Below are 72,089 nucleotides of genomic sequence, written 5' to 3'. Positions count from 1 at the left end.
GTGAGGTGTACTGTGACCCCCAGTGACGGGAAGGACTCTGACAGCAGTGACTCAAGAAAAACATTTATTATTCTTATGTTTTGACTTGCTCTGCAGATTCTTTTGAATGTTTTTTTTTTTTTGTTTTTTTCCCCTCCTTCCCACTTTGTTGTTGATTTTATTAGCACTAATTCCAATCCCAAAGAAAGGCAATGCCAAAGAATGCTCAAACTACCGCACAATTACACTCATCTCACACGCTAGTAAAGTAATGCTCAAAATTCTCCAAGCCAGGCTTCAGCAATACGTGAACCATGAACTTCCAGAAGTTCAAGCTGGTTTTAGAATAGGCAGAGGAACCAGAGATCAAATTGCCAACATCTGCTGGATCATCAAAAAAACAGGAGAGTTCCAGAAAAACATCTGTTTCTGCTCTATTGACTATGCCAAAGCCTTTGACTGTATGGATCACAATAAACTGTGGAAAATTCTGAAAGAGATGGGAGTACCAGACCACCTGACCTGCCTCTTGAGAAACCTATATGCAGGTCAGGAAGGAACAGTTAGAACTGGACATGGAACAACAGACTGGTTCCAAATAGGAAAAGGAGTATGTCAAGGCTGTATATTGTCACCCTGCTTATTTAACTTATAAGCAGAGTACTGCCGGGAGCCGGCATATTGCATATTGAGTGCATATTGCATATTGAGTGCAGCACTTTCCACAGCATCATCTTTCAGGATCTGGAATAGCTCAACTGGAATTCTATCACTGCCGGGAGCCAGCTTGAGGACCTCCGCCCATGACAAAGGTCATGAGGAAGGAGGCTCGGCCTACGCAAAGGCGGGATAGAGCCTCAGGAGTCCCCCTGGAAATTCTCGAGCATCTACCCCAAAACCAGAGTCTGCCTACTTTCTGCTTTGTGCTTTCACCTACACCTCTGACTTTACGGGGGTCTGTCCCCCACTACCTCTCTCTGAAAAAAGAATTAGCTTACAGCTCCAGTCAATAATTCCTGGGTGTGACAGTGTTTAACCTACAAACTCCTTTGGAAATCCTCTAGCCTACCTGAATAGATTTTTCCAGCCACATGTGATTGTTCAGAGCCTCCCAACTGTGAGAGGCAGGAGATGTTCTAAACTGTCTAAACACAGATTCTTTTGAGTAGTTAAAAGATTGATTAGAAATTGTATTGGTGAAGGGTTTTTCACTTGTTGGGCCAATGTTTGCTGCTAAGTCTCCATACTCCTTACCTACTGTGTCATTGGCAGTGTATTGATTGATATAATGGGTGTATAGAAATGTAAAATGCAGCTTTGTCCAATGCTTTTTTGGAGGCTGGTGCCTGACTTTGGAATAATCACCTTTAGAGAAAAATAAGTTTCTTAAAATGTTAACAGGCCTCCGGGCCAGAAGATGATGTAATTCACCTGAACTTTTGCATATGATAAGTTTGAAAGCCTGGCTTCGATTAGGACCAGGAACTGCTGTCCTTGCATGACTCCACCCCTTCCTCCATTATCCTCTATGCACAACTTAAGGTATAAAAACTACTTTGGAAAATAAAGCGCGGGCCTTGTTCACCAAAACTTGGTCTCCCCATGTCGCTCTCTCTTTCAAATTCTGGCTGAGTCTCTATCTGGAGCGCAGAACCCACCATGCTTGCTAATTATGCCTAGGCTTCTAAGATCCGACCGGGGAGGCCTCAGTGTCTCCTCTCCTTCGGGAGAACGGAAGGACGCCTGCGGCCTACGTAAGTGGTGCAAACTTCTTGTCTTGAAGTTTTATTGGTCTCCCGCGTACACCAAGTTACTCAGCCTCTTTTCTCCACTGAATTTTCCTACTGAGCTATCCTCATTCTATTACTTTTTGTATCCTTAATTAAAGTGTAATTAAGCAGTTGTTTCCTGACCCTCGCCTACACCATCTCTCCTTCGAATACCCTGGATCAGCCGGGGCTGGACCCCGGCAGAGTACATCATGAGAAACGCTGGGCTGGAAGAAGCACAAGCTGGAATCAAGATTGCTGGGAGAAATATCAATAACCACAGATATGCAGATTACACCACCCTTATGGCAGAAAGTGAGGAGGCCCTAAAAAGCCTCTTGATGAAAGTGAAAGAGGTGAGTGAAAAAATTGGCCTAAAGCTCAACATTCAGAAAACGAAGATCATGGCATCTGGTCCCATCACTTCATGGGAAATAGATGGGGAAATAGTGGAAACAGTGTCAGGCTTTAATTTTGGGGGCTCCAAAATCACTACAGATGGTGATTGCAGCCATGAAATTAAAAGACACTTACTCCTTGGAAGGAAGGTTATGACCAACCTAGATAGCATGTTCAAGAGCAGAGACATTACTTTGCCAACAAAGGTCCGACTAGTCAAGGCTATGGTTTTTCCAGTGGTCATGTATGGATGCAAGAGTTGGACTGTGAAGAATGCAGAGCTCCGAAGAATTGATGCTTTTGAACTGTGGTGTTGGAGAAGACCCTTGAGAGTCCCTTGGACGGCAAGGAGATCGAATCAGTCCATTCTGAAGGAGATCAGCCCTGGGATTTCTTTGGAAGGAATAATGCTAAAGCTGAAACTCTAGTACTTTGGCCACCTCATGAGAAGAGTTGACTCATTGGAAAAAACTCTGATGCTGGTAGGGATTGGGGGCAGGATGAGAAGGGGACGACAGAGGATGAGATGGCTGCATGGCATCACCAACATGATGGATGTGAGTTTAAGTGAATTCCGGGAGATGGTGATGGGCAGGGAAGCCTGGCGTACTGCAATTCATGGGGTCACAAAGAGTCGGACATGACTGAGCGACTGAACTGAACTGAATTGAACTGATGAAATGTAATTAAGATTTTCAGCTTTTTATTTTTTTCTCAGTCACTTTTTTATTATTAAAAAACTTTCCCTCTATGTTGGGCTTTCATAGGTCTGTGGAGTTTCCCTTTTGTTTTTTCTCTTTTCTCTCTCTCTCTTTTTAATTTTAATTTTTTATACCTATTATTATTTTTCTACATTTATTCCTTTGTTTTTCCTAATGTTCTTTCCCCCTTGCAGTTAATCTTTAATGGATATAAATCTTCTTTATCTACCTCTATTTAACTTTGCATTTATCTTTTCTTTCTTTTCTTTATTTCCTTTCTTCTAAACATATTTGTTAGTTTTATTTTCATTGCTTTATTTCCAAATTGGCACCTTGCTTTGGTTTTGTTTACCAGGTTGTGCTTTAGATAGTTTTCTTATGGTAGACATAATTTTTGGTTTCCTTTGTTCACCAGGTCAATATATTGTACTTTATTTTTCTTGGACTGTTTTGATTTTGTGTATATGGATATGTGTTTATTTAGTCAAACTTTTTATTGTTGTTATAAATATTTGCATTCATGTTGGGCTTTTGCAGTTCTGTAGAGTTTCCACCTTTTCTTTCTTTTTTTTTTCTTTCTTTTTCTGTTGCATTTTTTTCTCTTTTTTATAATTTTATCATTTATCTTTCTTATACCTATAATGTTTTTTGTACAATTATTCCTTTGTTTTTCCTACTGTTATTTTCCCCTGCAGTTAATCTTTAATATATATAAATCTTCTTCATCTACCTCATTTTAAATTTGCCTACCTATTCTTTCTTTCCCTTCCTCTCAACCTATTTGTTAGTTTTATTTTCATATCTTTATTCTCCACTTGGCACCTTGCTTTAGTTTTATTTTCCAGTTTGTACTTTAGTTAATTTTGTTAACAGGTAAATATAATTTTTGCTTTCCTTTGTTTGCCAGGTCAATCTATTTTACTTTATTTTTGTTGGACTGTTTTGACTTTTCTCATGGGTGCAAATGTATATGTGTATATTCCATTATTTTAATTATTATATGCCTGATTTTGTAACTGCCATTTGTCTGGGGTTCATCTTTTGTTTCTTGTTTTTTATATTTGTTTTAATCTCATTTAATTACAAACCACTTGTGGAATATTTGTTCCTGACCAGAGAACAAGCCCTGAGTCTTGGGAGTGGGAGCATTGACACCAAGACCATAGATTACCAGAGAACTCACCCTGAAAGTGAAGTTGCTCAGTCGTGTCCGACTTTATGACCCCATAGAGTGTAGACTACCAGGCTCCTCAGTCCATGGAATTTTCCAGGCAAGAGTATTGAAGTGGGTTGCCATTTCCTTCTCTAGGGGATCTTCCCAACCCAGGGATCAAACTTGGGTTTCCCACATTGCAGGCAGCCGCTTTACCATCTGAGCCACAAGGGAAGCCTAGGAAGTATCAAACAGTGAGAACTCACACAAAGGAAACCACTTGAATACAAGACCCAGCATCACCCAAATAGGAGTACCACCCAGTGCAGAATACCTCATCTGACAACAAACAAAACAAAAATACAAACTCAGTCATCAACAGACAGGATTGCCACCTCACTCAGCCTTGCCCATCAGAGGAAAAACAGACAAACAAACAAAAACTCAGCACAAATCTCACCCTTACACAAACCAGTGGACAAATCTTAGGAAGACAGAAACCAAAGGAAGAAAAAATTCAACCTTGAAGCCTGGGGAAAGGAGACCTCAAACACAATAAGTTTAAAAAAAAAATTATATATATATATATATATATATATATATATATATATATATATAATGATAAGACAGGGAAGTAACACACAAATGGAGGAACAAAGTAGAAACACACAAGTACAAATAAATGAAGAGGAAATAAAAACCTACATGAAAAGGAATTCAGAATAATGATAGCAAAGATGATCAAAAACCTTGAAAACAGAATGGAGAAAATGCAAGAATCAATTAACAAAGACCTAGAAGAATTAAAGAATAAACAACAGAAATAAACCACACAATTACTGAAATTAAAAATACTCTAGAAGCAACCAACAGCAGCATATCTGAGCAGAAGAACGAATCAGTGGGCTGGAAGAAAAAATGGTGGAAATAACTTCTGAAGAGCAGAATAAAGTAAAAAGAATGAAAACAGTTGAGGGCACACTCAGAGACCTCTTGGACAATATCAAATGCACCAACATTTGAATTATAGGAGTCACAGAAAAAGAGAAAAAGTAAGGATATGAGAAAAATTTTGGAGATTATAATTTAAAATTTCCCCAACTTTGAAAAGGAAATAGTCAATCATGTCCAAGAGGCACAAAAAGTCCCATGCAGGATAAACCCAAGGATAAACACACCAAGACACATAGTAATCAAAGTAACAAAGACTAAACACAAAGAAAGAATATTAAAAGCAGCAAGGGAAAAGCAACAAGTAACATACAAGGGAAACTCGATATGCTTAACAGCTGATCTTTCAGCAGAAACTCTGCAGGCCAGAAGGGAATGGCAGGATATACTTAAAGTACTGAAAGGGAAAAATCTACAGACAAGATTACTGTACCCAGCAAGGATCTCATTCAAAATTTATGGATAAATAAAAAGCTTTTCAGACAAGCAAAACTAAGAGAATTCTGTACTACCAAGCCAGCTTTATAACAAACATTAAACAGACTTATATAGTCAAGAAATACAAGAGAAGAAAAAAGATCTACAAAATCAACCCCAAACAATTAAGAAAATGGCAATAGGAACATATACATCAATAATTACTTTAAATGTAAATGAATTAAATGTTCCAACCAAAAGAGACACACTGATTAAATGGATATAAAAACAAGACCTATATGTATGTTGTCTGAAAGAAATCCACTTCAGACCTACAGACACATATAGACTGAATGTGAGAGGATGGAAAAACATATTCTACGCAAATGGAAAGCAAAAAAAAAAAAAAAAAAAAAAAAAAAAAAGCTGGAGTAGCAATCTTAATATAGGAGAAACAGACCTTGCAATAAAGAATATTACAAGAGATAATAAAGATGCTACATAATGATCAACGGATCAATCCAAGAGGAAGACAAAACAATGGAGAAGCTCTATACAGTCAGCAAAAACAATACCAGGAGCTGACTGTGGCTCAGATCATGAACTCCTTACTGCCAAATTCAGACTTAAATTGAAGAAAGTGGGGAAAACCACTAGACCATGCAGGTATGACCTAAATCAAATCCCTTATAATTATACAATGGAAATAAGAAATAAATTTAAGGGACTCAATCTGATTGATAGAGTGCCTGATGAACTATGGACAGAAGTTCATGACATTGTACAGGAGACAGGGATCAAGACCATCTCCATGGGGTGGGGGTGGGGGGCAAAATGGCTGTCTGGGGATGCCTTACAAATAGCTGTGAAAAGAAGAGAAGCAAAAAGCAAAGTAGAAAAGGAAAGATATAAGCATCTGAAAGCAGAGTTCCAAAGAATAGCAAGGAGAGATAAGAAAGTCTTTCTCAGCGATCAATGAAAAAAATAGAGGAAAACAATAGAATGGGAAAGACTAGAGATATCTTCAAGAAAATTAGAGATACCAATGGAACATTTCATGCAAAGATGGGCTTGATAAAGGACAGAAATGGTATGGACCTAACAGAAGCAGAAGATATTAAGAAGAGGTGGCAAGAATACACAGAAGAACTTTACAAAAAAGATCTTCACAGCCAAGATAATGACAATGGTTTGATCACTCACCTAGAGCCAGACATCCTAGAATGTGAAGTCAAGTGGGCCTGAGAAAGCATCACTATGAACAAAGTTAGTGGAGGTGATGGAATTCCAGTTGAGCTATTTCAAATCCTGAAAGATGATGTTGTGAAAGTGCTGCACTCAATATGCCAGCAAAATTTGGAAAACTCAGCTGTGGCCACAGGACTGGAAAAAGTCAGTTTTCATTCCAATCCCAAAGAAAGGCAATCCCAAAGAATGCTCAAACTACCGCACAATTGTACTCATCTCACATGCTAATAAAGTAATGCTCAAAATTCTCTAAGCCAAGCTTCAGCAATATGTGAACCATGAACTTCCAGATGTTCAAGCTGGTTTTAGAATAGGCAGAGGAACCAGAGATCAAATTGCCAACATCTGCTGGATCATCGAAAAAACAGGAGAGTTCCAGAAAAACATCTATTTCTGCTTTACTGAATATGCCAAAGCCTTTGACTGTGTGGATCACAATAAACTGTGGAAAATTCTGAAAGAGATGGGAATACCAGACCACCTGACCTGCCTCTTGAGAAACCTATATGCAGGTCAGGAAGGAACAGTTAGAACTGGACATGGAACAACAGACTGGTTCCAAATAGGAAAAGGAGTACGTCAAGGCTGTACATTGTCACCCTGCTTATTTACCTTCTATGCAGAATACATCATGAGAAACGCTGGGTTGGAAGAAGCACAAGCTGGAAAAAAGACTGCTGGGAGAAATAAGAAACCACTCGAAGGCAGAAAGGGAAGAGGAACTAAAAAGCCTCTTGATGAAAGTGAAAGAGGAGAGTGAAAAAGTTGGCTTAAAGCTCAGCATTCAGAAAACGAAGATCATGGCATTTGGTCCCATCACTTCATGGGAAATAGATGAAATAGTGCAAACTTTATTTTTGGGGGCTCCAAAATCACTGCAGATGGTGACTGCAGCCATGAAATTAAAAGACGCTTACTCCTTGGAAGGAAACTTATGACCAACCTATATAGCATATTAAAAATCAGAGACATTAGTTTGCCAAAAAAAAAGCCCGTCTAGTCAAGGCTATGGTTTTTTCCAGGGGTCATGTATGGATGTGAGAGTTGGACTGTGAAGAAAGCTGAGCACCAAAGAATTGATGCTTTTGAACTGTGGAGTTGGAGAAGACTCTTGAGAGTCTCTTGGACTGCAAGGAGATCCAACCAGTCCATTCTAAAGGAGATCAGCCCTGGGATTTCTTTGGAAGGAATGATGCTAAAGCTGAAACTCCAGTACTTTGGCCACCTCATGCGAAGGGTTGACTCATTGGAAAAGACTCTGATGCTGGGAGGGATTGGGGGAATCAGGAATAGGGGACAACAGAGGATGAGATGGCTGGATGGCATCACTGAGTCGATGGATGTGAGTTTGAGTGAACTCTGGGAGTTGGTGATGGACAGGGAGGCCTGGCGTGCCATAATTCATGGGGTCCCAAACAGTCAGACATGAATGAGTGACTGAACTGAACTAATGCACCCAACATAGGAGCACCTCAATATATAAGACAAACACTAACAGACAAAAATGGAGAAATTGACAGTAACACAATAATAGTAGAAGACTTTAACACCCCACTCACACCAATGGACAGATCATCAAAACAGACAATTAATAAGGAAACACAAGTCTTAAATGATACATTAGATGAGATGGATCTCATTGATATATTCAGGATATTCTATCCAAATGCAGAAGAATACACCTTCTTCTCAAGTGCACATGGAACATTCTCCAGTGTAGCCCACATCTTGGGTCATAAATCAACCTCAGCAAATTTAAGAAAATTAAAATTGCATCAAGCATCTTATCCAATCACAATGCTATGAGACTAGATATTAATTTTAAGAGAAAAAAAAAGTAAGATACTGAAGCACATGGAGATTAAATAACATGTTTTAAATAACCAACAGGCTACTTAAGAAATCAAAAGGAAGTCAGAAAAATTTCTATAAATGAATCACAATGAAAACGTGATCCCTGAAATCCTATGGGATGCAGCAAAAACAGTTCTAAGAGGGAAATTTACAGCAATACAACCCTACCTCAAAAAAACAAGAAAAACATCGAATAGAGAACCCATCTTTGAACCTAAAACAACTGGAAAAAGAAGAACCAAAACTCCCAAAATTAGTAGAAGGAATAAAATCATAAAGATCAGAGCAGAAATAAATGAAAGAAACAGTAGTAATGATTAATAAAATTAAAATCTGTTTATTTGAGAAGATAAACAAAATTGACAAACTTTAGTAGGACTCATGTGGCAAAAAAGAGCAAAGAATCAAATCGACAACATTAGAAATGAAAAAGGTGAAGTTGCAAATGACAATGCAGGAGTACAAAGAATTATGAGAGTACTGTGAAGAGCTATATAGAAATAAAATGGATAGCCTGGAAGAAATGGACAGATTCTTAGAAAAGTTCAATCTTCCAAGACTGAACCAGGAAGAAGTAAAAATTTTTAGCAACCCAATTACAAGCACTGAAATTGAAGCTGTGATTAAGAATCCCATCCCCCCACACACACCCAAAAAAAAAAAAAAAAAAATGCTCAGGACCAGAAGGCTTCACAGGAGAATTCTATCAAACATACAGAGAAAAGTAAATGCCTTTCCTAAAACTCTTGCAAAAAATTGCAAAGGAAGGAAAACTTCCAATCTCATTCTATGAGGCCACCTTCACCCTGATACCAAAAGCAGACAAAGACAAAGATGACACACAAAAAAGAAAACTACAGACCAATATCGCTGATGAACATAGATGCAAAAATCCTCAACAAAATTTTAGCAAATAGAATTCAGCAGCACATCAAAAAGCTCAAACACCATGACCAAGTTGGGTTCCTTCCAGGGATGTAAGAATTCTTCAATATACACAAATCAATCCACGTGATACGCCATACTAACAAATTGAAAGATAAAAACCATATGATCATCTCAATAGAGGCAGAAAAAGCCTTTGGCAAAATTCAGGACCCATTTATGAACAAAGCTCTTCAAAAATGGGAATAGAAGGAATCTACCTCAACATAGTAAATGCCATATATGATAAGCCTACAGCAAACATTATTCTCAATGTTATAAAACTGAAAGCATTCCACCTAAGATCAGGAACAAGACAAGGGTGTTCACTTTCACCAATATTATTCAACATATTTATGGAAGTCCTAGCTACAGTAATCAGAGAAGTAAAATAAATAAAAGGAATCCAGATTGGAAAAGAAGAAATAAAGCTCTTGCTGTTTGCAGTTGACATGATATTGTTCATTAGTTCAGTTCAGTTCAGTTCAGTTGCTCAGTCATGTCTGACTGTTTGCGACCCCATGAATCACAGCACACCAGGCCTCCCTGTCCATCACCAACTCCTGGAGTTCACTCAAACTCATGTCCAAATAGTCAGTGATGCTGTCCAGCCATCTCATCCTCTGTCATCCCCTTCTCCTCCTGCCTCCAACCCCTCCCAGCATCAGAGTCTTTTCCAATGAGTCAACTCTTTGCATGAGGTGGCCAAAGTACTGGAGTTTCAGCTTTAGCATCATTCCTTCCAAACAACACCCAGGACTGATCTCTTTTAGAATGGACTTATTGAAAATCCTAAAGATAGTATCAGAAAATTACTAGAGCTAATCAGTGAATTTAGCAAAGTTGCAGGATATAAAATTGATACATAGAAATCACTTGTATTTCTATATACTAATAACATAAAATCAGAAACAGAAATCAATCCCATTCAGCACTGCAACAAGAAGAATTAAATATCTAGGAATAAACTTACCTAAGGAGACAAAAGAACTGTACACAGAAAATTATTAGACATGTATGATAGAAATCAAAGATGACATAAAAAGAAGGTGAGATATGCCATGTTCCTGGGTAGGAAGAATCAATATTTTGAAAATGACTATACTGCCAAATGCAATCTACAGATTCAGTGCAATCCCTATCAAATTGCCAATGGCATTTTTCACAGAACTAGAACAAAAAAATTCACAATTCATATGGAAACACAAAGACACCAAAGAGCCAAAGCAATCTTCAGAAAGAAGAATAGAATTGGAGGAATCTACCTTGCTGACTTAAGATTATACTACAAAGCTACAATCATCAAGACAGTATGGTACTGTCACAAAAACAGAAATATAGGCCATTGGAACAAGATAGAAAGCCCAGAAATAAACCCATGCACCTAAGGGTACTTGTTTCTTGACAAAGGAGGCAAGAATATACAATGAGGCAAAGATGGCCACTTCACTAAATGGTGCTTGGGAAAACTGGATGGCTATGTGTAAAAGAATGAAACTAGAACACTTCCTAACACCATACACAAAGATAAACTCAAAATGGATTAAAGACCTAAATGTAAGACCAGAAAGTATAAAACTCTTGGAGGAAAACACAGGCAAAACACTCCATGACATAAATCAAAGCAAGATCCTCACTGACCCACCACGTAGAGTAATGGAAATAAAAACAAAAGTAAACAAGTGGGACTTGATTAAACATAAAACCTTTTGCACATCAAAGGAGACTATAAGCAAGGTGAAAAGACAAACCTCAGAATGGGAGAAAACAATGGCAAATGAAACAACTGACAAATGATTTATTTCCAAAATGTACAAGCAGCTCATACAACTCAATGCCAGAAAAACAAACAGCCCAATCAAAAAGTGGGGGAAAAGACCTAAACAAGCATTTCTCTAAATAAGACATACAGATGGCTAACAAAAACATGAAAAGATGCTCAACGTTGCTCATTATTAGAGAAATGTAAATCAAAACCACAATTAGACATCACCTCATACCAGTCAGAATGGCCATCATCAAAAAGTCTACAAACAATAAATGCTGGAGAGAGTGTCAAGAAAAGGGAACAGTCTTGCACTGTTGGTGGGAATATAAATTGACACAGCCACTATGGAAGATGGTATGTAGATTTCTTAAAAACCAGAAATAAAACCACCACATGACACAGCAATACCACTCCTAAGCATATACTGTGAGGAAACGAAAATTGAAAATGTCACATGTTTCCCATTGTACATTACAGCACTATATATAATAGCTAGAACATGGAAGCAACCTAGATGTCCATCGACAGATGAATGGATAAAGGAGCTCAGGTACATGTACACAATGGGATATTACTCAGCCATATAAAGGAAAACATTTAAGGTCAGTTCTGATGAGAAGGATGAACCTAAAATCTATTATACAGCATGAAAGTGCAAGTGAATCCTTCAGTCCGACTCTTTGCGACCCAGTGGGCTCTAGCCTACCAGGCTCCTCAGTCCATGGGACTTTCCAGGCAAGAATACTGGAGTGGGTTGCCATTTCCTTCTCCAGGGGATCTTCCCATCCCAGGGATTGAACCTGGGTCTCCAGCATTGCAGGCAGACACTTTACCCTCTGAGCCACCAGGGAAGCCATACAGCATGAAGTATGCTGTATGACAGAGAACGATAAATATGGCATTCTAAGCAACATATATAGAATCTAGAATAATGGTACTGAAAAATTAATTTACAGGGCAGCAATGGAGAAAACTGAGGAGGCCTTACAAATATCTGAAAAGAAGAGAAGCAAAAAGCAAAGGAGAAAAGGAAAGATATGCCCATTTGAATGAAGAGTTCCAAAGAATAGCAAGAAGAGATAAGTAAGCCTTCCTCAGTGATCAGTGCAAAGAAATGGAAGAAAACAGTAGAATGGGAAAGATTACAGATCTCTTTAAGAAAATTAGAAATACCAAGGAACATTTAATGCAAAAGATGGGCACAATAAAGGACAGAAATGATATGGTCCTAACAGAAGCAGAAGATATTAAGAAGAGGTGGCAAGAATAAACAGAAGAACTGTACAAAAAAGATCTTCACGACCCAAATAATCATGATGGTATGATCACTCACCTAGAACCATACACCATGGAATGTGAAATCAAGTGGGCCTTAGGAAGCATCACTATGAACAAAGCTAATGGAGGTGATGGAATTCCAGTTGAGCTATTTCAAGTCCTAAAAGACCATGCTGTTATAGTGCTGTACTCAATATGCCAGCAAATTTGGAAAACTCAGCAATGGCCACAGGACTGGAAAAGGTCAGTTTTTATTCGAATTCCAAAAAAGGCAATGCCAAAGAATGCTCAAACTACCTCACAGTTGCACTCATCTCACATGCTAGTAATGCTCAAAATTCTCCAAGCCAGCCTTCAACAGTACTTGAACTGTGAACATCCAGATGTTCAAGCTGGATTTAGAAAAGGCAGAGGAACCAGAGATCAAATTGCAAACATCCATTGGATCATTAAAAAAGCAAGAGAGTTAGAGAAGAACATCTATTTCTGCTTTATCAACTATGCCAAATACTTTGACAGTGTGAATCACAACAAACTATGGAAAATTCTGAAAGATATGGGGATACCAGACCACCTGACCTGCCTCTTGAGAAATCTGTATGCAGGTGAGAAAGCAACAGTTAGAACTGGGCTTGGAACAATAGACTGGTTCCAAATAGGGAAAGGAGTATGTCAAGGATGCATATTGTCACTCTGCCTATTTAACTTATATGCAGAATACCTCATGAGAAACACTGGGCTGGATGAAGCACAAGCTGGAATCAAGATTGCCAGGAGAAATATCAACAGCTTCATATATGCAGATGACACCATCCTTATGTCAGAAAGTGAAGAAGAACTAAGGAGCATCTTGATGAAAGTGAAAGACAAGTGTGAAAGGCTGGCTTGAAACTCAGTATTCAGAAAATTAAGATCATGGCATAAGGCCCCATAATTTCATGGCAAATAGGTGGGGGAAGAGTGAAAAGAAAGAGAGACTTTATTTTCTTGGGCTCCAAAATCACTGCAGATTGTGAATGCAGCCATGAAATTAAAAGACACTTACTCCTTGGAAGAAAAGTTATGACCAAACTAGACAGCATATTAAAAAGCAGAGACGTTACTTTGCCAACAAAGGTCCATCTAGTCAAATCTATGGTTTTTCCAGTAGTCATGTATCAATGTGAGAGTTGGACTCTAAAGAAAGCTGAGTAGCAAAAAGTGATGTTTTTGAACTATGGTGTTGCAGAAGACTCTTGAGAATCCCTTGGACTGCAAAGAGATTCAACCAGTCCATCCTGAATATTCATTGGAAAGATTGATGCTGAAGCTGAATCTCCAATACTTTGGCTACCTGATGCGAAGAACTGACTCATTTGAAAAGACCTTGATGCTGGTGATGATTGAAGGAAGGAGGAGAAGGGAACAACAGAGGATGTGATGGTTGGATGGCTTCACCGTTTCAATGGACATGAGTTTGAGTAAACTCTGGGAGTTTGTAATAGACAGGGAGGCCTGGTGTGCTGCATTCCATGGGGTCACAAAGATCTGGACACGTTGAGCAACTGAACTGAACTAAATGGAGAAACAGTCATAGAGAATAGACTTATGGACATAGGTAGAGGGGAGGAGAAAGTGCGATGTATGGAAAGGGTAGCATGGAACCTTTCATTACCATACGTAAAATAGATAGCCAAGGGTAATTTGTTGTATGGCTCAAGAAACTCAAACAGGGACTCTGTATTGACCTAGAGGGGTGAGATGGGGAGGGAGAAGGGAGGGAGTTTCAAAAGGGAGGGGATGTATGTAACTTATGACTAATTCATGTTGAGGTTTGACAGAAAATAGCAAAATTCTGTAAAGCAATTATCCTTCAGTTAAAAAAAAAGAAAGAAAAGGAAGAAAAACAAGAGATCAGATGGACCACAGACAGAATCAATCACCCATATGAAGTCACTCTGAAAACCAGTTTCAGAAATAAGAAAATACTCATAGAAACTCTGAAATGGCAGGATAATGAGTAATCATGGGTCCTTCTCTGTCCATGACCCTATTTATACCTGTGGTTCTGGCATGTTGTTGATGGGGCTGAAAATGTGGTCAAGTTTGAATGATAAAATATATGGCCATTCCACAGACAAAATAAATAAATTAATTAAAATAAAATAAAACATTATCTAATATAATAACTGAATATTTAAATTAAATATTAAATTAATTATTCAAAGGCCTATGTGCATGCTGAGTTGCTTCAGTCATGTCCGACACTTTGCAACCCTATAAATCATGCACAGCCAGCCAGGCTCCTATGTCCATGGGATTTTCCAGGCAATACTGGAGTGGGATTGCCATGCCCTCCTTCAGTGAATCTTCCACATTTCTTATGTCTCCAACATTGGCAGATGGGTTGTTTACCATTAGCACTACCTGATAAATTGCAAAGCACATCAGGTAGGCTGAGTTGATACAACAAGAGTAGAAGTTTGAGAAAGTAGAAGTGGCTGGAATTTCTAGGACCACATACTGCCTTAAGTTCAGTTCAGTTCAGTCACTCAGTCATGTTGAACTCTTTGCGACCCCACGAACTGCAGCATGCCAGGCCTCCCTGTCCATGACCAACTCCCAGAGTTCACTCAAACTCACGTCCTCGGTAATGCCATCCAGCCATCTCATCCTCTGTCATCCCCTTCTCTTCCTGCCTCCAACCCCTCCCAGCATCAGAGTCTTTTTCCAATGAGTCAACTCTTCACATGAGGTGGCCAAAATACTGGAGTTTCAGCTTTAGCATCATTCTTTCCAAAGAACACCCAGGACCGATTTCCTTTAGAATGGACTGGTTGGATCTCCTTGCAGTCCAAGGGACTCTCAAGAGTCTTCTCCAACACCACAGTTCAAAAGCATCAATTCTTCAGTGCTCAGCTTTCTTCACAGTCCAACTCTCACATCCATACATGACCACTGGAAAAACCATAGCCTTGACTAGGCGGACCTTTGTTGGCAAAGTAATGTTTCTGCTTTTCAATATGCTATCTAGGTTGGTCATAACCTTCCTTCCAAGGAGTAAGCGTTTTTTAATTTCATGGCTGCAATCACCTTCTGCAGTGATTTTGGAGCCCCCAAAAATAAAGCCTGACACTCTCTCCACTGTTCCCCCATCTATTTCCCATGAAGTGATGGGACCAGATGCCGTGATCTTCATTTTCTGAATGTTGATCTCTAAGCCAACTTTTTCACTCTCCTCTTTCACTTTCATCAAGAGGCTTTTGAGTTCCTCTTCACTTTCTGCCATAAGGGTGGTGTCATCTGCATATCTGAGATTATTGATATTTCTCCCATCAATCTTGATTCCAGCTTGTGCTTCTTCCAGCCCAGTGTTTCTCATGATGTACTCTGCATAGAAGTTAAATAAGCAGGGTGACAATATACAGACTTGACGTACTCCTTTTCCTATTTGGAACCAGTGTGTTGTTCCATGTCCAGTTCTAACTGTTGCTTCCTGACCTGCATATAGGTTTCTCAAGAGGCAGGTCAGATGGTCTGGTATTCCCATCTCTTTCAGAATTTTCCACAGTTTATTGTGATCCACACAGTCAAAGGCTTTGAAATAGTCAATAAAGCAGAAATAGATATTTTTCTAGAACTCTCTTGCTTTTTCGATGATCCAGCGGATTATGGCAATTTGATCTCTGGTTCCTCTAAATAAAGGCAAAACAAACAATATTTTTTAAATGAAATTGAAGTTCCTTTAGGTCTGTTACTAAGTAAAAAGTAATGCATTATATAAAGTTTCACAAAGTTTACAAAGAAACCATTTGGCACTTGGAAGCAGAACAATTCCCCAGCTTACGACCTGGAGACATTTGAGCCCTAACCAGTCTTATGCAGATATCGAACACAAAGGTTATTTCTTAGGGATGCCAAAATTATTATGCATTGTAGTAGAAATGAACACTTGAGTAAAGAGAAATCTTTCTGGCCCAGCATAGTTTTAAAATATATGTCAGAAAACAACCTAATCCAAAAATGTACTTAGATAGTTGATAGATAAAAGCAACACCATTTAAAAAATAAAAACAAAAGCAGACATTTAAGAATATATCATTCTTAATGTTAAGCATTTAATTATAAACTTCTAAACATGTAAAGAAACTGTAGCATGCCAGGCTTCTGACTTTCACTATCTCCCAGAGTTTGCTCAGACTCATCACTTGAGTCAGTGATGTCATCCAACCATTTCATCCTCTGTTGACCCCTTCTCCTCCTGCCTTCAATCTTTCCCAGTACCAGGGTTTTTTCCAATGAACTGTCTCTTCACACCAGGTGGCCAAAGATTTTGAGTTTCAGCTTCAGCATTGTCTTTCCAGTGAATATTCAGGGTTGACTTCCTTTAGAATTGAATGGTTTGATCTCCTTGCAGACCAAGAAACTCTCAGTCTTCTCCAACACCACAATTCGAACCCAGGTCATGTTTTTATATGCACTGTTTCTTTCATCTGGATTCTCATTAGTGAGTAAGCTCATCTTTTTTAACACATTCTGTCAGGTCATCTTTTAAGATTCTTTAGCCATTTTATCAATGAGTTTTCTCTATGTTTATAAACTGCTCAGTTATAGATACTATCTGTTGTTTCTTTTTACTAAATTTTAAAAAGTTTAATAAGTTTTATGATTAGTATTAAAAATCGAGTACTATCTTCTATATATTTGTGCTATTGGTGGTCTCTGTTGAGAAATAACTTTGCTCACAGATTTCTGGGATTATTCAATTTCTTTGGGATTACATGTTACATATTCTAAAATTTATTTGGGTGTAGTGTGTTTTCTACTTCCTCTTTTGTCCTGAGTTATTTTTTCCAAGTAATTTATCTAATTTTCAGTCTGTCCTGAGCCTCATTATATAAGCATATTAATTAGACATGTTTATAGCAGATTTAAACCCATCTGGGAGTTGGTGATGGACAGGGAGGCCTGGCGTGCTGCAATTCATGGGATCACAAGGAGTTGGACACGACTGAGTGACTGAACTGAACTGAACTTAATGATGAATGAAAATGATTGTATATAAGTTCTGTATAACTAAAAGCTTTTTGATTTAGTGGTTTTCCTGTTGCCCTAACATAATGGTCAATATAAACAGATGTGCAGGAATAAGATATATTTGCATTTCCTTCCACTGTGACTTTTATTTTACAGACTTCCATGAAGATCCAAGAATTCCTTATCAAGACTTATATATATGCAACAATAATAACTTTCAAAATGAAGACACTTGGATTCACCGAGCTCACATCTGATCACGTAGTGTATTTTCCTATGCTATTAAGAGTTTTGTTTAGACTAGGTTTAAAAGATTAGACAGTGGGTTCAAGCATTTCCCCAGGAAAATTATTTCATGAACTAAGTTCTCACTAGCAGGAGACACATTCAAAATCTTGATTCTGATATTAATCTGTGGAAAAATTTATCTTGGTGGAATGAGGAAAGGTCTCTGACTCAAGTCATATGAAACCTGTCTAGAGATAAAATTTGATCTGTTATAGAGGCTCACCTGAAAGTTTCCAAGGAGCAAAATATCTTTAGAGACTTTCCTGTTACCGACCTCCATAATTTTAACAAGTGGATCACTACTTACACTAGAGTTAAATTTAATTTTTACCTATTTCATCTTTGCAATACTTATTTTGAATTTTCTGTAATCTCTTTCTTTCTTTGAATATCTTAAATAATTATCCTAGAACAATTTTACATATGAACAGAGGTGATGATTTCTTCAAAAAGTTGATTTTTTGGTTGTTTCTTCAAGAAACCAGGACAGCCACGACTGTCAACAATTTGCTTTGTTTTTCTGTCCTCACTGCAAATTTGTCTTGCTATCTGTTTGTGATGGGTGGAAATGGATTTTCTTCAGTGTGGCACTTGAATATTTCAGTAGGCCAATTGTTGGAGCCTAAAAGTGTGAAGTAGCAGCCATGCCTGAAGAAGCTGTTTTTAGGACATTAGGAGACACATTGTCAAGAGCATCAGCAGAAGCAGACTGTGTTGCAGCTGTTCTCCTACATTATATAATAGGATACCCATATTTTAACTCTTGGCTGTCACAAGCAATTAACAAGGAATGAAGAAAATAACTTCAAATATTCATAAATAACTAGGAACTTTCACACACTTTGAAATAGGCAATTATAGACTTCAAGTTTTCCTATCAAACTATCCAAAACTTTGCATCATTTCAAGAAATGCATTTTAGACAATTCCTTTTCGTTTATTTTTCTTTGGGTACATTTCAACACCTATGAAATATACTACGTGATTATTTATTAAGAAATAATATTTGTCTTATTATAATCTTTGATGCCCTGGGATATTTGATGTGTATAATTGCTCAATTCATAAGCAACCAATATACCAAAGTGGCTGTATTAAGGTAGTCAACCTTGTAGTATATGTTGTTTACTAATTTTGCATTCATCATTGAATACAACCAATAGTGGTAGAGTTAAGGTCTTACAAGAGTCTAGAGTTGATCTTTGTAGGATGCTGGAAAAGCTGCAAACTTAGTGTTTGTTGAAAATTATGTAATAGCATTTTAGTCAATGCTTAAAATTTAAGCTTGCATCTGCTTTGCTGAACAAGCCAGTCTTTCCCAGAATACAAAGGATCAGGTGGTGCTCAAATGCACTAGAAGATGAAATATGCCAACAATATACTTTACTACAACACTAAATGTCTAAAATTTTAGAAAACTTTTCTAGAAGTATAGAAAAATAGCTAAATGTCTTATAATAATGTGTGAATTTTGATTTCTAGTACTCTATTTTGGTTTAGTGGCTTACAGTGACTACAGCCAAATATTGATTGCACAGTTCTCTATATTCTAAATATGTAAATAAAACCATGGGTTTTCACTTCTTCTTAGACTGAAAAATTTAAAAGAACAAAATCATTTATTCTCTTATTTTCATTATGACTTTATTTGTATGCAATGTTTTATAAACACGAAATATTTTATAACATGCAATTTCTCTTGTCTTTCCAGAGATCATAAACACAGATAAAACTGTGTAACCTGTACATACTCCAAAGTATAGCAACTTTTGAATAAAGAGTAAAATCAATTTGCTAAACTTTTATTCACTTTTATCATATTCAAATCACTTTGAAACAATGCAGCAACAGAAATTTACATGATTTTTACAATTATTAAAAGAACACTAGAGAAATTGAAAAAGAATTTTAATAGTAGAATACGTACAAATATGTGTAGGATCCTGCAGGGATAAAATAGCTTATATATGAATGAATAAAACATACTAAAGAGGAAATATTACAAGTACCAGTATTGACCCATAAATAAAGGAGGAAAATTATTTTTAGGAAATTGTTTGGAGTCACCATATGGAGGACTCTTTCAGTGAAGGTAGGTTTTATGAATGTTATTTCATTTAGTGATTTTAAGTTTAGGATGGTTTCCCTGGTGACTCAGCTGGTAAAGAATCTACCTGCAATACAGGAGACCTGGGTTTGATCCCTGGGTTGGGAAGATCCCATGAAAAGGGGACAGAATACTCCAGTATTCTGGCCTGGAGAATTCCATGGACTCTATCGTCCATGGCATCACAAAGAGTCGGACACAACTGAGTGACTTTCACTTTCAATGTGTACAATAGAATGAAAAAAATTTAGGCATGTATTTTAATGACTATGACAACTCATATGTGCTGCATTTTTTTTCCTAGACCTCTATCAGTCAAATTATTATTATTGTTGTTGTTTGAAATTGTTTTTCTCTTAAATTAAGCATTTTACTAGTTGGGTTAGGTATCTCTGATGTGAGGCACCTGGGCTTCCCAGGTAGCTCAGTGGTAAAGAATCCTCTTTCAGGAAATGGGGGTTCAATCCCTGAATTGGGAGAATCCCCTGGAAGAGGAAATGGCAACTCACTCCAGTATTCTTACCTTGACAATCCCATGGAAAGAGAATCCTGACAGTATACAATCCAAGGGATTGCAAACAGTCAGATATGATTGAGCATGCACACATTTATTGATGAACATTTAAAAAGTTATTAAGAAGTTAACAGGATTATTAATAATCGTTTAAAAGTTGTAAACGTGTATAAGTATACATACTCATTTTAGGATATTTATTGCATCTCTATTAATTATTCCCAACAGCCAAAAAAATAAAAAAAGGGAAAGCATAGCATTTTATTTTGAACATATATACAAACTGAATTTTAAATAAATTTGAAATCTAAATTTTCTGAATTGATGATAGAATTGAAAAAAAAAAAAAACTTCTGAGGTTTCTTTGTTCTTTAATAAAACAAGGTTATTTAAATTCCCAAGTCTAGAGACAGGAGGTATGATCTGACATGCAGAACTACATGGAAAAACAGCTGGGTGGTCAGGAGGCAGGAGTGGGCATGGGAATGCTTAGAGCATTTTTTATTAGCTTTTCTCTGGGCCATAGTAGACATCTTAAGACTGGATAGTTGAATAATTTCTTCAGTGGACTTTGGGCTGTTGGAGTGGTCTCAAGCTGATTTGTCCCCAAATCTGAGGTGATTATAACAAAAGAATATTCCATGTGAAGGTACCTGAATCAGAAAGAATTATGGCTCTGGATTGGCTAGTTTCACACAATGCTTTCAGATGGACACTTCGTTATGTCTGAAAATTGACTAGCCTATGGAGGGACAATTTCTCCTCTGCCAGAAAGATTTTTTAAGATGTCAAAATATATAAATATAAATATGTATACATTTATATACACACAAGTATATCAATGTCTATGTTGTTCAGTCATCCAGTCGTGTCTAACTCTTTGCAACTCCATGGACTGCAGCATGCCAGGCCTCCATATCCCTCACCATCTCCCAAATGTTGCCCAAGATCATGTCCGTTGCATCAGTGATACCATCCAGCCATCTCAGCCACCGATGCCCTCTTCTTCTCCCCTCAATCTTTCCCAGCATCAGGGTCTTTCCCAAAGGGTTGACTCTTCATCAGGTGACCAAAGTATTGGAGCTTCAGCTTCAGCATCAGTCCTTCCAATGAGTATTCAGTGTTGATTTCCATTAAGATTGACTGGTTTAATCTCCTTGCAGTCCAAGGGGCTCTCAAGAGTCTTCAACAGCACCACAGCCTGAAGGCATCAATTTTTTGGCATTCTGCCTTCTTTACAGTCCAGCTCTTACAACCATATGACCATTGGGAAGACCATAGGCTTGACTATACTGACCTTTATCAGCAGAGTAACGTCTCTGCTTTTCAACACCCTGTCTAGGTTTGTCATAGCTTTCCTGCCAAGATGCAATCATCTTCTGATTTCATGGTTACAGTCTCCATGCACAGTGATTTTAGAGCCCAAGAAGAGAAAATCTGTCACTGCTTCCACATTTTCTCCTTCTGTTTGCCGTGAAGTGATGGGCCCAGATGCTGTGAACTTAGCTTTTTTTTTTTTTTAAGTATTTTATTTTAAGCTGGCTTTTTCACTCTCTTCCTTCACTTTCATTAAGACATTCTTTAGTTCCTCTTCACTTTCTGCCATTAGAATGGTATCATCTGCATATGTGAGGTTGTTGATGTTTCTGTTGCCACTCTAGGGTCCAACTTGAGCTGGAATATATATGTACATACACACATACAATACAGTCAGTCTTGTGATATGTTACATCAAATTAAGGAATGTTCAGGGTGATAGCCAATATTTTTAGAAAGTAGGGAGTAAGTAGCTTAAAGGGTCTAGAAAATATTTTGAGAGTAGAAAGCAGGAAGAAAAACATGCAAGGAGTATCTGCAGTTCAGACTCTAAGAAAAGTTCCCATTCGCATGGCATTAGTTAAGAAAACTAGATTTGAAACATTGAGGGTCTCTAAGAATATCATGATGAAATTATAAAATGTATTAGATTTCTATTTTTAAATTAATATTAATCTGATGAAAATGTTTTGCACACTGGTCAATTGATTTTCTAGATTTGTGTTTGCATATCGGTCTTGTTATTGTTCTTGGTCTTTTCCCACATACATTTCTGATACATCTTAATTAAATTTAAGAAATTTAATTATTTCTTAAAATAATATGTTCATTACAACCAAAACTGAGGTTATTTTGGGGCTTCCCTGATAGCTCAGTTGGTAAAGAATCTGTGTGCAATGCAGAAAACCCTGGTTCGAGAAGATCCACTGGAGAAAAGATTGAAAGAAAGTCTCAGGAACACCTCCTATACTGAAAATCAATAGGATCTATTGTCCGTTGCCTTGTTTAGTTGCTAAGTCATGTCAAACCCTTTTGCCATCCCATGAACTCAGGCCCATGAGTCTCCTTTGCTCATAGAATTTCCCAAGCCAGAAAACTGAAGTTATTTTTAGGGTTTCTTACCTAATAAAACATATTTACTGATTCCATTTATGAAAGCCTTTATCCTTTAGTTTGAACTAGGTGTGATATCTTCTGCACTAACACAGTAGCTAAATACTACTTAACCACCAGTTAGTCCCTCAGACATGTTAGACTTTTTATGACTCCATGGACTGCTTCTAGGCTCCTCTATTCATGGAATTCTCCAGATAAGAATGCACGATACTGGATGCTTGGGGCTGGTGCACTGGGACGACCCAGAGGGATGGAATGGGGAGGGAGGAGGGTTCAGGATGGGGAACACATGTATACCTGTGGCGGATTCATTTTGATATTTGGCAAAACTAATACAATTATGTAAAGTTTAAAAAAAAAAAAAAAAAAAAGAATAATGGAGTGGGTTTGCCATTCCCTTCTCCAGGGTGATCTGACTTACCCATGGATTGAACCCAGGTCTCCTTCACTGCAAATGGATTCTTTAACTTCTGAGCTGCTAGGGAAGCCCCTCATTAATGAGCGGAAAGGGCTTCCCTGGTGGCTCAGTGGTAAAGAATCTGACTGCCTTCAGGAGAGGACAGAGACACAAGTTCAATCTCTGGGTTTTGGGAAGATCCCCTGGAGAAGGAAATGGCAACCCACTCCAATATTCTTGCTTGGGAAATCCCAAGGACAGAGGAGCCTCATGGGAGCCAGTCCATGGGTCTCAAAAGAATCCAACATGACTTAGCGACTAAACAAGACAACAAACAATAGATCCTATTGAATTTAAGGGTAAACTATAGGAGATGTTCCTGAGACTTTCCTTCTTAATATTTCTGACTATTCAAAATTGGTTTTGAATTTCAAAGATAGTGTTATAATGTCTACTTAGTTTTAATTCACCTTTAAAGGAATATATATATTATGACCTATGGATAAATATTATTAGTGTCAAATCTTTGGTACAGAAACTCTTAAGCAAAGTGCTTCCTTATTTCTGAAAGTATAGTTATGGACTCCAGTTACTAGCTACTATAATGTGGCAATATGTAAATATTTCTCTTGATGTGGGAACAGTTGGGAAAGCACAAAAACTTAAAACTTCAACATCTCAACACAAAAATATTCACATTTACTTATTTGAATTGAAATGTTAATTTGCCATATTTAAAACTATAGCATCTTATGTAGACTGAAAACATAAAGTAACCAGTTATACACCTGCTTAAAAAAGAAAGTTTATAGGAGCTGAGGAAAATTTAGGAATGATTTTTCTCTTATGGAACTACTTTTCTCTCTTCTCATGATATTTAAGCTTCATTTGGGACCACACTATCTCTACTCTCTATATTTTATGTAATATTTTTCACATCATATCTTCTTTTTCCCTCATAATCACCACATTTTTATAATTCAGAGTTTCTGAGAAATGGCTAAACCGACTTCCTCTGCCCCATGCTATGTTCATCAGTCTTCTTGCAGCCTATTCACGTCTGCTTTGGATATTAACAATATCTTCACACCAGTAATTCTTTTATAACTCTTAAGAAAGGTAAAGTAATTTACTTTGTTTAATTTTTTGCTCAAAATGTTCCTCAACATAGAGCATATTTTATGTGGTTTAGGTATTCCATGCTAATTAGTTATTTTTAGAACTGAGGAAGACATTTTATAATATAAGGCAATTGTACTGGAGTGGGGTGCCATCGCTTCTCCAAATATAAAACATAGCAGTCTATAATGTGGAAATATAATTTTACCTTAAAAGGATTTGTTATAATATTTAATATTGTAATCAACATGTTCTTTAATGCACATTTAATTTTAAAAGGAAAATGAAATAGAAATAGTCATAAATCAAACACGACAAGAGGCAAAAACCATATGAACTGTCAATAATCATTTACCAGGTAGCCTATAGATTGAGTACAGAGGTAATGCATACAACGTTATTTTTATCTGTGTATCTGAGTGACTGAGGTACTTATGGGCGTGTTTATAGGAGAAGATGAAAGTAGCAAATCAAATATGAACACAGTTCCCAGAAACTTCTGTGAACCCTTTGCCCTTGGGAACTGATAAATATTCTGGGAAAATAGCTGACCCCTTTTTCTAGGTACTCTGTTGACTCTTCAGACCTTAGCTTCTATCTGATCTCATTTAAAAAATTTCAAGATTATGTTAGCTGAAAAGCATATGTGATGCCATCTCAGAAGTCTGAAGCCTGAATTGAAGTTGCTGAAGTCTGGAGACTCCAGAATTCTTCATATGAAAGATAACTTCCATACCAAAGGAACAAAAACTATAGTTATGTTCTTTTTCTAAAATTACATCAACATTAGCTATGTATCTGCAGCAATGTCCTGGGGAAAAATTACCAAAAACAGGGGAGACAAATGTACTGTCACTTTTCTTAGCACATTTATTATGTGGCATATGTATGAGAGAATAAGCTGCTCTTTTTTTTTTTTTTAAAGTACCTTTCTGTCAATCGTTTAAGCAGAAAAGATGCAAATATTCACACTTAAGAGTATATTCATATATTTTTAGATGCTAATTTGATCATGTTAAAATGAATTATTTGTGAAGAGAATTTTAGATCACTAATTCACTGACTTGATTTCCAACAATGAAAATAATCAGCTCCTAATGTAACATATTAAAAAACATTTCAAAATCATGAAATTTTTAAAGATTATAAAAGCACAAATGCTAAAACATGAGAAGTTCTGTTTTTATTATATCATTATGATTAATGAGTTGAACTAGGTATTTTTGTAAGGATGTGTGCATGCAGGCTAAGTCATTTCAGTCGTGTCTAACTTTTTGCAACTCTATGGACTCTAGCCCACCAGGCTCCTCTGTTCATGGGATTCTCCAGGCAAGAATACTGGAGTGGGTTGCCATGCCCTCCTCCAGGGGATCTTCCCAACCCATGAATTGAACTGGCATCTCTTATGTCTCTTGCATTGTCAGGCAGGTTCTTTCCTGCTAGTGCCACCTGGGGAGTCTTTTGTAAATATTATCCTGGTGTTAAATATGCCTCATGTCTCATACTAGAATGAATCACTGCTGGTGTTATCAAAATGAAAATATTCTGCTTTAAGGAGTATATTTACCCCTCTGCTAGAATTCTTTATTTTTTAAGCTATATCATGGATGATAAGATTAAGCTGTTGTCAGCTGTTTAGTTTTGTCTTTTTAGTTTTTCTATTCTCTAGGATAATTTGAGAGTGTTAGTTTAGTCTCTGTACCTAAGTTTGTGCCTCTATTTACAAAACAGATTTGTATTATAAGCATATTTATACAATTTTTTTGAATAAGAAACATGTATATTGTGAGTGAGTTTACATATAATAGGCTCTTTATTATTAAATTTATGTTCTAGTCCTCTAGGTTCTAGGGTTATAGAACCATACATTCTAATGAAGGTTTTAGTTGTACTCATGGGGAGAATTGGAATTAGGAAAACCCTTTAAATTTATCCCCAGCTGTTTGATGAGCTAAACTTTTGTAACTTTGTTTTGATTATTCTTCAGAGGTGTTCCTGGAAAGACTGATGGCCTTGAATGAAGTAATACTCTAACTTTCTGAGAAGTCAGTAATGATGGTTGATAGCCTTGGTTCATCTTCCAGCAGTAATCTCAGCAACTAAGGGTAAAAGAATCTGGGTGTGATGTAAAAATGTCCACCAAAGCTAAATAATTGCTAAAACTCTAGCAATATTTTCAAGGGAAAAAATGCAATAACATAGCAATTTCCAAATCAAAAGAGGAAGAGGTATTGCTATCGATGTTTTTAAGTAATTTTAAAAGACCAAGGAAATATATATTTTTTAAATTTGTAAGTACAGGTATTGAGAATTTAGTTGTAATGAGGGATTCTGTGAAAAACACAACACATAAAAACTATAAGAGAAGCAAACATATGGATAACTTTATTAAAAATTGAATCAAATGCAAAAACCTTTTAAAGAAGAAAATTCCAGACTTGTATTACTTTGCTTGAAATTTTACAAACATTCAGGACAAAGTAATAATAAATGTATATAAGTTATTTCATAGTAAAGAAAAAAATACTTAACAGAATATGTAAAAGTGAATAAAATTTTTAGGCCCAGGAAATAAAGACATTAAAAAAAGGAAAAATTATAGTTGAATATTTGTCATGAAAATAGATGCAAACACCAAAAACAAAATTTTATATAAAGAAATTATATGCTATATATTGAAAAATTAAAATACCATAATCAAGTTGAATTTGTTGCAAGATAAAATAAGTCTTCTGAAAGATAATACAGAAGAATATTTTTTTTTAATTTTATTTTATTTTTAAACTTAACATAACTGTATTAGATTTGCCAAATATCAAAATGAATCCGCCACAGGTACACATGTGTTCCCCATCCTGAACCCTCCTCCCTCCTCCCTCCCCATTCCATCCCTCTGGGTCGTCCCAGTGCACCAGCCCCAAGCATCCAGTATCGTATTTTTTATGATGTTGGGGCAAAGTCAAAGGGATGTTTTTAAAATCCAGGACACAACAATACAAACCAAAAATGTTAAGATTTATAAAATGCATTTCATTAATTTATAATTTTCTGTTCAATGGGGTCACAAAGAGTTGTATATAACTTAGCTACTAAACAACAACAACATATTTAAATATAGCATTAGCACAGGGGACCCTAGACTTCCCTGGTTGCTCAGACACTAAAGCGTCTGCCTACAATGCGGGAGACTCAGGTTCAATTCCTGGGTGGAGAAGATCTCTTGGAGAAAAAAATGGTAACCCATTCCAGTATTCTTGCCTGGAAAATCCCATAGATGGAGAAGCCTGGTAGGCTATAGGCCATGGGGTCGCAAAGAGTCGGACACAACTGAGCAACTTCACTTTCTTTCTTTCTTTCTAATCAATACTCTGCATTGCATGTATGGGAAAAGAATTCACAGAAGAGTGGATATATCTACATGTATAACTGATTCGCTTTGCTGTATACCTAAAATTAACACAACATTGTAAATCAACTATAGTCCAATAAAAAATCACTAATTATTAGAGAAATTTCAAAAGTTAAAAAAAAAAATTGGCCTAAAAAAATGTATTGGAGGGAGAAGATAATCTTTCCTTTGAAATTTCATACTTTTTATGGTTAGTCATAAGAAAAACCCTAAAGAAAATGATTGAATGTATTTTTTAAATAAATAAAATGTGAAATTAAAAAAGTAAAAATAAAATAGTAAAAGGGCAAATCACAGAAAGGAGAATATATTTGCTATATATATGTATTTGCATCTCTCTTTAAAAAATTTCTTTCACATAATATTTAAGATACACTGTTTTTTTTTTGTTTTTTTTTTTTTTTTTTTTAAGATAGACCATCCATTTTTAAAAGCATCAAGAGAGGGGCGTTGAGTTTTGCCACTGGAGTGAGCAGCTTCCAGCCAGGCCTGAGGTTAGCCCAGGCATCATCTGGGTGGAGTCCCGCCCCGAGGTTGCGGTCCAGCCGGGGCAGTTCAGGAGCCTCTTGCCTGCGGAACTCCAGAGGCCTGGGGGAGATTTCCATTCTGGAGACTCTGTCCCTTTACAGAGGAAAGATGCTGGGAAGACACTATGGCTGTTGAACAGATGGCAGCAAGATCTCAGGTGCCAGTGATTTTCCAGGCTATGACTGTGCTCCTTACGTGGAATGAGTGGAGAAATCTGAGGCCTTCTCAGAGAAACTTGTACCAACGTGTGATGCTGGAGAACTGTGGTAACCTGGTCTCCTTGGGATCCCCCTCCCCCTCAAAAAAGTGTCAAACATTGAAAGAAATTTTACTTAAGAGCCTATCCTAAATACCAATAAGCGTGGAGATGGATGTTCAAATGATTAATCATTCAGTTCAGTTCAGTTCAGTCGCTCAGTCGTGTCCGACTCCTTGCGACCCCATGAATCGCAGCACGCCAGGCCTCCCTGTCCATCACCAACTCTCGGAGTTCACTCAGACTCACGTCCATGGAGTCAGTGATGCCATCCAGCCATCTCATCCTCTGTCGTCCCCTTCTCCTCCTGCCCCTAATCATTAGGGCACCAAATATTAAAACCACAGTGACATAGCTCTGTATCCCAATCAGAAACTCTAGTACAAAGAATAAAAAAGCTGGCAACATCTGTACTAGTGAGACTACAGTGGAAATGGATGGAGTTCTTACATTAAACTACAGAACTGTTTATGAATCAAAAGTCTTGAAAAGATAGTCTGAAAAAATTTTATAAGGCCTTTGTTTCTGCTCGGAAGAGACTCATAAAATTATGTCCCAACAGTGATGATCTTGCAAAAAATTTAAGGTGTTTTTGTTATTTTTTTTTCTTTTCACTTGAATTTCTCTGGAATTTATGAAATCCCATCCCTCGTTCTGAACTTGACAGCAGCCCACCCTTAATTTAAGGAAGGGAGAAGGAGAATTTGTTTCCTTTGCAAAAAGGGCAAAAAAAAAAAAAAAAAAAAAAAAATGATCCCACAAAGTGTATTGTTAAGAATAAATGTGATGATGTTGCTAAAAGATTTAGCCCAGGCAAGGGCTGAGATAGCACTCAGTAAATGATATTTTTCCTTCATGCTATATTTTTACTCAAACACCCAAGATAACTGAATAAAATTTTAAAAAAAGACTTAAAAATTGGAGAATCATGAGACAACTGAATAATAAACAATTGGAGAAATAAAATAAACATTTTTGATAAAAGATACTCTATCAGTTGCAACCACTTTTATAAGGTAATGTTGAGTTTACAGTCTTTTCATGATGAGATAAAATTATAAAATTCAGTATGCCTATTAGATAGTAAAAGGGCATTGCCATATTTAGTTTATTAAATGATAGTTAAATGAAGAATAATTTCTATTAGGAGAACTGTTTTAATTATATAGCATTTCAACAGTTAAAGACCTCAAAATCAGCACACAGATATAAATTTCCTTTTCTCTAAGCTCAACTATAATATACACATGCTGACATGTATCATTGATTTTTTTTTCTTTATATATAGCTATATTAACTTTCAAAGTTCATGCAGACAAAAGTGTACCTTTCATAAACAGAAGCAGCAAAATAACTAGATCCTGTGTAGAAAGCTCCATTATGTTCTTTTCATTTAAATTTAGGCATTTAAAACAAACAAACAAAAAAACATCAATTTTTGCATTTGTAAGATGTTTACTTCCCTAGATAGTTTTGAAAATTCATTATAATATTTAATGTATAATTTATATATGTCCTGTAACTCAAATTAAATTTAAGATGTAGAAAACAATTTTCTTCAAGTCATATTTTATGATAAGAATACCTGTAAGCAATCATGCTTTTTATATCACTTTTTCCCCTAAAAATATAAAACATAAGCAGCCAGCTGCATCAGGCTTGACTGTGTATCTCCAAAGTCACTTTGGAGTGTTTATTTTCAATGTTACCAAAAGCAATAGCACATAAATTATTAAGCTGATTTAGAACTCTTCATTTTAGTGTTTAAACAACGCCTCAACAAATCCCCAAAGAGTCAATAGGCATAACTTTTCTGGTGTTTGTTTCCTGGTGCATTTCTTCAAAATGTTCACTGGGCCTTCAAACAAAGGTCTAAATAGACTACTGGCTTAATACTTATTGCTAAAACAGATATTGCAGTGCTTGTGTGCATTGCTTTGGCCAATTGTATACTACAAATTTGATCCTGCCAATCCTGTTCCCCTGACTTGGGTGATTTTTCCTCTCTATCTTATTTTTAAAACATTAATTAGGAAAAAAAAAAAAGTTACCTTCAAAATTCAGAACAGAAACCAGTCACTACATTTTATTATTTGATTTCAATTTTCTCCATCCTCCCAACCTTTTTTACGTGCCTTTTCTCTATTTTTCCCAAATAGCCACAATTCTTTGGCTGCCATAATAATTTGTAGAAATAGATAGCATTTTCTGTAATGAATTTAAGAAGATTTTATTGAATTCTTGATATAAATATCAGGAATCTAAACAAGAAAATATTTCAAACTCATTTAACAAATCATTTCTATAAAGATATGTTAAACTCTCTCCACGTTACAACTACTTTTGCTATTGTGGTAGAGATATATCCTGCCTGAAATCTTCCTTCTTTGAGGGAAGATTTGATGTCTAAATATGGGAAATATGATCAGCACGCAAACTCCATTTTTAGTTCCTTCAAAGTCTAACTCAACTTCAGAAACTAGCTGCTTCACCCGAGGTCATTTCCTGAAAAGTGTAATCCTATGAATGTCTGGACTTCTCAGTTTAACACGGAAACAACTTTTTCACTCTCCTCTTTCACTTTCTTTTTTTTATTTTTACAATATTGTATTGGTTTTGCCATATATCAACATGAATCCGCCACAGGTATACACGTGTTCCCTATTCTCCCTCCTCCCTCCCTGTACCATCCCTCTGGGTCATCCCAGTGCACCAGCCCCAAGCATCCAGTATTGTGCATCAAATCTGGACTGGCGACTCGTTTCTCAGCTTTTAAAACCCTTGCTTCAGTTGTGTCTAACTCTTTGTGACCCCATGGAATGAGACCCGCAAGGCTCCTCTATCCTTGGGATTTCCCAGGCAAGAATACTGGAGTAGGTTGCCATTTCCTCCTCCAGGGTATCCTCCTGACACAAGGATCAAACCCACATCTACTGTCTACTGTGTCTCCTGTATTGAAGACAGATTCTTTACCACTAGTGGAACCAGGAAACCTCTTTAAAACTCTTACAGATGAAGAATTGGCAGGGTTTATTGGTAGAAGGGAAAAAAAAAAAAAAAATAGATGGCGCTATGTATCAAATGTTTGACAAAAAAGAAGAAATCAAAGTTATAAGTAAAATAGGATCAAGTGACAATTGCGCCATTAGTGTTCTTTTTGTTTCTCATTAGTGTTCTGTGTGTGGGTGATTAGTCACTCAGTTGTGTCCAACTCTTTGCGACCCCATGGACTGTAGCCCCCCAGGCTCCTCTGTCCATGGGGATTCTCCAGGCAAGAATACTGGAGTGGGTTGCATGCCCTACCTCCTCCAAGGGATCTTCCCAACCCAGGAATTCAACCCAGGTCTCCCTCATTGCAGGCGGATTCTTTACCATCTTAGCCACAGGGAAGCCTGGATACTGGAGTGGGTAGCCAGTCCAGGGATACTTTCAGGGATACTTCGTAACCCAGGAATTGAACCAGCTTCTCCTGCATTGCAGGTGAATTCTTTACCAGCTGAGCTACCAGAAAAGCCCATTAGTGCTCTAAAGCAAGATAACGAAGACTTGGGCTACAAAGCAAGGTGTGAAAGTTAGAGGGAATCCTTCATTTCATGCAAAGAAGTTCACATCTTTTACATTATAGTGAAAGAGCCTAGGAATAAGTTCAAGACCAAGTCCAGGATGTAAGAGCATGTGGCTAAATGTCATTCATGATTAAATGTCCAACAAAAGCAACTCTCTAGGGCAAGCTCAAGTTCAAATTAGAAAAGCCTGGTTTCTTGACACATGAAATGATTACATCTGCATGGATGCCCTGAACTTTTAATTCTGAAGATTTCTTTGAACCTTCTAAGCCTGCTCATATAATCCATTACTACCAGTTAAAAACTAGCATTTCTCTCTGTTTTGCACTTCAAGACAATGTAGAACCCTCTACCATACAGTGAAAAAAAAAATATGGCCACTCAGGATTTGCTCCCATCTTTCCTCCTGGCCATTGAGACTAGAATCAAGATGAAATTATACCAGAACTCAGTTTGAAATATGCCCAATCCACATAAGGGATAAAAATGACTATTTCCCATATAATACCTATATATATGATTATAGAATAATAATAATATAGCATAATATATATACTATAATATATAGTATAATGGTATAGTATATAGTATAATAATATATAGTATAATATATAATTAATATAATATATAATATAGTATATTTATAGTATATAGTATAGTATATAATATAATAATAATAATATAGTATAATAAAATATAGTATAATATATATTAATATAATATATTATTATATATAGGCATTATACCTATGTATAATTTCCCTATAATACCTATATACTTCCTTTATAGAACAGCAGCTTCTGATGTAATGTGCAGGATAATAAAGTTTGAAGGTCCAAGAAAGCAGTACATAAGATTAAGTAAGGAAGACCTTTTTTTTTTTTTAATCTGAGAGGTACATTTTCAGTATGCAGGATGTAGCACCTTAATCATTTTCCAGGAAATGCTGAGAATTGCTACTAGGCTTCCCGACACTGAACACAGTTGAAATGTCCAAATCGCCATGATATATGTTTCAGAGAAGAAAGCATGCTGAAATGGATATTATATGCATGACTGGAAGACCTATCAGAAGACTATGTTCCATGGGAAATTCCAGAACTACCATTTATCAGGGTTTTGAGAATTATCCTTGTGGAGACACCAGTACCACTGAAAACCATTCATTAATAATATTATACAGACCAGTCAGAATAAGCAAGTGGTTGTTTAGAAAGGCATGCTAGTTATTTAGAAAAGTACTTGCATTCACACAGGTGAAAAATAAACTGTGAAGATCTAGCAGCCTGCAGTGGTCCGTGGCAGGTAAGCACATCCACTTGAGAGTAAAAAGCAAAACGGTATTTTATACATTATAAGATGTAGAGAAGTTGCCTCTTCGGGCATTTGTGGTGGCAGACTTCTCTGTTAAAATGAGATTTCTCTTTTTTAAATATACTGTTCCTATAGATATAGTAGGTAACAGAAAAGACAGCCCAATCTGAATAAGACTCCTAACAGGAAGAGGCTGTATAGCGACTCTATACTGCCGTTCACTCAGCCCTGCCTGGTGGGCAATGCAATTCAGGAGATCCTCTATGCTGGAGTTGAGTAATGGGGAAAGTAACTTCTAAGAGTTGATGAGAATTTATTTTAACAACAAGTCTTGGCATGCTTTGGGGCCATTTAGAAAGGAGATACCTGAATACGAAACACAAATTGACCACATCACTGAGCCTTCCTGTTATGAGCACGACTGTATCAGACACAACAAAAAGATAAGTCAAGATGACTCAGCCAATATGAATAATAACAGAATCCTAAAAGCAAAACAAAACAAAATTATGGTGGACTATGAGAGAACTAAAAGATAGTGTAACATAAGTCATGGGAGTACAAAAAGAACAAAAAGAGAAAAGAACAAAAGAGATATTTGAAAAAATAATGACTGAGAATTTCTACAGATTAATGCTAGATAGCAAATCATAGATCCAGCAAACTCAGAGAACATCAAGTGGGATAAATGTAAAAAAAAAGAAAAAAGAAAAAAACCTCCAACATTCAAGCATATCATTTTCAAACTAAATAAAATCAAAGATTTAGGAAAAAAAAAAAAAAGCTTGAAAAAGCCAGAGAAAAAAGAAATGCTCTATGTATAGAGGAACAAATACAAGAATTATATCCAGTTGTGGCTGAGGTAGTAAAGAATCTGCCTGCAGTGTGGTAGACCTGGGTTCAATACCTGAGTTGGGAAGATCCCTGGAGAAGGGAATGGCTACCCAATCCAGTATTCTGGCCTGGAGAATTCCACAGATGAGTCCTTGGGGTCGCAAAGAGATGGACCTGACTGAGCAACCTTCATTTTCACTTCTCTCCTCAGAAACCAAGCAAGCAAAAAGACAGTAAAATGAAATATTGAAGTGTTGAGAGAAAAAGTTACCAACCTAGAACTCTATATCATGAAAAATATCCTTCAAAAGTAAAGAATAAATAAAACAACCTCAAACAAAATGTATTGGACATAGTGAACAAGTATCTGAAAAATTGAGCTATACAGCAGAAATTCTAAGAAGCTTGAGGTTAGAAAATACAGGTCATGTGTAAATGAATAAAAGTGTGGATCAACTAAAGATAATTGGCTGATATTCTGAATGGTATAGTGACATGAAAGTTGCTCAGTCATGTCCCACTCTGCGATCCCATGGACTGTACAGTCCATGGAATTCTTCAGGCCAGAATACTGAAGTGGGTAGCATTTCCCTTCTCCAGGGGATCTTCCCAACCCAGGAATCAAACCAGGGTTTCCTGCATTGGAGGCGAATACACATATGAACAAAACAAACCTCTGTTCCTCAGAATCTCAGAATTTCTAACTCCAGATTTTTATCCCAATTGGTGGGTACTAATTGTTTTTCAAATTATTATTTTTTAAATTATTATTCCTGGATACTTCATTTTGGTCACCTTCAGCCCTTGTTTTCTAGACCTCTGCATTGATTTTGATTACTTGCCAAGCCTTCAAATATAGGTGAATTTATTTATGAAGATATGTGATTAGGATAAAATATGATTTGTATTCCTCTGTACCTTTGGCTTCCCAGGTGGTTCAGTGGTAAAGAATCTGCCTGCCAATGCAGGAGATGCAGGTTTGATCCCTGGGTCAGGAAGATCCCCTAGAGAAGGAAATGGCAACCCACTCCACTATTCTTGTCTGGAAAATCCCATAGACAGAGAAGTCTGGTGGGCTGCACTTCATGGAGTTACAAAGAGCTGGACACTGCTGAGCAAACAGGCATGCACGCACACACCTGTGGGGGGCAAAAAAGGTATCATGTCAGAAAAAAAAAAAAAAAAGATTAAAACATCTTATTTCCAAAATTCAGAAGGACATATATAGCTATCTACAAAGTGGCATACAACAGACTATGTGTCAAAAATTTTTTTTAATTTTTTTCTATTTTAAATCTTTATAAATGTTATATCATTATTCAAAGGTTTCAAGGCACAAAAGTATACCAAATTATTGCATTTTGAAAGCAAAAGTTATCATAGTTAAAAATAACTAGAAAGAGCTCATCCACATATGTCCACAAATTAGCTTTCTTTTTATTAAAACCTTAAGTTTCATTTATTATTTTTTTTTTTTACATGTTCATTACCACTCCAAACTTATGTAACATTTTTTGCCTTATAAATTTAAATGTAACAGATGGCCTAGTTGTGATACTTGATACTCAGTGATTCACCAAATATTCTGGAGGAAATCTCTTCATCTGGAATTTGGTTCTGGACTTTAATTCCAAAATTAATGACCCCAAATATCTGTTGTTAGAATATGTATTATTAGCTTTCACCACCTGTCATGGTTTAAAAGAAATAAAATTCAAATTAAAATAAGATGATAATGAGAAGAGTATGTTGTTTACCTTTTGGACTATATTTTTGCTTTTGAAATACTTTTTCTTTAATCTTAAGTAATTAATACACATTTTGATTTGAAATCAGCTAAACCTTTGAGATTATATCATATAAAACTATGTATATATTTATGCAGCTGCAAAATGCTAATAGAAATATGCTAAGGAGGTGCCAATGGAGTGCTAAAAAGAAACTGGGGTAAAGAAGATTCAGGTATTCAAGGAAAAAGTGATAATGAGGATCTTGTTAATGAGGATTCATTAAATAGATGCTGAAATTCATAATTTTTTTTTTCATTTTACTTAATAAGTAAAAGTGTTTTTGTTTTTTTTTTCCCCCATTGGGAAAAGGAATGTAACACTTAGATCAGATCAGATCAGATCAGATCAGTCGCTCAGTCGTGTCCGACTCTTTGCAACTCCATGAAGCGCAGCAAGCCAGGCCTCCCTGTCCATCACCAACTCCCGAAGTTCACTGAGACTCACGTCCATTGAGTCAGTGATGCCATCCAGCCATCTCATCCTCTGCCGTCCCCTTCTCCTTCTGCCCCCAATCCCTCCCAGCATCAGAGTCTTTTCCAATGAGTCAACTCTTCTCATGAGGTGGCCAAAGTACTGGAGTTTCAGCTTTAGCATCATTCCTTCCAAAGAAATCCCAGGGCTGATCTCCTTCAGAACGGACTGGTTGGGTCTCCTTGCAGTCCAAGGGACTCTCAAGAGTCTTCTCCAACACCACAGTTCAAAAGCATCAATTCTTCGGTGCTCAGCCTTCTTCACAGTCCAACTCTCACATCCATACATGACCACAGGAAAAACCATAACCTTGACTAGATGAACCTTTGTTGGCGAAGTAACATTTCTGCTTTTGAATATGCTATCTAGGGTGGTCATAACTTTCCTTCCAAGGAGTAAGCGTCTTTTAATTTCATGGCTGCAGTCACCATCTGTAGTGATTTTGGAGCCCAGAAAAATAAAGTCTGACAGTTTCCCCATCTATTTCCCATGAAGTGGTGGGACCGGATGCCATGATCTTCGTTTTCTGAATGTTGAGCTTTAAGCCAACTTTCTCACTCTCCACTTTCACTTTCATCAAGAGGCTTTTTAGTTCTTCTTCACTTTCTGCCACAAGGGTGGTGTCATCTGCATATCTGAGGTTATTGATATTTCTCCCGGCAATCTTGATTCAAGCTTGTGTTTCTTCCAGTCCAGGGTTTCTCATGATGTACTCTGCATATAAGTTAAATAAACAGGGTGACAATATACAGCCTTGACAAACTCCTTTTCCTATTTGGAACCAGTCTGTTGTTCCATGTCCAGTTCTAGGTAGGCACAATAATGACTCTGCCAAGATGTCCACACCTAATCTCATGAACTTGTGGGTGTGTTACCTTACATATCAACAAAGGACTTTGCAGCTGTGACTGAGTAAAGGACCATTGAATGGAAAGATTATTTTGAATTATCTGAGTTGGTCCAATGTACTCACAAGGTCCTTAAGATAGGAAAAGAATGTAAATAGAAGCAGATTAAGAGAGAAATTTCAATATGTTATTTTCCTGGATTTGAGGACAGAAGGGAGATAGAAGCCAAGAAATGCAGGAAGCTTTTAAAATCTGAAAATAACAAGCTGATGGATTTTCTCCAAGAGCCTCCAGAAAAATAGAATCATGTGATCACTGATTTTTGAACCCAGAAAAATTCATTTTGTACTTCTTGCCTCAAAAATGCAGTAGTAAAGATTATTTGTTTAAAGCAACTATTTGTGGCACTTAGTTGCAATAATAGCAGGAATCTTAATACAATAATATGCTATTTTGCAAAAAAAAAAAAAAAAAAGCCATTCTCAACTCTTATTTTTAATCTTTTTAAAATTTATTTATTTTTAATTGAAGGATACTTGCTTTACAATATTGCCTTGTTCCTGCAATATATCAACAGGAATCTGGAAACTGAATAGAAATGAATGACACTCATCTTTTGTTCACATACAATAAATGAAGGTAAAAAGTCACACGATTGAATCAAGTTGTTATTTTTTTTGGTCTCCTTTAAGAAATATCCAAGATCTCTTATAACAAACAGAAGAATAGCTACACCCTTATTTCTGATTAGCCACTCTAATCTTGTGCTCTAAAATTATTAAATCAGAGTGTATAGCTTTGGTATATTAATGGATGGGGCTAGAATATTATTTTATATCTTTTTAGATAACTTTTGTAGCTGTATCTTCTTATGGTGATTTCTCTTTTTGCAATATAATAAAGCTTAATACTAAAATATTTTTACAAGTGGAAAAGAGGCAGAGTGTGCATAATTGTAAAATATATACACTGACCTTCTGTTTCCAAGATACCATTTCATTAATCTTCACCATAAGATATAAATAGAATCCATCCATTAAACTAAGTTTTTGACCAAAACCAAAATTATAAAGTATCAAGCAGGAAATCATCTCAGAAACATTGGCAAGGATATTCAGTTCCTGAGCTTATTCTATCAGGATTCATTTTAATTGCCATGTCCTCCTAGGAAGGCCCCATATACAGTCTCAATGAGCTAGTAAGACTAATAAACATGATGTACTTTCATGAAGTTTTATATTTTTCTATAAATAATGAATAATTTTAGTTTAATTTTGATTATCCAGATATATAACTAGCTCTGTTAATTACCCCAACTTTGGGGACTTTTTGCTCAAGTTATGGTACTAAATTTCTGTTTTATACACCTGAGCCAATGCTTTATATTAACAGTTTAGATTATTCCAAGATTGGAGCACCTCATAAATCTGAATGCTACCCAGTGCTCAGAAACAATGCTTGTTCTTGGAAACTAGTTAGTGACAAAATCTCTGCTAGCCACTGAGGACCAAGAACTGTCTTCCCAGCCTTTGCCACTATCCTGCCCTTGCCATGTCCAACTCATCCTCATTATTCACTGGATGTCTTTTACCTGATAAATGAAATACTGCCTACCACATCAGTAAGCAAAGGATTTCAGAGTCATCAGTGATTGCAGCCACTTCCAATAGTGAGCTGGTGTGCCCTGAGGGAACTCAGGAAGAAAAAGAATATCTGCCATCTAACAGGCCTCCGAATGTAGCCACTCCCTGTGGTGAACCCTGAGGACACTCAGGATGTAGAAACACAGGATGCTGGCCCCAGACAGCTGAAGTGTTTATCAAAGGATTGATTTTATTGCCTAGACTCTTATATCTTCCCATACACATAAAATTGCTAAATTCTTTAACTTGACATACTGGTTTCTTTAATTAATAATACTCTCTTGGTGTTCAGACTACCTGCCCTTTGCTGCAAAACTCCTGTATACCCTAGCTCCCCCCTGCCCTTGCCTCCGTGGAGCAGTTTTCTGAGGATTACTTGAGATTCTGCCTCAAGTCCTGAAATCCTAAAAATTCCTACTGAGTAAAACATAATTCTCAGCTTTTAAATTGTGAAAAGGAGGTTGGAGGTAGATACTCCCTCTTCCCCAGGGTAAAGCAATTGGAGATTCATTCCCTGTGGACTGAAACTCCAAGACAAGACTATCAGGACAATTAAAGGAGGAGGCTCAACCCTGACAGACTGCTTATTTCTCATTCTCAAAGTCAGGGGACCTCCTTAGCTACATGTGCACAGAAAGTCTCCTTGGACATCAAAGAGGGAGTCATGCTAAGGGATGCTCTACCTATCGGCCTTTGTAGTAAAACCATTTTGCCTAAGACATGTGTGTACACGTATGGGGAAATCCTGAGATGTACTAAATATGGAATGTGAAGCAGGTAAATCAAAAGAATTAGCCAAAGGAAATCCAAAAGAAATGCCCCCATAAAAGTAATTCAAACTGCCAAGAGAGTGTGACTCAGGGACTCTCCCTTTGAGTCTGCCCATGTCTCTATCCACATGTACTGTACTCTTTTTCCTCCCAATAAATACTTTACCTACTTCACTACTTTTCTTCTTTGTGGGAATTCTTTCTAGCAAAGTCAAAATGCAGGGCCTTGTCCCTAACCCCTGGCCTAGTGGCTAAGATTTGGTGCTCTCACCACCATGATCTGCTCAGTCTCCAGCTGGGAACCCAAGCCACACTTTAAACTATTGCAGGCCTAGCCCTGAAATCATTTTTTACTTGACACACCAAATATTTTCTTAAATAAACCTGATTTTGTATCCTCCAGATCGATCTCAGAGAGACAGCGGTGAGTAGTGGCTTGAAGCAAGATGTTAGCTCCCTGACCTGGAATTGAACTGGGTAGCCAGGATGAAAATAAAGAATCGTAACCACCAGACCAGCAAGGGCTGGAGGCTAGAGGCAAGTTTTCCCTGTCTCTTGCGCTTAGTCACCGAGTCCTGTCTGGATGTCCCCTGCATCTTCTGCATTGCCAAGCAGATTCTTTACCGTTGTGCCACCTGGGTCTGTGTGCATGTGCGTGTGTGTGCATACTCAGTCATGTCTGACTCTGTTTGACCCCATGGACTGTAGCCCACCAGACTCCTCTGGCCATGAGGATTCTTCAGGCCAGAATACTGGAGTGGGTAGCCATTCCCTCCTCCAGGGAATTTTCTCAGCACAGAGATTGAAAACAGGTCTCCTGCATTGCAGGCAGATTCTTTACCATGTGAACCACAAGAGAAGCCCAATAATACTGGAGTGGGTAGCCTATCCATTCTCCAGGATGGAGAATCTCAACCCAGGAATTGAACCAGTATCTCCTGTATTGAAGGTGAATTATTTATCAGCTGAGCTACCAGGGAAGCCCCTCTGGCTCCTGACCCAATGAAAAATGCATTTCTTAAGGAGGCAAAAACTGTAAAAACAGATACAAATTTTATTATTAGAGACATAACACAGTAAGTGGGAGAGCACACAGAGAAACAGTTTGTTTAGTTAAGACAGAATCAAGACAGAAATATACATCCAGAGAGGAATGCTGTGAACCTCCCCTGAATAAGGAGGAGCACAGTAAAGAGGTGGCAAAGTCATTTATATAGGGTAGGCCTTCCAGTCTCTGTTTCAGTTCAGTCCGTTCAGTCACTCGGTCATGTCCGACTCTTTGAAGCCTCATGGACTGCAGCACGCCAGGCCTCCCTGTATATCACCAACTCCTGGAACTTGCCCAAACGCATAGCCATCAAATTGATGATGCCACCCAACCATCTCATCCTCCGTCATCCCCTTCTCCTCCCACTTTCAATCTTTCCCAGCATCAGGGTTTTTCCCAATGAGTCAGTTCTTCACATTAGGTGACCAAAGTATTGGAGATTCAGATTCAGCATCAGTCCTTGCAATGAATATTCAGGACTGATTTCCTTTAGGATTAACTGGCTTGATCTCCTTGCAGTCCAAGGGACTCTCAAGAGTCTTTTCCAACACCACAGTTCAAAAGCATCAATTCTTCAGCACTCAGCTTCCTTTATGGTCCAACTCTCACATCCATACACGACTACTAGAAAAACCATAGCTTTGACTAGATGGACCTTTGTTGCAAAGTAATGTCTCTTCTTTTTAATGTGTTGTCTAAGTTATTCATAACTTTTCTTTCAAGGAACAAGCATCTTTTAAGTTCATGGCTGTCGTCACCATCTGCAGTGATTTTGGAGCCCCCCAAAAATAAAGTCTCTCACTATTTCCATTGTTTTCCCATATATTTGCCATGAAGTGATGGAACCAGATGCCAGGATATTCATTTTTTGACTGTTGAGTTTTAACCCAGCTTTTTCACTCTCTTCTTTCACTTTCATCAAGAGGCTCTTTAGTTCCTATTCACTTTCTGCCATAAGGGTGGTGTCATCTGTATATCTGAGTTTATTGCTATTTCTCCTAGCAATCTTGATTCCAGCTTGTGCTTCATCCAGTCTAGCATTTCTTATGATGTACTCTGCATATAAGTTGAATAAGCAGAGTGACAATATACAGCCTTGATGTATTCCTTTTCCAATTTGTAATCAGTCTTTGTTTACCTGTGACTAATTATCAGATTTGTTTTTTCTACACCTGACCTGCACTAGGACCCTCACCAATGTGTGTGCAGCTTGTTTCCAGCTCAGAGGATACGAGTTGATGGTGAGGGAGCAGGGAAAGGGACATGGTATCATCTCCTATGTCCCTTATTTTTGATCCCCAATGAGACTTCCTGCACCACATGTGTGGTGTCTTTCTTGCCTAAAGAGGGAAACTATATGACCTCTTGATCTTTTATTCAAACAGGGCTTAACCCCTCTCTGTCCCCGCCATAATTGTTATCTTAAAGTGTCCACAGGAAACAAAGTCTGGCTATTTATCCTATTGCTGTTTCAGAGAGTAAATAGGAGGCTGATTGTAAATTCCTAAATTGGAGTCCAACTATCTCCTATCAGAAGAAGCAAACAGTAGACTTGTTGTAAGTGTTTGGCCTGAAGCCAATCTATCTCCTGCCACAAACTATCGTACTCTGCTACTTGGTTAGATTTCCATGTAGCTCAAAGAGTTTAAATTTCAAATTAAATGATCAACCTGTGTGTGTGCAGTGTGACAGCTAGCCTAGGTAGTTTGCCACAGCTGACTGACTAGGTCAACCATACCATGTGTTGTTGCATCATAAAATAGAATACATTTTTTAAATGTCTACTTCAGTTAGTACACTTTACTATGCAGAGCCCACTGTTGATTTTCTCCTGGAAAAAATAATGATTTTCTAAATTTTATCTGAAAGGAAGACAAAAGATAAGAGGATGAATTTAAACAAAGGTGAAGTGATATGTGCTAACAAAGGAACATTTCACATTCTTGATATAAAAGGACTTATTAAAAATAAAACTTGACTATAAATGATTTAAAAATCAATACTCATAATGTAGCTCATTAAGAAGTAATATAAAATGCTGTTATAACTAACAGTAAATTCAAAACTGTGAAGGTATGTACAAATATATTTTTTACAAAGAAATTATTAACAAATTATATATAAGTGTTTCCCAGGTAGCATTTCTAGTGGTAAAGAATTTGCCTGCCAATGCAGGAGAGGCAAGAGCCATGGGTTTAATCCCTGGATCTGGAAGATCCCCTGGGGAAGCAAAGAGAAACCCACTCCAGTAACCTTGCCTGGAGAATTCCATGGACAGAGGAGCCTGGCGGGCTACAGTCCATGGTGTCACAGTCAGACATGTCCGAGTATGAGTGTGCACACATATGCACATACACACCCAAGGGGCACAATGGTAAAGAATCTGCTTGACAATGCAGAAGATTCAGAAGACACAAATTTGATCCCTAGGTCAGGATGACTGCCTGGAGTAGGAAATGGCAATGCACTCAAGTATTCTTGCTTGGAAAATTTCATGGTCTGAAGAGCCTGGAAGGCTACAGTCCATTGGGTCACAAACAGCTGCATACCATGGAGCAACTAAACTGACTGACTGACTGCCCTATTCAAATTTTCCAATCCACAAAAGCTTCTCTTCCAATATTGTCATATGTGACCTATGACACCTGTTTAATATTTAATATTTGAAACCTATCAATATTTTTTACTTAAACTTAAAAAATAAAACTGACATTGTTGAAGAATATATTACCTTGAATTTAAACCCTTCTTTTTACCTAGATTTGCTTGGTAAAAGCATTCCTAGAGTTGCTCTCTGTTTCATCACCTTTCATTCACTCAACAATCCACTGGAATGGCTTTCATGCTACATTTTCAAAAAGCCTCATATAGACGTGATGGCTTATTGCCGTGTCTCTAAAGCCAATTTTTACTCCCCACTCATTTTTTTTTAATTGAGGGAAATTTTTAACATGAAATATATTCCATTAACAAACTTTAAGGTGTACAATATAGTCTTGTTAAAGCACAATGTTGTACAACAGGACTCTACAATTTATTTGTCTTGAGTAACTGTAAAGTTATACCCATCAAATACCAGTTCCCCACTAGACCCCTTCTCCCCAGCCCATGGGTGCTACCATTCCACTCTCTGTGTCTATGAGTTTGACAATTTTAGGGACCTTGTATAAGGCATACACATTGTTTGGTTTATCTCTCTGTGAAATGCTCACTAATGACCCCTCTTTCTTCGTAAAATGTTGTCTTCCTTTGACTTCTATACCACAAAACTCTCCTGGGGCTACCCCTGCCCACTTGGCCTCTTTCTCCTTTTCAGACTCAGCATAATGTTCTCTCTGTTAATTGTGAATCAGTAAGTTATGTAGGAAAATAGCAGTAGGAGAAATAGTGACAATTGAATCAGAATTTGACAATATGATTAACATCCCATTTTCAGTGGTTATAAGACAAAATAAAAAAAAATGTTATAATGATTATTGGTGTGATTTTTTGCAATCATTGTCACTGAAATCTGGATTTCTCCCATTCTTTCACTCAGGGAAAAAAACAAAACAAAACAAATATTAAGTGCTTCACAAGGTATAGAAATATTTAGATTTAAAGGAAAAACAGTAAGAAGAACAGGCTAGATTGCTACTTTTTCAACTTGCTGTTAGTACTTTAAATTACATGTACATTGATCTGACTACTGTTATACTGTTATGCTCCATGTAAAATAGTTTTTTATTATTTTTACATTATTTTTGTATAAGAAAGTGAATTAATTTGTCATCAATTAATCTGTGGTTTAATTGAAATTGTAAGGAAATAATCCTTACTTCCTTACAGTAAAATAAGTAAAATAGGAAATCCTTTCTTATCCTATGAAACTAGTCAGAGTAAATTATTTTAATTTCAAAGCTGCATAAAATCAGCCTGTCTTTTGCCTATTTCTCAGTGTTACTCAGAGACATATCACTTATGAATATTTAAAAGAAAATACTTTTAATTGGGACTATTGTAGATAAGACTAAATAAAAAAATTTCACTTGCAAATATTCCTCTAAATGATTTTAGAGAATCAGCTTCTTTTTAATAGCAAATCTATGAAAGCTCTTAAATATGCATAAACTTTAAGATCAATAAACTACATTAATTGAAATCTGAAATTTAGAGCATATCCTTCTAAGTATTTTCTTTTGATGACTGATTATATAATATGGCTTACAAATTTATATTCCATAATTGACCATCAAATTCATATTGTAAGCCATCATTTCCAATTATAATAAATAATGCACTGTGCATACTAGAATTCTTAACTCCAGGGAAGCAATAGAAAAGACTTTAAATATATCTGTATTTAGCATATCAATATGTGTAACATATGTTGAGGCTTTTGTTTTGCAGTAAACTAATACTGAAATTATGTAAACACATTGTAGTTATATCCAGAAGTATGTTTCATTTGTACTGACCTTCCATTTCATGAGAAGCATATAATATATTGTTCTGTTTTCTTTGAGGAACAAAACAAGGAATAAATGAAATACATTTTGGGGTGTTTCAAGACATACAATTTAACTTATACAATAAGAGTGAAATTGAAACTTGGAATTTGTTGTTTGCTGTGTTGAGTCTCAGGTAAATTGAAAGTTTAACCATGAAACAACTTTTGTTCTAAAAAGGTAATAGCTTTTTTGCTAATCTGTAATCAAAAAAAAAAAAAGTGAAACAAATCTTTTTCTCTTTTACTTTTGGAGATTTATTTACCTTCTAAAGTGCTATCAAGTGTCAAAATTTAATTTGTATTTTACATCAATTAAATTGAATAATTTGAGTTCACTTCTATAAATAGATTATTTGTTAAAGAACACAACAATACACTAGTATAATTGCATTTATATAGGTCATTCCACATGAATAATGTTCTATAAGGACAGTTTGTAAAGCCCTGTAGGAACCAAGAACTATTTAAGAGGATTTATGAAATTCAGTTCAGTTCAGTTCCTCAGTCGCGACTGACTCTTTGTAATCCCATGGGCTGCAGCATGCCAGGCTTCCCTGCCCATCACCAACACCTGGAGCCCATTCAAATTCATGTCCATAGAATGCCATCCAACCATCTTGTCCTCGGTTGTCCCCTTCTCCTGCCTTCAATCTTTCACAGCATTTTTTCAGTGAGTCAATCCCTCATATCAGGTGGCCAAAGTATTGGAGCTTCAGCTTTAGCATCAGTCCTTCCAATGAACACACAGGACTGATCTCCTTCAGGATGGACTAGTTGGATCTCCTTGCTGTCCAAGGGATTCTCAAGAGTCTTCTTCAACACCACAGTTCAAAAGCATCAATTCTTCGCTGCTCAGCTTCCTTTATGGTCCAACTCTCACCTCCATAATGACTACTAGAAAAACCATATCTTTGACTAGATGGACCTCTGCTACAAAGTAATGTCTCTGTTTTTTAATATGCTGTCTAGGTTGGTAATAATTTTTCTTCTAAGGAGCAAGCATCTTTTAATTTCATGGCTGCTGTCACCATCTTCAGTGATTTTGGAGCCCCCCAAAATAAAGTCTCTCACCGTTTCCATTGTTTTCCCATCTATTTGCCATGAAGTGATGGGACCGGGTGCCATGATCTTCCTTTTTTGAATGCTGAGTTTCAAGCCAGCTTTTTCACTCTTCTCTTTCATTTTCATCAAGAGGCTCTTTAGTTCTTCTTCACTTTCTGACATAAAGGTGGTGTCATCTGTATATCTGAGGTTATTGATATTTCTCCCGGCGATCTTCATTGCAGCTAGTGCTTCATCCAACCCAGTGTTTCTCATGATGTACTCTGCATATAAGTTAAATAAGCAGGGTGACAATATACAGCCTTGAGGTACTCCTTTCCCAATTTGGAAGCAGTCTGTTTTTCCATGTCCCATTCTAACTGTTGTTTTTTGATCTGCATACAGATTTCTCAGGAAGCAGATAAAGTGGTCTGGTATTTCTATCACTTTAAGAATTTTCCACAGTTTGTTTTGATCCACACAGTCAAAGAATTTGGCATAGTCAATAAAGCAGAAATAGATGTTTTTCTGGAACTCTTTTGCTTTTGCCATGGTCCAATGGATGTTGGGAATTTGTTCTCTGGTTCCTCTGTTTTTTTGTAAATCCACCTTGAACATTTGGAAGGTCTCAGATCACATATTGTTGGAATTACACTTGGAAAATTTTTAATGTTACTTTGCTAGCATTTGAGATAAGTGCAATTGCACAGTAATTTGAACATTCTTCGGCATTGCCTTTCTTTGGGGTTGGAATGAAAACTGACCTTTTCCAGTCTTGTGGCCACTGCTGAGTTTTCCACATTTGCTGGCATATTGAGGGCAGCTCTTTGGCAGCATCATCTTTTAGGATTTGAAATAGCTCAGCTGGAATTCTATCACCTACTCTAGCTTTGCTTGTAGTGATTCTTCCTAAGGCCCACTTGACTTTGGACTCCAGGATGTCTGACTCTAGGTGGGTTATCACACCATCGTGGTTATTTGGGTCATTGAGATTTTTCTGTATAGTTCTGTATCTTCTTGCCACTTCTTGTTAATATATTCTGCTTCTATTAGGTCCATGCCTTTTATGTCCTTTATTGTGCCCATCTTCACATAAAATTTTCCTTTGTTATCTCTAATTTCCTTGAAGAGATCTCTAGTCTTTCTCATTCTATTGCCTTCCTGTATTTCTTTGCATTGATTACTGAGAAAGACTTTCTTCTCTGTCCTTGCTATTCTTTGGAACTCTGCATTCATATGGGTATATCTTTCCTTTTCTCCTTTGCCTTTAGTTTCTCTTTTTTTTTCCTCAGCTATTCGTAAAGCCTCCTCAGACATTTTGCCTTTTTGCATTTATTTTACTTGGGAATGTTCTTCATCACTGCCTCCTGTACAATGTCATAAACCTCCATCCATAGTTCTTCAGGCATTCTGTCTATCAAATCTAATCCCTTGAATCTATTTGTCACTTCCACAGTATAATTGCAAAGCATTTGATTTAGGTCATACTGGAATGGTCTAGTGGTTTTCCCTACTTTCGTCAATTTAAGTCCGAATCTGGCAATAAGGAGTTCGGGATCTGAGCCGTAGTCAGCTCGCTGTCTTATATTTACTGACTGTATAAAGATTCTCCATCTTGGGCTCAAAGGATATAATCAATCCAATTTCAATATTTACAATCTGGTGATGTCCATGTGTAGAGTCATCTCTTGTGTTGTTGGAAGAGGGTGTTTGCATTCTCTTTACAAAACTTTGTCAGACTTTGCCCTGCTTCATTTTGTACTCCAAGACCAACTTGCCTGTCACTGAAGATATCTCTTGACTTCCTACTTTTGCATTCCAGTCCCATATGATGAAAATGACTTCCTTTTTTGATGTTAGTGCTAAAAGGTCTTGTAGGTCATCATAAATCTGTTCAACTTAGCTTCTTCAGCATTAGAGTTTGGGACATCATAGACTTTGGTTACTGTGATATTGAATGATTTGGCTTGGAAACGAACAGAGATTATTCCGTAGTTTTGAGAATGAACCCAAATACTACATTTTGGACTCTTTTGCTGGCTATGAAGGCTACTCCATTTCTTCTAAGGGATTCTTGTCCACAGCAGTAGATATGATGGTCATATGAATTAAATTCGCCCATTCCAGTCCATTTTAGTTCACTGATTCCTAAAATCAGTCTATGTTCACTCTTGCCATCCTCTGTTTGACCACTTCCAATTTGCCTTGATTCATGGACATAACATCCCAGGTTCCTATGCAGTACTGTTGTTTATAGCATCGGAATAAAGCATGTTTACTTTATTCCATTACTAGTCACATCCACAACTTGGCATTGTTTTTGCTTTGGCTCCATCTTTTCATACTTTCTAGAGTTATTTCTTCACTGATCTCCAATAGCATATAGGGTACCTACCAACCTGGGGAGTTTATCTTTCAGTGTCCTATCTTTTTGCCTTTTCATACTCTTCATGGGATTCTCAAAGCAAGAATACTAAAGTGGTTTGCCATTCCCTTCTCCAGTGGACTGTGTTTTGTGAGAACTCTCCACCATGACCCATCCGTCTTGGGTAGCCCTACATGGCATGGCTCATAGTTTCTTTGAGTTAGACAAGACTGTGATCCATGTAATCAGCTTGCTTAGTTTTCTTTTATTGTGGCTTTCATTCTGTTTGCTCTCTGATGGAGAAGGATAAGAGGCTTATGGAAGCTTCCTGATGAGAGAGACTGACTACTGGGGAATTGGGGTCTTATCCTGATGGGTGAGGCCATGCTCAGAAGATCTTTAATCCAATTTTCTGTTGATGGGCTGAGCTGTGTTCCCTTCCTATTGCTTGACCTGAAGCCAAACCATGGTAGGGCTAATGACAGTAATCACTTCAGTTCAGTTCAGTCGCTCAGTCGTGTCCGACTCTTTGCAACCCTATGAATTACATCACACCAGGCCTCCCTGTCCATCACCAACTCCTGGAGTTCAGTCAGACTCATGTCCATCGAGTCAGTTATGCCATCCAGCCATCTCATCCTCTGTCATCCCCTTCTCCTCCTGCCCCTAATCCCTCCCAGCATCAGAGTCTTTTCCAATGAGTCAACTCTTCTCATGAGGTGGCCAAAGTACTGGAGTTTCATACTGTTCATGGGGTTCTCAAGGTAAGAATGGTATGATCACTCACCTAGAGCCAGACATCATGGAATGTGAAGTCAAGTGGGCCTTAGAAAGCATCATTATGAACAAAGCTAGTGAAGGTGATGGAATTTCAGTTGAACTATTTCAAATCCTGAAAGATGATGCTGTGAAAGTGCTGCACTCAATATGCCAGCAAATTTGGAAAATGCAGCAGTGGCCACAGGACTGGAAAAGGTCAGTTTTCATTCCAATCCCAAAGAAAGGCAATGCCAAAGAATTCTCAACCTATGCACAATTGCACTCATCTCACACTCTAGTAGAATAATGCTCAAAATTCTCCAAGCCAGACTTCAGCAATACCTGAACTGTGAACTTCCAGAAGTTCAAGCTGGTTTTAGAAAAGGCAGAGGAACCAGAGATCAAATTGCCAACATCTGCTGGATCATCAAAAAAGCAAGACAGTTCCAGAAAAACATCTATTTCTGCTTTATTGAATATGCCAGAGCCATTGACTGTGTGGATCACAATAAACTGTGGATAATTCTGAAAGAGATGGGAATACCAGAGCACTTGACCTGCCTCTTGAGAAACCTATATGCAGGTCAGCTAGAACTGGACATGGAACAACAGACTGGTTCCAAATAGGAAAAGGAGTACGTCAAGGCTCTATATTGTCACCCTGCTTATTTAACTTATATGCAGAGTACATCATGAAAAACGCTGGGCTGGAAGATGAACAAGCTGGAATCAAGATTGTCGGGAGAAATATTTGTAACCTCAGATATGCAGATGACAACACGTTTACGGAAGAAAGTGAAGAGGAACTAAAAAGACTCTTGATGAAAGTGAAAGAGGAGAGTGAAAAAGTTGGCTTAAAACTCAACATTCAGAAAACAAAGATCATGGCATCTGGTTCCATCACTTCGTGGGAAATAGATGGGGAAACAGTGGAAACAGTGTCAGACTTTATTTTTCTGGGCTCCAAAATCACTGCAGATGGTGACTGCAGCCATGAAATTAAAAGACGCTTACTCCTTAGAAGGAAAGTTATGACCAACCTAGATAGTATACTGAAAAGCAGAGACATTACTTTGCCAACAAAGGTCCGACTAGTCAAGGCTATGGTTTGTCCTGTGGTCATGTATGGATGTGAGAATTGGACTGTCAAGAAAGCTGAGTGCCCAAGAATTGATGCTTTGAACTGTGGTGTTGGAGAAGACTCCTGAGAGTTCCTTAGACTCCAAGGAGATCCAACCCATCCATTCTGAAGGAGATCAGCCCTGGGTATTCATTGGAAGGAATGATGCTAAAGCTGAAACTCCAGTACTTTGGCCAATTCATACGAAGAGTTGACTCATTGGAAAAGATTCTGATGCTGGAAGGGATTGGTGGCAGGAGGAAAAGGGGACGACAGAGGATGAGATGGCTGGATGGCATCACCGACTCAATGGATGTGAGTTTGAGTGAACTCCGGGAGTTAGTGTTGGACAGGGAGGCCTGGCGTGCTGCAATTCATGGGGTCACAAGCAGTCGGACATGGCTGAGTACTGAACTGAAGTGAACTGAGTGTGTCATTTGAATATTGTGTTTTAAGGATTATAAATCTGAAGACTGAAAATGTTATTTATATCCAAGCTTATCTATGCCCAGCTTTATTGCAGAAAAGAATACAAACCAATTTTCACAAGCTTTAAAATCTGAAGATAGTGGGAAACTGTAGAGAATCCAGAGAAGATTGACCATGTTGATTAAACACTGTCTTACTCATACTTTTATTCAGTTATTTATCATTTCATTCATTAACTCTTTCAACCAAAATTTACATAATACTTCTATGGTCCTCTTCAGTTATGCACAAAACCTTTTCTTTTCTTTCCTTTTTTTTTTTCCTCAATGGATACACATTTACAGCTTATTTCAGAGCCTTCCTTACAATTAGTTGTGGCCATATGACTTAGTTATTGCCAAAGAAATATTAGCATTTGCAATGTACTCTACTTCAGGCTTGGTCATACAAAAACTACTGTGCACTATCCATAGTGTTCTCCCCTGGACTGATGGCTGGATGTCAATGATAAGACACATAATGAAGGTGGAATTTTCTTGATCATGCAGGTCCTAAAAGTTTAAGAATTGTAGGAAACTTCAACCTTCTATTATATCTTACATAAGTGAAAAATAAACTGATTTTGTGTGTGTGTGTGTGTGTTAGTTGTGGCTTTCAGGATATTTCCTGGTGGCACTTGGGCTCTTCCTTACTGTGAGTGGGCTCAGTGGCCCTGAAGCATGTGGAATCTTAATTCCCTGACCAGGGATTTAACCCACATCCTCTGCATTGGAAGGTGGATTCTTAGAGACTAAGCCACCAGAAAAGTCCCTAAGCTTTGATTTTTTTTTTTAAAGAATTATCAAATATTGGAACTTTTATTAATATCTATGACAGTGCTTTAAAAAATTCTACCTCTAAGTTCTAAATAACTTCTGTTCTTGGCCCAGCGGTAAATAAAGCATAGTCTTTGTAGAGAATAGTTCAGGATTTCTTGAGATAGCTGAATATACAATAAGTTGCTAGTACTATATTACACACACACACACAAACACACATTTGCTCTTTCCTGGTGACTCAGATGGTAAGGAAACTGCCTGCAATGTAGGAGACTCGAGCTCAATCCCTGGGTCGGGAAGATCCCCTGAAGAAGGTAATGGCAACCCACTCCAGTATTTTTGCTTGGAGAATCCCATGGACAGAGGAGCCTGGCAGGCTACAGTCCATGGTGTCACAAAGAGTCGGATTTGACTGAGCAATTTTAATTAGATAGAGTCCAGATATATGCGATATATGCATATGATACCATGATGGGACAAAGAAGAGAGATTTGACTCCTTAACTGTAGCCTAGGAGAAAGGAGGCAATTTTAAAAGAATTACACAAAAAGCTGTTATCTATATTTATTTGGAAGAGTTAGTTGAAGTGAGGAGGAAAGGAAGGAGGTATTCTCAGATAAAATGGCATGGAAAAAGGTAAGGACAACTAGCAATCTAGCTAACATTTATCTGTTCATTATGTCTTATACTGTGTGAGAAAAAAATGAATAATTGTTTTCCTTTCAGACCCAGTTATCTTGTCATATCCTGAGGGGAAGCAGAAGTGACATCAGTGAGTCTATCTTCTGGTTTGGGGATAAATGAGCTCCTTGCTTTTTGACCCTTTCTTGTCTTATGCTGATTGTTTTAATTCACCCCCCTGGCTCAAGCCCATATAGAAGTAAATTTCTCCTGGTGCAGATACAATATATTAAATTCAAACAATTCTCAATCCTCAACCAGATGTTGTGTGGGCTTCAAGGAAGAAATGAGTGCATGTTCTTGAGTGAAAAAGACTAAGTTCAAGTTCTTTCTCTGTCACTTATGAACTGTGTGATTTTAAGACAAAACTCAATCTCACTTGTCTCAATTGTTTCATAAGAAAATAGACTCATTTTCTCATCTCTAATATCCTACATATTATAAGCTCTTGATGGTGTGAACTGCATTCTTCTTTGGAATCCTTGTATGATATTATTTCAGTCAATGCATTATTCTGGCTCTCTGAATAACCTCATCCATACTTCTCTGGGTCAACTACAGACTCTTCTTTCAAACCTTGTGTCATAGCAAACTATTTTTCCTGGTTAGTCTAATACTCCATATATCAACCTTCTCCAATACCAAAATAATAAAACAACCAAAATATTACCAAACACATCAACTGTCAGGCTGAGTTCTAACTGACAAATGTGTTGAGAGAAATGAGGAGGTTTCCCTTATTTTTCTTTCTTCAGTGATTCTATAGTTTGTAAGTTGTGTGTCTGTGTTGAGGGGGGGAGATGGGGACTAAAATACAAATCTCTACCTATGAATTTTTTACAAATCCCATTATCATTGTATAAATCCATTTATGCTCAACAATTTAGTTTTAAAATATATATAGACTCATATCTGAAAAGCATTTTAAAGCACTTCAGTTTTCTTAAATGGTTTGTTTCTTTCACAACTGAACATTTTAGATTGAAAATGTCATATAACCCTTCAATGATACAGAGTGTTTAAATTCTGCTTATAGAGTTTTCTGTTTGAGTAGACTGTGTGTGGAAAAAAAAAGAAAAACACATATAGTTATGGTTAATTTTTTATCATTCATCTTCTTTTATGCAATTTCACATTCTAATATCAGCCCTGTATTTCCCTCAATGGCTCTCCTACAATGCATATTAAATCAATGAATGATTACATGCCTGGGTGGTATAAATGATGTACTCTACCTAATTCAAAATCTAATAACCAAAAGGAGTTTTCATGTGAATTTTTTAACAGATAGATTTAGACATAGCATAGCATTGTGTTTAGTATTCATTAGGGAATAAATGAGCTTCTGAAGCATTGTAAAGAAGACTACCTTTGATAAATCTTGGTAATGGTTTTTGTATCCTTAAATCAAAATGTTGAACTAGTGCAATTATTATTTGGGGTAAGAACTTAATTGATAAAATAAATTTGAGAATGGAGACAATTAAGTGGATTATTAGGCTGTAAGGTTTTATTTGATATAAATTGATTTGACTGCTTTTTTATATGTGTCAATTCACAGTACAATTTCTCAATTCTGTTTTTCTATACTCATTTCAACTATATCAAAATGAAGATATCTATTTGATATACAAATTTGAGGATATTGCTAATTTTTACTAAATATGTTCACACCACCCCGATTCATGAAGGTAACACTAATTAATATTATTTACATATTATAGTAAAATAATGAAAGCATATAAGGATTACTCTGTGCCAGTCACTCTTCTGATAATTTCACATTGATTTATTTAATCCACCTAAATGCTCTGTGAAGTAGAAATATTATTTACAGTATACTTTGGAGAAGTGACCAGGCTTCCCTGGTAGCTCAGATGGTAAAGAATCAAAGAATCTGCCTGCAATGCAGGAGACATGAGTTCAATCCCTGGGTTGGGAAGATCCTCTAGAGAAGGGAATGGCAACCCACTCCCGTGTTCTTACCTGGAGAATTCCATGAACAGAGGAGCCTGGTGGGCTACAGTCCATGGGGTCGCAAAGAGTCAGACATGACTGAGTGACTAAACATACATGCATGGAGAAATGGAGGTACAAAAAAGAGTTAACTATCTGTTCAAGATTGCATAGCCAGAAAGGGTAACAGTGTTTCACTGTTCAAAAGACAGATGTAGTATGAGAGAAAGCAAAAGTTAAAAAGAAGAAAAAACAAAAACAAGAACTCTGGCATCTGCTAGTGGAACTAAATATATTGAAGCATACATGTGGTCTGTAGAGTAGTAAAAAAGGGGGGGGGGTGGATATATTGTAGGAAGAGGTGGAATGTCTCAAAGGTACAAGTTGAAAAATGGATTTGCAGTTAAAATTAAGTTCCTCTGGATGGGCTAGGACAAAGGGAGGTTTCTTTTAAGAAAGGAATGAGACCCAGTTTTCAGCTAACACCTCACGATATAACAAAACTCAAGTAAGAAAAGACTGCAAAGTTCTTCTGTTAGGATAGATCCACAGGTTCTCCTGCCTCACTAATGATGTGGAAACAGTCATGAGGTCCATATCTGAAGTGCCATGTGGAGAAGGAAAATGGACATCTCTATAATGAGTACTGGGCGGTAGGAGGCAGAAAACATACAAAACCGCCACAGACACCCACTGGGAGTTGGACGCCGACAAAAAGATTATCATGGCGGTAAGTTGCTACGCCAACTGATTTCAGGGGAGGAGTCATAAGCATCTGAAACTGACACTCATTATATAGGCATGTTTGTGAGGCTTCTTCCAGCCTCCATCAAACATTCAGGTGAATGAGGCCATAGCCATCATAAAATTGCTCTGGAATTAAGGAAACCCTGTATGAGCTGTTCAGCCAAGTTCTTCCAAAATACTGTCAACATAAACTAAGAGATAATAAGTGATTATTGTGTTTTTTCATGCTTGCATGCTCAGTCATGTGAGACTCTTTGCAACCCCATGGACAGGTGCCTCTGTCCATGGGATTATCCCAGCAAGAATGCTGAAGCAGGCTGCCATTTCCTCCTCTCGGGAATCTTCCTGACCCAGGGATTGAACCCATTTGTCCTGGAGCTCCTACATTGGCAGGTAGATTCTTAACCACTGAGCCACCTGAGAAGCCATTATTGTGTTTAATCCACTACATTTTAGAGTTATTTGTCTTTTAGCAATAACATAGATAGAGACATTATAAATTCCAATACTTCCAACAGGCCCACAGGAACACTCTGATGTTTTTGCTTCAGTTCCTGAATGTATAATTCAAATAGTCAGCAACTGACAGTGGTCCTTTGTTAAGCACTTTGCACCATAAATGACATCTTTTAATAATAGAAAGGGTCAGGTAGAAGCCTTTGAAATGTCCCTTCCCTCCTACAAAATATTTCCAGAAATTGTAGAGAAAAGTTCCACAAACCAAGATGTAAAAGACCCAAGGGAAAGGGGAGCCAAAACCACCACAACCCTGTCAACTCATCTGATTGGCTTATATAGGAGACGGGTGGATATCAGTGAATCATTATGATTTATCACATACATAATCAGGATGTGATGACAATTTTAGTTGCTGATCCAGATAGAGTTCCTTGCTAAAGCAAACATAGCTTCTGGCACCTAGTTTATAGGTTTAAATGGGAAAATTTTTTATTTTTATTTATTTTCAGAAAATTCCAAAGACTACAACAGTCATTTATTTTACTCTGGCAGAGCCAATAATAGACTTTTACAACCTTTTATCACTCTTTCTTTGATCTCTCATAAGGTAGAACAGGAAGTCTTAATTGTCTTTTCCCTAAAAATTTCACATTTGTCCATTTTTTGTTGTTATTTAGTTGCTAAGTCAAGTTTGACTCTTTTGCAAGCCGTCAACTGTAGCCCAACAGGATCCTCTGTCCATGGGACTTCCCAGGCAAGGATACTGAAGTGGGTTGCCATTTCCTTCTCTAGGGAATCTTCCCAAACTAAGGATGGAACCTGCATCTCCTGCACTGGCAGATGGATTCTTTACCACTGAGCCACCAGGGAGGCCCCTCATTTGTTAACTATATTGAGTATATTAAGTTGATTGAAGCTAATAACCAAGAAGTGAGAAACATTTTATATACTTTGGTGAAAGTATTTTAAAAAAGGTGAAACAGAGGAAAAGAGATACGATTCTCAAAGATTCAGGTGCCCACCACTTCAGAGAAGTTTCTGGATATCTATGATCTGGAACTATCAAGATAGCTACAAGATGAAACATGGCATAATCCTTATTGTTGTTGTTGTTTAGTTGCCAAGTTGTGTCTGCCTCTCTCTGACTCCATAGACTGCAGCACGCCAGACTTTCCTGCCCTTCACTATCTCCTGGAGTTTACCTAAACTCATGTCCATTGAGTTGGTGATGCCATCCAACCATCTCAGCCTCTGTCATCCCCTTATCCTCCTGCCGTCAGTCTTTCCCAGTATCAGGGTCTTTTCCAATGAGTCAGCTCTTCACATCATGTGGCCAAAGTACTGGAGCTTCAGCATCAGTCCTTCCAATGAACATTCAAGACTGATTTCCTTTAGGATGGAGTGGTTGGATCTCCTTGCTTCTCCAGCAACACAGTTTGGAAACATCAGTTCTTTGGTACTTAGCTTTCTTTATGGTCCAACCCTCACATCCATACATTCCTACTGGAAAAACCATACCTTTGACTCTATGAACTTTTGTAGGCAAAGTAATGTCTCTGCTTTTTAATACTTTGTCTAGGTTTGTCATAGCTTTTATTCCAAGGAGTAAGCGTCTTTTAGTGTCATGTCTGCAGTCACCATCTGAAGTGATTTTGGAACCCAAGAAAATAAAATCTGTCACATTTTCCACTTTTCCCCCATAGTCCTTATTATATGCAGCAAACTGTGCAAAATGTATATCTTTATATATATTTTATGCATTATATATACTATATATAAGTACATATATTTAATCTTTTACATTCTAAAAATATGAAGTGAAGTACATTTGTTTAATGCATCAGAAATTCAACTTCAGAAACATTAATTTAGTTGATCAAATCCATCTATTATGTTGGGGGATGGGAATTAAAGCCTTTTTTTTTTGCCTTTTTTTTTTTTTCCTTTTTCAAACTGTATGTTCCTAATGAGTGTGTGCATGCTTAGTCAAGTCTGACTCTTTGAGACCTCATGGACTGTAACCTTCCAGACTCCTCTGTCCTGAGATTTCCCAGGCAAGAATTCTGGAGTGGGTAGTCATTTCCTTCTCTAGGAGACCTTCAACCCAGGGATCGAACCATCTCTTGTGTCTCCTTTTTTGGCAGGCAGATTCTTTACCACTGAGACACCTGGGAAGCCTTAAGAAAGCAAATAAAGTATATCTTTGTCTTTTTTAGAAATATTCTACAAGTTTTCTTAGACCTTGATCAATTAAATATTTCTATATTAAACATGAAGAAAATTTTTTCTTCAAAGAGAATTAGCCTCGGGTAAAATTCTTCAGAATATTTTCTTTTTCAAGCAGTTTCCACTCTATTTCATGTTAGGTACATGCCAGTCTGATCAGAAATCATCTTGCCTATGATAATTTTTGTATCCTTAAATGCCAATCTCACTTGCCCCTTTCACATATATTTTGTATTCATCTTTTATTTAATACTTGTCAGTATATTTTATTTTGTTGCTTTCAGAAAGAAAAAAAAAATCAATCAATTTAAATTGGATCAGGTGCACTACTATAAGATAGGTCCAAAATGCTTAGGGATGGAAGCCATATGGAACCGAGGTTGGCATGGAGATTGTTAGTATTGCCCTGCAAACTGTGGATGACACAAGTGTACACAGAATATGAATCAGTGGTAACAGTGGGACTTGTGGAGGCTACTGTGCATGCAATGAATTATAGAGTTTAATAGACTTTGAGAGTGTCCAGTATCCTGTTCCAACAATGAAGCAGAACTACAGTATTTGAGTGCTGCTAATTGGAAATAGTTTGGGAATTGTGTTCATCTTAATTTATATCAGCTATAAATCCTAAACATCATTTTGATTATCCTTAGAGAGTGAGCAGAAAAACTATGTTCCAAATATCCCACTTAAGATAATTTAGTTTACGTTGATTCCATTTAATTGTCAAAAATAAAGAAATACATTCCTGAACTTCATAACACATTTACTGTGCAAAAAGGATATAGAACAACAGTCTAAATTCTCAGAAGATAATCATGTCAATATGTGGTTAGCTACTGTATAAGAATAAGTGACTATTTGGGGGTACTACTGTTTTCAAAATTAATGATCAATGTAAGTGGTCAAATAAAAATAAATGTCATTATTTGAACTATAAATTTATTTATTCTTTTTAAAAATACATTGCATTTGAAAGCATTTTAAGTAATATAGCTTTTAGCAAAATAAACTCATATTAGATTTTATATAATTCATTTATTCATTTTTAAGGTTAGTATTAATCGATACTGATAATGTTAAACATTTAATGACAATGAGAGCGATTATTACTGTGAGAAGCAGTATTGCATAGTTATTTAAAGTATGAACTCTGGGATTAGATTCCTGGCTCCAAATCTTAACTCCATCCATTAGTGTATGTGTGGCATTAAGAAGACATGTAACATTTTAGGACAGGATTTCTACATGTATTGAATCAGGAAAATAAAGCTATTTCTCTCATAAAATTTTGGGCTACATAAGCAAAAAACTAAGACAAAACTATTATTATTAAGGATGAGATGGTTTGATGGCATCATTAATTCAATTGACATGAGTTTGAGTGGGTTCTGGGGGGTGGTGAAGGACAAGGAAACCTGGCATGCTGCAGTCTATGGGCTCTCAAAGAGTTAGACATGACTGAGCGATTGAACAACAACAAAATATTACTTGTACATGATAAATTCAAACTTTGAATATAGTAAAATTCAAGTTCTCTTAAATAGTCCCCTATTATTTTTTTAAGAAATTATTAAAAAATTTTAAAAAATTATTGAATTGCCTTATACTTTTTCACTTAAAATAAGTTATAATCAATTATTCAATCAAGTGCTTTAATAATAGAAGAATTTGATAAACTTCTGGATAAATTTTCTTTAAAGAATTTAAATTACCAAATAGACATCCATTTCTAAACTATGTACATAAAATGAGCACTGTAGTTTTGTCTTACTTCTTCCTAACATTACCATGGCTTACACTATTAAGAATGAACCAAAGGTTATTTTTAAAGAGTTTTTTGTTTAACTTCTTAGCTGGATAAGGAGTCACATAAACCACATTTTTGCCCAGGGATTCAGAGCTGGAGCTATAGAATTACTATGTTTTATCTCATGTGCAAGACTGCAACATCATTTTTTTTTTAATTTTTATGCCAACATGGTGCTATGGATTGAATTGTGTCCTTTCAAAATTCATATGTTGAAGACTTAATTCCTGGTGTGACTAAATATGGAAATACAACCTATACGAAGGTAATTAAGGTCCATGAGATCATAAGGATGGAGCTCTGTAAGATAGAATTGACGTCATTATAAGAAGAAACCTCAGAGCTTTGTCTCTCTCCCTCCTCCATAATGTACAAAAAAGAAGAAAGCCATGTGAGCACACAAAATGGTGGGTGCCTACATTCAGGATAATGGGGTTCACCAGAAAACAACAAATCTGCACTCTGATCTCCAACTTCAAGCCTCCAAATAGCTAAGAAAATAAATGTGTGTTTAAGTCACCCAATCTATAGTATTTTGTTATGGCAGCCTAAGTAGATAAAATATACAAATTGTTTTCTTATTTTCATTTCTTACCAACTGTGTTGTGTAATTAAGGTATTTAAAGTTCTTTAACTTCAATCTAGGCTCCTTACCAATTAATTGGATCAAATCAAACTATTTATTGATTCATTCTGTCCTAAAATATTTTCATATTTTTCTATCACATAGGCCCATAGTTCATGTGGTTAACTACAAACTATATGATTGTATTCCCTTAGCTCTTATTTTGACTGATTTTAATAGCATGCTTCTGACATCATTCTCAAAAGTATATAATAAATGTTGAACATCCTAGTAGATTTAATCAATTCTAGTGTTTTTCAATGCAGGAGACAAAAAAGAAGGAAATGGTAACCCACTGCAGTATTCTTGACTGAAGATCCCATGGACAGAGGAGCCTGCTGGGGTACAGTCCATAGGTTGCAAAGAGTTGGACATGACTGAAGCAATTTAGTAGGCATATATTTTCCCCCCCTTAATATGTGTTTACTTATTTAGCTGTGTCAGGTCCTAGTGGAAACACTTGGTAGCTGTGGTCTTCAGAGCATGTGGACTTAGTTGCTCAGTGGCATGTGGGATCTTAGTTCCCTGATCAGGGATTGAACCCACGTCCCCTGTGTTACAAGGCTGATTCTTAACCACTGGACCACCAGGGAAGCCCTACAACATTGTTTTTATATAGGATGAGAAATCCATATGAGGAAAAGATTAAAAAGATAAAAAAGACGTTAATGGCACAAAGAAAGCTGTAAGAAAATGAAAAAGTGAAATAAAAGAGAAAAAAATGTCAGAAAAAATAGGGTAAGGGTATTTACTTGATAAACAATTAACTTGTGAAGTATGAACTTGAAAAAACTTGTCCCCAGATATTGTGGACAAGAACCTAGAGATAAACATGATGCTACCTAGTAGATATGGGAAATAGAACAAATATTAAACTTGGGGATTATAACTGGTTTTAATTCTAATTAGGGCCTTGATTTCTGGTTATGATTTATATAGTCACAAGAGATCATCCCTTTCATGCAAGCAACCAAAAGCTACAAAATGTTAAGTTTAAACCCCATCTGAGAATTATGGATATAAAGAATTCTAAATTAAGCAAATTCAAGAAAATAATGAGCTGTTCATAGACGAGAAGAGACTGCTCTCTTTCTTATTACAGTACTAATAGCAGGAGTTATCTGATATAAATGACATAAGAGAAACTAGAGTGAACTGTAACAGACTGATAATACTTCTCTACACTCTAGCATAAGGGGTTAAATCAAAAAAGGTCCCACCTACAGTCACACCTGCCAAGACTTTCAGGGCCCATCACATGTGATGAATGTTTGTGTTGTTTCAGGTGTTTATAGAAGTATATACAATTGTCAAAACTCATTCAACTGAATATTTACGATCCATTGACTTGCTGATAAATTTAGATTATACATTCATAAAAATTTCATTTTAATAAAAAACATATTTTGGAGACTTCAATGGGAGAAAATGTTTCATAACATGTACAAAATAGAAATAAGTGAAAAGTTTAAAAATTATGATGAAAAAAATCCAAGGTGTTATATGCCAGTAATATAATAGCAGATTCACATAGCAAAACTAGAATATGTGAAGTGATGATTGTGTAGATAAAAATAAGGAAGTAAAAATGGTGAACTTTTCATTATTCTGAGGAACAATGTACATCTTAAGATTTTAAACATTTGTGCTTGTTGAATGAATACATACTTATATGCATATATAAATTGAAGACACAAACCTAGACATGATCTTGCAGATGATACAAATAATATAAATGACATAAAAATTCTTATAATGTTCTATATAGGAAAAATATATTACATGGAAAGAAGCAAGAAAGTAGATGATTTTTCATTATATTCTTATTTTCTTTATGTTAGGGAGAAGATGATGAGAGACAATTGAACAAAATGACAATCACATGCTATTTCCACTGTACCACCTTCTTTATAATGTTATTATAAATATATGTAAGGAGCTGCCTAAAGACATAAAGTAAGCCAACTATACAGACTCTTGGAGTACATCTGTTTAGATCATATGTATCTTGCTGCACTGAAAAGTAATTCAGATCATAAATATTTTTTATTTGTTTATGTATTTACTTATTTTTGACTATACTGGATCTTCATTGTTGCACATTGGCTTGCTCTAGTGCAGCAAGTGGGAGTTATTCTTTGTTCCAGTACACTGGCTTCTTGTTGCAGTGTCTTCTTTTGTTGAGGAGCATGGATTTATTTGCCACATGGCATGTGGGCATGTGGGATCTTCCTAGACCAGGGAACAGACCCTTGTTCATTCCCTGCATTGGAAGGTGGATTCTTAACCACTGGACTGCCAAGGAAGTCAGATTGTCAACCTCAAAACAGGGAAAGTAAAGAGTTTAAACATTTTTCAGTAATAACATGTAAATTTTACTTCAAAAAGTTGATATTAATTTTTATTATGATTAATATTATTAATATTTATAATACATAGTTATCCTTAAAGTTAAATATATTTATCCCTGTCAACAGGGATTGTGTTATAGTTTGCATAAAATAAAATTGTAAAAACCCTTGGCAGTATATATTCAATACCAATATATGTTAAACAAAAGTATTTGGAAGAGCGTGAAAAAGAGGTAATAGTATTCCAAAGATGTTAGCTAGTAGAAGAAATTCTAGGATGCACAAGTAAAATACTTAGTTAGCAGAAAGAAAAACCATAAATAATCGGGCTATATAGAACTGTAGAGAAAATTGGGGGGGGGGAAACCCTGATGTGGGCATAGTACCAGATGATATGGATTTATGGATAATGTAGTAAGATGTGACAATGGTTTTGAAATAATGTAGGAGAATATCTTTACATTTTAAGCTTGTATGTAGGATTATTTATGAATTGTGTCATGTCTGTACTTTAGTTGGGTAAAATAATACTTAAGATTATATAGTTAAGCCAGGAGTGAGGAGCAATTTAGAGAGTACAGTAGATGTCATGAATTCTTAAAGAAAGAAAAAAAAAAATATGGGTGTATGAATTTTCCTAGAAAAGGAAAGTGCTTTCTTCAAAAACCACTATTAAGTAGATAGGCTTTGCTTTCCAGATACAATTTAGTGGAATTTACTTGGAAAATAAAGCAATATTGGCAACAAAATTATCTTTCCATACTAATATACAAGTCAGACAAACATGATTTATAATTTACCCTGAGTTAATTTTGGAGGTACTTGCATACATATCTAAAATTTAATTAGCATGTGACTTTGGATACATCTCTAAATTGTAGAAAATTGAGGCTGACCTTAATCCCTAGAGAGTTTTTTTTCTATTTTTCAATCTTAGAACAAGGACTCAGATTCACCATGTCTCCAAGGAAACAAACTGTGAAAAACCAGGGAAAGTGGTCTCTTTGGTCTCTACAAGCAAATAAAATCATTTTTCATGTACCCTTACAATTGTTCTTTTGTAATTTTTTATGACAATGTTAAAATTTTATAAGGGTTTTCATTGTGATATTTACTGTTTACTGTGCATTATCTGGAGAAGGCAATGGCACCCCACTCCAGTACTCTTGCCTGGAAAATCCCCTGGTAGCCTGCAGTCCATGAGGTCGCACTCAGTCGGACACGACTGAGCAACTTCACTTTCACTTTTCACTTTCATGCATTGGAGAAGGAAATGGCAACCCACTCCAGTGTTCTTGCCTGGAGAATCCCAGGGATGGCAGAGCCTGGTGGGCTACTGTCTATGGGGTTGCAAAGAATCGGACATAACTGAAGCGACTTAGCAGTGCATTATCTAGCCATAGAAATACATAGCAAGTTCTTAGCAAAATACAAAGCAGTGAGGAATTGGTATAAATGCAATAGCTAAGCAATCTAAAAAATGGGCAGGATATATGAATAAACTTTTTTTTTTTTTTCCCCAAAGAAAACATCAGTCAGTTTAGTTCAGTCGCTCAGTCATGTCTGACTCTTTGTGACCCCATGAATTGCAGCACACCAGGCCTCCCTGTCCATCACCAACTCCTGGAGTTCACTCAAACTCATATCCATTGAGTCGGTGATGCCATCCAGCCATCTCATCCTCTGTCGTCCCCTTCTCCTCCTGCCCTCAATCCCTCCCAGCATCAGAGTCTTTTCCAATGAGTCAACTCTTCTCATGAGGTGGCCAAAGTACTGGAGTTTCAGCCTCAGCATCAGTCCTTCCAAAGAACACGCAGGACTGATTTTTAGGATGGACTGGTTGGATCTCCTTGCAATCCAAGGGACTCTCAAGAGTCTTCTCCAACACCATAGTTCAAAGGCATCAATTCTTTGGCACTCAGCTTTCTTCACAGTCCAACTCTCACATCCATACATGGCCACTGAAAAAAACCATAGCCTTGACTAGATGGACCTTTGTTGGCAAAGTAATATCTCTGCTTTTCAATATACTATCTAGGTTGGTCATAACTTTCCTTCCAAGGAGCAAGCGTCTTTTATTTTCATGGCTACAATCACCATCTGCAGTGATTTTGGAGCCCAGAAAAATAAAGTCTGACACTGTTTCCACTGTTTCCCCATCTATTTCCCATGAAGTGATGGGACCAGATGCCATGATCTTAATTTTTTGAATGTTGAGATTTAAGCCAACTTTTTCACTCTCCTCTTTCACTTTCATCAAGAGGCTTTTGAGTTCCTCTTCACTTTCTGCCATAAGGGTGGTGTCATCTGCATATCTGAGGTTATTGATATTTCTCCCGAAAATCTTGATTCCAGCTTGTGCTTCTTCTAGTCCAGCATTTCTCATGATATACTCTGCATATAAGTTAAATAAACAGGGTGACAATATACAGCCTTGACGAACTCCTTTTCCTATTTGGAACCAGTCTGTTGTTCCATGTCCAGTTCTAACTGTTGCTTCCTGACCTGCAGATTGTCAATAGGTACCTGAAAACAGTCTCAACCTCACTAATCAGAAAGATGCAAGTTAAAATCACAGTAAGATCTTAGTTCATACATGTTACCATGACTATTATCAAAAAGACAGGAAACAAGTGTTAGTGATGATGTAGAGAAATGGGATCATTTGTGTAGTTTGTAGATATGTAAACTGATATCATCATGGAAAACAGCACTGAGATTTCTAAAAAAAAAAAAAAATTAAAATTATAAATAGAGTTACCTTGTTGTTGTCACAAAGTTTTTCCAGACTTGTTGTGACCCCATGAACTACAATATGACACATTCCCTGTCCTTCACTACCTCATGTATTTTGCTTAAAACTCATGTGGACTGAATCAGTGATGCCATCCAATCATCTCATTCTCTGTTGCGCCCTTCAACTCCTCCCCTCAGTCTTTCCCAGCATCAGGTCTTATCTACTTGTGGTCTTTTCCAAAGCAATTCAAAAGCATCAATTCTTTGGCATTCAGCCTTGTTTTTTGTTTTTTTAATATAGATTTATTTGTTTTAATTGGAGGCTAATTACTTTACAATATTGTATTGGTTTTGCCATACATTGACATGAATCTGCCATGGGTGTACTCATGTTCCCCATCCTGAACCCCCCTCCCACTTCCCTGCCCACACCATTCCTCTGTGTCATCCCAGTGCACTAGCCCAAAGCATCCTGTATCCTTCATCAAACCTGGACTGGTGATTCATTTCATATATGATATTATACATGTTTCAATGCCATTCTCCCAAATCATCCCACCCTCTCCCACAGAGTCCATAAGACTGTTCTATACATCTGTATCTCTTTTGCTATCTCACATACAGGGTTATTGTTACCATCTTTCTAAATTCCATATCTATGCATTAGTATACTGTATTGGTGTTTTTCTTTCTGGCTTACTTCACTCTGTATAATAGGCTCCAGTTTCATCCACCTCATTAGAACTGATTCAAAATGTATTCTTTTTAATGGCTGAGTAATACTCCATTGTGTATATGTACCACAGCTCTCTTATCCATTCAGCTGCCGATGGACATCTAGGTTGCTTCCATGTCCTGGCTATTATAAACAGTGCTGTGATGAACATTGGGGTACACGTGTCTCTTTCAATTCTGGTTTCCTCGGTGTGTATGCCCAGCAGTGGGATTGCTGGATCATAAGGTAGTTCTATTTCCAGTTTTTTAAGGAATCTCCACACTGTTCTCCATAGTGGCTGTACGAGTTTGCATTCCCACCAACAGTGTAAGAGGGTTCCCTTTTCTCCACACCCTCTCCAGCATTTATTACTTGTAGACTTTTGGATAGCAGCCATTCTGACTGGCGTGAAATGGTAGCTCATTGTGGTTTTGATTTGCATTTCTCTGATAATGAGTTATGTTGAGCATCTTTTCATGTGTTTGTTAGCCATCTGTATATCTTCTTTGGAGAAATGTCTGTTTAGGTCTTTGGCCCACTTATTGATTGGGTCATTTATTTTTCTGGAATTGAGCTGCAAGGGTTGCCTGCATATTTTTGAGATTAATTCTTTGTCAGTTGTTTTATTTGTTATTATTTTCTCCCATTATGAAGGCTGTCTTTTCACCTTGCTTATAGTTTCCTTTGTTGTGCAGAAGCTTTTAATTAGGTCCCATTTGTTTATTTTTGCTTTTATTTTCAATATTCTGGGAGGTGGGTCATAGAGATCCTGCTGTGATTTATGTCAGAGAGTCTTTTGCCTATGTTCTCCTCTTGGTGTTTTATAGTTTCTGGTCTTATGTTTAGATCTTTAAGCCATTTTGAGTTTATTTTTGTGTATGGTGTTAGAAAGTTTTCTAGTTTCATTCTTTTACAAATGAGTGACCAGTTTTCCCAGCACCACTTGTTAAAGAGATTGTCTTTTCTCCATTGTATATTCTTGCCTCCTTTGTCAAAGATAAGTTGCTCATAGGTACGTGGATTTATCTCTGGGCTTTCTATTTTGTTCCATTGATCTATATTTCTGTTTTTGTGTAAGTACCATACTGTCTTGATGACTGTAGCTTTGTAGTAGAGCCTGAAGTCAGGCAGTTTGATTCCTCCAGTTCCATTCTTCTTTCTCAAGATTGCTTTGGCTATTTGAGTTTTTTTTTTTTTTTTGTATTTCCATACAAATTGTGAAATTATTTGATTTAGCTCTGTGAAAAATACCATTGGTAGCTTGATAGGGATTGCATTGAATCTATAGATTGCTGTGGGTAGTATTCTCATTTTTACAATATTGATTCTTCTGATCTATGAACACGGTATATTTCTCAATCTATTAGTGTCCTCTTTGATTTATTTAAAAAGTGTTTTATAGTTTTCTATATATAGGTCTTTTGTTTCTTTAGGTAGATATATTCCTAAGTGTTTTATTCTTTTCGTTGCAGTGGTGAATGGAACTGTTTCCTTAATTTCTCTGTTTTCTCATTGTTGATGTCTAGGAATGCAAGGGATTTCTGTATGCTAATTTTATATCCTGTAACTTTACTATATTCATTGATTAGCTCTAGTAATTTTCTGGTGGAATCTTTAGGGTTTTCTATGTAGAGGATCATGTCATCTGCAAACAGTGAGAGTTTTACTTCTTATTTTCCAATTTGGATTCCTTTTATTTCTTTTTCTGCTCTGATTGCTGTGGCCAAAACTTCCAAAACTATGTTGAATAGTAGTGGTGAGAGTGGGCTCCCTTGTCTTGTTCCTGACTTTAGGGGAAATGCTTTCAATTTTTCACCATTGAGGATAATGTTTGCTGTGTGTTTATCATATATAGCTTTTATTATGTTGAGGAAAGCCTTTGACAAAATTCAACATCCATTTATGATAAAAAAAAAACCCTCCAGAAAATATTCAGCCTTCTTTATGGTCCAATTCTCACATCCATACATGACGACTGGATAAACTATAGTTTTGACTATACAAACCTTTGCTGGCAATGAGATGTCTCTACTTTTTAATAGGGTGTCAGGATTTGTCACACCTTTTCTTCCAAAGAACAAGTATCTTTTAATTTCTTGGCTGTAGTCACAATCTGCAGTGATTTTGGAGTCCAAGAATATAAAATCTGTCACTGTTTCCATTTTATTCCCATCCATTTGCCATGAAGAGATGGGAACAGGTGCCCCAATCTTAGTTTTCTGATTGCTGAGTTTTAAGTCGAGTTTTTCACTGTCCTTCTTACTCTTCATTAAGAGGCTCTTTAGTTCTTCCTAACTTACTGCCATTAGAGTGGTATTTTCTGCATATCTGGGGTTGTTGATAATTCTCCAGGCAATTTTGATTCCAGCTTGTGATTCATTCAGCATGGCATTTTGCATGATGTACTCTGCATATGAGTTATATAAAGTCAAAGTGAAAATCTCTCAGTTGTGTCCCACTATTTGGGGCCTAATGTACTATACTGTACATGAAATTCTCCAGGCCAGAAGACTGAAGTGAGTAGTCTTTCCCTTCTTTAGGGGATCTTCCCAACCCAAGGATCATACCCAGTTCTCCCACATTGCAGGCAGATTCTTTATCAGCTAAGTCACAAGGGAAGCCCATTAGTTCAATAAGGAGGGTGACAATATACAACCTCGAAGTACTCTTTTCCCAATTTTGAACCAGTCTGTTGTTTGATGTCTGATTCTAACTATTGCTTCTTGACCAGCATACTGGTTTCTCAAGAGGTAGGTAAAATGGTCTGATATTACCATCTTTTTAAGAATTTTCCACAGTTTGTTGTGATCCACTCCATCAGCAGCTTTAGCATAATCAATGAAGCAAAAGTAGATTTTTTTTGGAATTTTCTTGCCTTTTCTATGACCCAACGTATGTTGGCAATTTGGTCTCCGGTTCCTCTGCGTTTTCTAGATTGAGCTTGTACAATCTGCACATTCTCATTTCATGTGCTATTGAAGCCTAGCTTAAAGGATTTTGAGCATTACGTTTCAAGCATGTGAAATGAGCACAATTGTACTGCAGTTTGAGCATTCTTTGGCATTGTCTTTCTTTGGGATTAGAATTAAAACTAACTGTTTTCAGTCCTGTGGCTGCTGCTGAGTGTTCCAAACTTTCTGGCATATTGAGTGAAGCACTTTCAAAGCATCATCTTCTAGGATTTTAAATAGTTCATCTGGAATTCCATCACTTCCACTAGCTTTGTTCTACATTATGATATAGGAATTCCACTTCTCAGTATTTATCCCAAGAAGATGAAAACACTAACTTGGAAAGATATATGCTAATTATGATTTTTGCAGCATTATTTACAATAGCCAAGAGATGGAAACAACTTAAGTGTTCATTGATGTATAAATGGATAAAGACATTGTAATATGTATATGTGTATATCACAATTTCTATATATAAAACTGTAAGTAGAAACTCATAGCTTCTGTAGATGTCAAGCTTTTTTTTTGCCACAAGGTTTTAGATAAAGCTGACATCTTAGTTCAGGCTATTATAACAAAATATCATAAACTGGGTGACTGGTAAATGACCAAAATTTATTTCTCACAGTTTTCAAAATTATGGAGCTGACATAGACATGTTCTGGTGAGAGGATTCTTTTGGTTTGCAGACTGCCAACTTGTTCTTTCCCCTTATGGCTGAAAGTACAGAGAAGAAACAAGCTCTTTTGTGACTTCTGAAGACATTCATCCCATTCATGATGGCTCACCCTCATGACCTTATCTGATCCTAATTACTTCCCAAAAGTCCCACCTCCTAATGTGATCACGTTCTCAAAGTGGCAAAAAAGAACATTTATTTACAGACTCAAATAAACAGTCTTTATTTACCATAAAAATAAAAAATAAAATTATACAAAATTGTACTTACCAATTCATTTTTCAGTATGATTTCTTACTTTAAAAATTACCCTGGGCCAGTCAGAATGGCTGCAATCCAAAAGGCTACAAGCAATAAATGCTGGAGATGATGTGGAGAAAAGGGAACCCTTTTACACTGTTGGTGGGAATGCAAACTAGTACAGCCACTATGGAGAACAGTGTGGAGATTCCTTAAAAAACTGATTTTAGAACTGCCTTATGATCCAGCAATCCCACTGCTGGGCATACATACTGAGGAAACCAGAATTGAAAGAGACACGTGTACCCCAATGTTCATCACAGCACTGTTTATAATAGCCAGGACACGGAAGCAACCTAGATGTCCATCAGCAGCTGAATGGATAAGAAAGCTGTGGTACATATACACAATGGAGTGGATGAAACTGGAGCCTATTATACAGAGTGAAGTAAGCCAGAAAGAAAAACACCAATACAGTATACTAACGCATAGATATGGAATTTAGAAAGATGGTAACAATAACCCTGTATATGAGACAGCAAAAGAGACACTGATGTATAGAACAATCTTTTGGACTCTGTGGGAGAGGGAGAGGGTGGGATGATTTGGGAGAATGGCATTGAAATACGTATAATATCATATATGGAACGAGTTGCCAGTCCAGGTTTGATGCACGATACTGGATGCTTGGGGCTGGTGCACTGGGACGACCCAGAGGGATGGTCTGGGGAGGGAGGAGGGAGCGGGGTTCAGGATGGGGAACACATGTATACCTGTGGCGGATTCATTTCAATATTTGGCAAAACCAATACAATATTGTAAAGTTTAAAAATAAAATAAAATTTTTAAAAAAATTATCTTGGTATTAATAATGGGTGTATTAAATCAATATAATAGTAGCCCATGATTTTAAGCTTCCTAAAACTCTTGGAAATTGTTTTTTAATTTATTTATTAAGAATGTAACTACTGTTGGATTAATGTTTCTTAGACTAACAATACTAGTTAGTTATATACAAACATATTTTTCTCATAATTTTAACATTAAATTGAAATATTACATAGAAGTAGTTAATTGGTAAAAAGAACATATCCAACCAAAATGCAAATTTATGTTTGTACTATATATATTATTGATAGCCAGATATGGCATAGTTTTTTTTTTTTTTTTTTAGTAGACCAAAATTATTAAACAAGTTTCAGTAGCCAAAATTTTACCTAAAGTATGTGAATTTGGATTCTGAAAATATTTAGGAATTATTTGTATATTAGTACTTTCTTATTACATTGAAGAATTATAAATACAACTGCTATTTTGGGGGAAATTTAGTAATATTCAAGTTACAAATCACATATTTATTTCAATAATCCAATATAGTTAAAGAGAAAGCAAGGAAGTTCCAGAAAAAAAGATCTATTTCTGCTTCACTGACTATGTTAAGGTCTTTGACCTTGTAAATCACACAAAACTGGAAAATTCTTAAAGAGATGGGACTACCAGACTACCTCACCTGTCTCCTGAAAAACTTGTATGTGGGTCAAGGGGCAATAGTTAGAACCAGACATGGAACAACTGATTGCTTCAAAACTGCATATGGCACCCTGCTTACTTAGCTTAAGTCCAGATGAGATGAATCACAAGCTGGAATCAACATTACCAGTAGAAACATCAACAACCTCAGATATGCATATGATATCACTCTAATGGCCAAAAGTAAAGAACTAAAGAGCCTCTAGATGCTGGTGAAGGAGGAGGACAAAAAGATGACTTAAAACAACATTAAGGACTTCTCTCGTGGTCCAGCTGCTAGGAATCTGTCTGCCAATGCAGGGAACATGGTTTCAATCCCTAGTCTGGAAATATTCCACATGCCAAAGGGCAACTAAGCCTGTGTGCCACAACTGCTGAAGGTCATGTGCTCTAGAGTCTGCATGCCACAACAGAGAAGCCACAACAATGAGATGTCCATGCACTGCAACCAGAGAAAGCCTGCACACAGCAACAAAGACCCAGCACAGTAAAAAACAATATAATAATAAAATAAATTCAGCATTAACAGAATAAGATCATGGCATCCTGTCCCATCTCTTTATGGTA

This window comes from Bubalus bubalis, chromosome 13, assembly GCF_019923935.1.
Source record: "Bubalus bubalis isolate 160015118507 breed Murrah chromosome 13, NDDB_SH_1, whole genome shotgun sequence".
In the NCBI taxonomy this organism is placed as follows: domain Eukaryota; kingdom Metazoa; phylum Chordata; class Mammalia; order Artiodactyla; family Bovidae; genus Bubalus; species Bubalus bubalis.
This window is presented reverse-complemented; position numbering follows the sequence as displayed.